Source organism: Miscanthus floridulus, chromosome 15, assembly GCF_019320115.1.
Source record: "Miscanthus floridulus cultivar M001 chromosome 15, ASM1932011v1, whole genome shotgun sequence".
NCBI classification, from domain to species: Eukaryota; Viridiplantae; Streptophyta; class Magnoliopsida; order Poales; family Poaceae; genus Miscanthus; species Miscanthus floridulus.
In genome coordinates, this window is record NC_089594.1 from 30,447,644 (window position 1) to 30,519,732 (window position 72,089).

Genomic DNA, 72,089 nt, shown 5'->3' on the forward strand with positions numbered 1-72,089 from the left:
TCAGAACCACTCTAGCCCTCGAGCCATGTGCCATTACGAATCCATCGAAGTACATTGTCGAGTGCTAATGGGTGATGTCCGGGGTCGGTAGCTGGACCTCCGTCCATTCGGCGACAAAATTCGCGAGAGCCTAAGACTTAATAGTGGTATGGGGGATATACCTGATGTCGTGGCCCATGAGTTCGAGTGGCCCACTTGGAGATCCGTCCCGCGGCTTCGCGGTTGCGCACGATGTCTCCGAGTGGGTATGAAGTGACGACCGTGACTTCGTGGTCAGTGAAGTAGTGGAGGAGCTTCTGTGTCGCCATTAGCACGGCGTATAGGAGTTTTTGCACCTAGGGGTACCAGACCTTGGGGTCAGTGAGTACCTCCCTGATAAAGTATATGGGTCGCTGGACTTTAAGGTGGTGTCTCGGCTCCTCCCTTTCGACAACTAGGGCGGCGCTCACCACGTGGTTGCTTGCCTCGACGTAGAGGAGGAGGGGCTCTCCTCGTTCAGGAGCGATGAGGATTGGGGCCAATGTTAGTGACACTTTGAGGCTCTCCAAAGCCTGTTGCGCTTCCTTAGTCCAGACAAAGGCATCTGTCCTTTTGAGAAGCTTGTAGAGAGGCATCCCTCGCTTGCTGAGCTGGGAGATAAATCGGCTCAGGGCAGCCAGACAGCCAGTGAGCCTTTGTACACCCTTGATGTTGTGTATAGGGCCCATGTTGGAGATGGCTATGATCTTTTTGGGGTTGGCCTCGATGCCACGCTCGGACATGATGTTTCCAAGCAGCTTCCCCTTCGGAACCCTGAAAACACATTTTTTTGGATTTAGTTTGATGTTGAACCTTTGGAGGTTCACGAATGTCACGACCAAGTTTGCGATTAGGTCACAAGCTTGAGCTATTTTGACCACTATGTCATCAACATAGACGGCAATGGTTGGTTTTGGCCGGTTGACCTAATCAGGTTGATCGAGCGGGTCGATTTGGTTGGTGAAGCATTGCTGCATGCACTATTGATAGGTGGCGCCAACATTGTTCAGACCGAAAGGCATGGTTACGTAGCAGTATGAACCATACGGGGTGATGAATAAGGTTGTGAGTTGATCAGATTCTTTCATCGCAATCTAGTGATAGCTTGAGTAGGCATCTAGAAAGGAGAGGATCTCACGACCCGAGGTGGAGTCGACTATCTGGTCTATGCATGGTAAAGGAAAGTGATCCTTCAGACACGATTGGTTGAGGCTAGTATAATCAACACACATTCTCCATTTCCTAGTCTTCTTTTTAACAAGAACAGGATTGGCGAGCCAGTTGGAGTGGTATACCTCTCTGATGAATCTAGTTGCCAGGAGTTTGGTGATCTCTTTGCCTATGGCCCTATGCCTCTCATCGTCAAAGTGACATAGGCGTTGCTTGGTGGGCTTCAAGGCTAGGATGTGGCATAGTGCATGCTCGGTAATGTCCCGCGGTATGCCTAGCATGTTAGATGGTTTCTATGTGAAGACATCGTGATTGCCGCACAGGAAGTCGATGAGCTCGCATTCCTATTTGACCGGGAGCTAGGTCTTGATCCGTAAAGTCTTGGTTGGGTCAGTGGGGTCGATCCCCACCGCCTTGGTTTCCTTGAGTGGACAGAAGGCCATTGAGGAGGTTGGTTTGTTGTAGTCTAGGACTGCTAGGGTCGATGACTCCCCGAGCCATGGGAGCTCGGACGAGTTGATGACGACGGTGGCGAGCTCAAAATGCTTGCGGTCACATGTGAAGGCATGTGAGAAGGCGCTACCCATAGTGATGATGCCGTTTGGTCCCGACATCTTCAGCTTGAGGTAGGTGTAGTTGGGGATCACCATGAATTTGGCGTAGCATGGCCGCCCCAAGATGGTGTGGTAGGACCCCAGGAAGTCCACCACTTCAAAGGTGAGGATCTCCGAGCGAAAGTTGGCTCGGTTGCCAAACATGATGGGCAGGTTGATCTACCTGAGTGGGTACGCCTACACTCCTGGGATCATGCCGTGGAAGGGAGAGCTCGCTGGGCGGAGCTCCGACCGGGGGATGCGCATGGCGTCGAGGGTGTCGATATAGAGAATGTTGAGGCCACTACCTCTGTCCATCAGAACCTTAGTGAGGCGCTTCTTGTGGACGATGGGGTCGACGATGAGTGGGTAGCGCCTTGGTCTAGCGATGTGGGAGGGATGGAAGAAGGTGATCAGAGATTCCGACCAGCTAAGGAAGGAGGGGACGGTCGTCTCGGTGGCGTATGCCTCTCTATAGCGTACCTTGTGCTAGTGCTTGGAGCAAACAACATTAGATCCCCTAAAGATCATGATGCATTCCTCAGGATTGGGGAAGTCGTCTACATCATTGCCCACCATGCCCCCTTTTTCGACTACCGCCTCCTTGCCCTTTCCTTCCTTTGGCCCGCTGGCATGCCCATGCGATCGGTCGCGATGACCAGATCAGAGTTGACGGTCGGCGCCGATCCTTCTTCTTCTTGCCCCTCTATGAGGAGGGCCCTCATTTTGGTCCTCGTGCTTGGCCTTGCCTTTGTCCTGGCCTCCATTGAAGACCGCTTTGACCGCCTCCTTGTCGGAGGCATGGTTCATAGCGACATCGAGTAGGTCGCGGGTGGTCTAGGGCTTCAGACAGCCAAGCTTGTGGATCAGGGACTCGTAGGTTGTCCTAGAGATGAAAGCGTCAATGATGTCCACGTCGATGACATCAGGAAGGGAGTTGCATCGCTTGGAGAACCTACATATGTAATCCCATAGGGACTCATTGGGCTCTTGCTGGCAGCTCTTGAGGTACCAGGAGTTCCTAGGGCGGACATAAGTCCCTTGGAAATTCCTAAGGAAGATCCTCTTAAGGTCCACCTAGTCTCGGATACTGTTGCGTGGGAGGAATTCAAGCCATGCTCGAACATGTTCCCCCACACAGATGGGGAGGTACTGAATGATGAAGTGGTCATCATCCACTCCACCGGCTCAGTAAGCGAGCCGAAAGTCTTCGAACCATATACCAGGATTTGTCTCCCTGGTATACTTAGCGATGTTGGTGGGTGGTTGGAAGCGCTATGGGAACGACGCTCTCTAGATGCGTCGGCCAAAGGCCCATAGTCCTAGGCCATCCAAACTGGGACTCTAGTCGTCTGGCCGATGACTATGTCTGGGGTGCGTTTCACCACTCCCCTCGATGGTCCGACCGGGGCCCATATCGCCTGCCCTCACCATTGCCTGATAGACGTCATTATCATACCGGGCCTGATGTCGGTTGCTGATGATGCTACGAGCATCTTGGTTCAGACCACGCCGTTTGCGTACTAGCGATCGGTGTGGAGCAGGCGCTAGGTCGGACCGCGGTGCAGCTACGACCTCCTGTGCCACGCTTGGTGGTTGTAGTAGTGAGCAGATAGAGCGATCCATCTGGTGCATCCCCACTCCCCTGGTGGGGAGAGAGGGTGTGAGTCGGTGTCGCGATGTGGAGCTCTTTGCCTATTGAATGGCGGTGGCTTCCACCAGCGCTCGAAGGTTCCAGTGGATCGCCCGCTCCACGGGGTCAATGGTCTCTGGAATGCCACGTAGAAGCATCACCGTAGCAGCGATGTTCTGGCTTGCCCGAGCGAACTATGGGGGATCATTCCCCTGTCCATGATGTTGTGCTAGACCTGACTGGCGTGCCCCCGGGTACCGCTTGCCGAGTCATGCGCGCATGGCGCAACGTGCTATGCTGAGTATGCTGACGCAGGTGGTGGCTGGTTCTGCCGCCTTTATCATAGCTCCTCACCGTGTTCTTGTGCACACGCAAGGGCCCCCACGCGAGGGTCCAGAGGGGTGTGGGTCTGTGTAGACTCTGCTACCACCAGCGGCTGTCCCAGGGTGTCTGCCATAGCACCCTCCTAGGACTATGGGTGGCTAGGTGCCATGACATCACCGATGCTAGAGCCATCGCTCTCAACGTCATCATCTAGGAGCTTGTGGAAAGAGGTGGGAGCATAGCTCGCCATTCCCACGAATTTGGATGTGAGACGGAGCGGCGCCAGCATCCTTCAGAGCCCCTGAGCGTATGTGTCCACAGAGGTCGCAAGGACATAGGGGAACCAGTCGCATGGCGGTCGCGGCAGGGACAGCGGGGTCCCTCCAGAGAATTGGTGAAAGATAGTAAATAGCGAGTAAACGATAGTATGTATGTTACTCATAGCGGGGTTTGAGTAGAGCATATGCTCGGAACGAAGCGCAGGCACCTCGTCGTTGAAGTCACCGGGAGTCCCGAAGCCAACGGAGGGCGCCCCTCTGGTGGGCGTCAGGACAGATGCCTCCTCATGGAGGTGAAGCACGCTGAGCCGGTCAGCGATAAAGTCTAGACTCCCAAAGAGGAAGGTCTGGGATGGCTTGAAGGTGGGTGGAACTGAAAGCTCTAGTTTGGTTTTGGTTAATTGATGAAACCCTAAGTGCTAACCTAGTTTATCAAAGCGGTCATGAGATAGGTAGCACTATTCCAAGTGTTGAAGCAATGACGAAGATCATGACAATGGTGATGGCATGGTTATGATCAAAGGCTTGAACTTAGAAAAGAAGAAAGAGAAAAAAAAAGGCTCAAGGCAAAGGTATAAAATGTAGGAGCCATTTTGTTTTAGTGATCAAGACACTTAGTGAGTGTGATCACATTTAGGATAGATAGTCATACTATTAAGAGGAGTGAAACTCGTATCGAAATATGGTTATCAAAGTGCCACTAGATGCTCTAATTTATTGCATATGCATTTAGGATCTAGTGGAGTACTAACACCCTTAAAAATATTTATGAAAATATGCTAACACATGTGCACAAGGTGATACACTTGGTGGTTGGCACATTTGAGCAAGGGTAAAGAAGATAGAGGTGAAATGGAGTTGGTCGCAAAGATGCTGGCGTCAGTCAACTGACCGGACGCTGGGTCGCTAAGTGACCGGACGCTAAAGGGCTACGCCCGGTCGTGTTGTCGGTCAGCACAGTAAGTAGTCACAGTATGACCGAACGCTGGCAGGGTCCGGTCGAGCATGGCCGGACACGTCCGGTTGGCAAAAGTCGGTTTTGGAACCTTACTGTAAACGACCAGATGCTGGTGTTCAGTGTCCGGTCAACTCAAGCACAGTGTCCGATCAAGACTGATGGCCGTTGAAGTTAGGACACGTGGCTGACTACAAGCGACCGGACGCTGGGGGCTCAGCGTCCGGTCAACTGATCGGAGCATCCAGTCAACCCACGTTGTGCCCAGTGAAGGGGTACAATGGCTCTATTTCATGGGGGCGTCTATTTAAGCCCCATGGCCGGTTGAAGCTCAGACCTTTGCGTATTTTCATTGACATAGCAATCTTGTGAGCTTAGCCAAAGCACTCCCACTCATCTCCATCATTGATCCATCATCTTTGTGAGATTGGGAGAGAATCCAAGTGCATTGCTTGAGTGATTGCATCTAGAGGCACTTGGTATTCGTATTGCGCTATGAATTTCGCTTGTTACTCTTGGTGGTTGCCACCACCTAGACGACTTGGTGCAGCGGTGGAGGATCGATACGAGTTGGCGATTGTTCATGGCCGCCTTCGGTGATTGTGAGGGGAGTTGTACCTTCCCTGGCGGAGTGCTAAAAGGTAACTCTAGTAAATTGCTCGTGTCATTAAGTTACCTCACTTGTGGGGAGGTTCTTGCAGTGTCCAATCATGTGGACGAGGTTTGTGAAACACCTCTTAGCCGTTGAACCACCAAGTGTTGGTCGACACAACGGGGACGTAGCGTGTTGGCAAGCACGTGAACCTCGAGAGAAAATCGGTTGTCTCTTGTCATTTGCATTCTCCCAGTGATTGGCTTAATCTTCATCTTGTGATTGGTTCATTCCTCTACACGGTGGTATAATCATCCTACTCACTCATTTATATTCTTGTAAATTAGTTATGGCAAGCTCTTTAGTATAATTAGAATTGAGAGCTTGCTTTGTTGTTTTAAGTTCATCTAGTGGAGCTCTTTAGAGTAGTAAGTTTGAGAGCTCTTAGTGAGTAGTAACATTGCAAGTTGTGTGCCTAGTAATCATTGCAACTAGAATTGTTGGATAGATGGCTTGCAACCCTTGTAGAGCTAGAGCAAGTTTGTAATTCGCCTTTTGTCATACTAATCAAATTGCTCTAGTTGATTTGTAGATTTTTAAATAGGCTATTCACCCCCCCTCTAGCCATACTAGGACCTTTCAAGTGGTATCGGAGTCATGGTCACCGTTTGATTGAAGGCTTAACAACCTCGGTGTCAAATTATGGCTCAAGTTGTGTTCAACCATGTGGGGGGCAAACCACCATTCTTTGATGGCACATCCTACAGTTATTGGAAGAGAAAGATGAGAATATATCTTGGTTCAATAAATGATCAAGTATGGGAAGTGACCGGGAATGACTATGCTATCATCGATCCCGATGATCCTACCAACCAAGACAAGATCAATAAGCAATGTAACACAATGGCTCTCAACACCATATACACTGTTATTGATTCCAAGGCGTTTGAGCAATTGAGGTGTGGAGGATATTAGAGGAAACATATGAGGGCACACCGGTGGTGAAGAGTGCCAAGTTGTACATCCTCAAGGATAAGTTGACAAGTTTCAAGATGAAGGATGATGAGAGCATTCCGGAGATGTTCCATCGATTACAAGTCATTGTCAACGACTTGAAGGTATTAGGAGAGAAGATCAAGGATGATGATGTCTTTCATCGATTCTTGATGTGCTTACCTCCAAGATTTGAGATGTTGAGATTGCTCATCATAAGAGGAGGATTGAAGGACATTACCCCCAACCAAGTACTAGGTGATGTCATGACACAAGAGACATACCGTGTGGAAAGGGAGGGGGATGACAAGGATGATAAGAAGGAAGAAGAGGATAAGAAGAAGAAGAGTATAGAATTCAAGGCTAGCTCATCATCATCTAAGAACAAGGGCAAGTCCAAGAAAGAATCAAGTGATGATGATGATCTTAGCGACATTGATGATGAAGCCATGACCCTATTTGTGCGCAAGATGGGCAAATTCATAAAGAAGAAGGGCTATGGTGCAAGAAAGAGAAGAGATCACACCAAGAGCAAAGAATATGTGAGAAGATGCTACAATTGAAAGAGCTCCGATCATGTTGTAGCGAATTGCCCCTACAATAGTGATAATGATGAAGATGAGAAGAAGAAGCACAAGAAAGATAAAATGAAAAGAAGGAGAAGAAGGAGAAGAAAATGACATTCCAAAAGAAGAAGAAAGGTGGAGGCTATGTAGTCACTTGGGATAGTGATGGTTCCTCGGATGGTGATAGCTCTAGTGATGATGACAAGAAATCTATCAAAAGAGCTCTAGCAAGCATCGCCATCAACAAGAAGCTCTCCATCTTCGACACTCCATCAACATGCCTCATGGCAAAGCCTACCAAGGTAAAATATGATGAGAGTGATGATGATGAATGTGAAAGTGACTCTTGTAGGAATAATGATGATGATGAAGATGAAGAGTACACCAAGGAGGAGCTCTTGGACATGTGTAAGCAAGTGCACGCTTGCAATGAGATAAAGAGAAAGGAGTGTAAAGAATTGTGCAAGACAATAAAGTTTCTTGAGCAATCCTTTGATGAGCTCAATGCTACTCATGAGAGGCTAATGGAGGCCCATAAAAAGCTTGGCAAAGCTCACTCTAAGCTTGAAAAGGCTCACTCCTCTCTCATTGAGCAATGCAAAGCAGAGGAAGCCAAGAAGGAGCAAGTGATCATATCATGTGATGTGGGACTAACATGTGATCTTATTGATGAATCTATTTTTGTTGCTCCCACTAACACTCCTTATAGCACCACCACTTGTGATGCCTCACTAAAAGTGGAAAATGAGACCCTCAAGAAAGAGGTGAATGAGCTCACTCATGCCTTAGGCAATGCCTATGGTGAAGAAGCCCGCTTGCTAAAGTGCTTGGGTAGCCAAAGGTTTTCTCTCAACAAAGAGGGATTGGGCTATACCCCCAAGAAAGGCAAGGCAGCCTTTGTCACTCCCAAAGCTAACTTTGTGAAGGGCAATGGTCGGTTTTGCAATAGATGCAAGCAAGTTGGGCATGTAGAGCAAAATTGCAAGACTAACAAGAATAAGCTACCTAATGTATCCTCAATCAAATTTGATTCTTGTTACATGCTTTATAAGGTGCCAACGGTGTGAAGGCTAAGTTCATTGGTGCACCAATTGTGGGCCCAAAGAAGAAGACCATTTGGGTACCAAAGACCTTGGTGACTAACCTACAAGGACCCAAGCAAGTTTGGGTACCTAAAAAGAATTGATCTTCTTTTGTAGGTGAATTATAAAGCCGGAGGAAGGCATTGGGTGCTTGATAGTGGGTGCACACAACACATGACCGGTGATTTTAGAATGTTCAATTCAATCAATGAAAACAAGAGCAATGGGTTTGATAGTATCACATTTGGTGACAATGGAAAAGGCAAGGTCAAAGGGCTTGGTAAGATTGCAATATCCAATGACTTGAGCATTTCAAATGTGCAACTAGTAGAGAGCTTGAACTTCAACCTTTTATCGGTAGCTTAATTATGTGATCTTGGTTTTAAGTGCATATTTGGTGTGGATGATGTAGAGATCATAAGTGTAGATGGCTCTAACTTGATATTCAAAGGATTTAGATATGAGAATCTATACTTGGTTGATTTCAATGCTAGAGAAGCTCAATTGTCAACATATTTGATCACTAAATCTAGCATGGGTTGGTTATGACATAGGGGGCTTGGTCATGTTAGAATGAAACAATTGAACAAGTTGATTAAGCATGACTTAGTTAGAGGCTTAAAAGATGTCACTTTTAAGAAAGATAAGCTATATAGTGCATGTCAAGCCAAAAAACAAGTTTGTAACACACATCCTAAGAAGAGCATGATGAGCACATCTAAGGCATTTGAGTTGATGCACATAGACTTATTTGGACCAACCACATACACTAGCATTGGTGGAAACAAATATGGATTTGTGATTCTAGATGATTTCACTAGATACACATGGGTCTTATTTCTTGGTGACAAGAGTGATGTGTTTGCAACATTTAAATTATTTGTCAAAGGTATTCACAATGAGTTTGAAACAACCATCAAGAAAGTAAGAAGTGACAATGGTAGTGAGTTCAAGAACACAAGAATTGATGAATTATGTGATGAATTTAGAATTAGACATCAATTCTCGACCAAGTATACTCCTCAATCAAATGGCTTAGTTGAAAGAAAGAATAGAACCTTAATTGATATGGCAAGATCAATGTTGAGTGAGTACAATGTGAGTCATTCATTTTGGGCTAAAGCAATCAACACGGCTTGCTATTATAGCAACCGACTCTATTGTCACCCCATGATGGAGAAGACACCTTATGAGCTATTGAATGGAAGAAAGCCAAACATAGCATACTTTCGGGTATTTGGTTGCAAATGCTACATATTGAAGAAAGGCACTAGATTGAGCAAGTTTGAAAAGAAATGTGATGAAGGTTTCTTGCTTGGTTACTCCACTACTAGCAAGGCTTATAGAGTTTGGAATTTGGCTAGTGGTACTCTTAAGGAGGTTCATGATGTGGAGTTTGATGAAACAAATGGTACTCAAGAGGAAGATAAGAATCTAGATGATGTGAAAGGCACTCAATTGATCAAGGCAATGAGAAACATGGACATTGGTGAGTTAAGTCCTAGAGAGGTGATTGATATTGAAGATAACAAGAATCAAGTGCTCTCTACCTCAAATGTGCAAGCTAGTGGTTTTCATGATCAAATCCAAGTAAGCACTAGTGATGGCAATGGGCAAGATCAACAAGTGGCTAGTTCATCATCTCAACCAAGTGATCAATCAAAAGCTAGCAATCAAGTGCAAGTGCTTCAACCAATCAATGTTGCAAGAGATCATCCATTGGACACTATCATTGGTGATATTTCAAGAGGTGTATAAACTAGATCAAGATTGGCTTCATTTTGTGAGCATTTCTCATTTGTGTCATACATTGAGCCTAAGAAGATAGATGAAGCTTTGAAGGATGTTGATTGGGTCAATGCTATGCATGAAGAGCTAAACAACTTCACAAGAAACCAAGTATGGGAGTTAGTTGAGAGGCCTAAGGATCATAATGTGATTGGAACCAAGTGGGTCTTTCGGAACAAGCAAGATCAAGATGGGATAGTAATAAGGAACAAAGCAAGATTAGTAGCTCAAGGTTACACTCAAGTTGAAGGTCTTGACTTTAGAGAAACATATGCCCTGGTTGTAAGATTGGAAGCAATTAGGATCTTGTTAGCCTATGCTTATGCCCATAACATCAAGTTGTACCAAATAGATGTAAAGAGTGCATTTCTCAATGGGTACATCAATGAGCTTGTGTATATTGAGCAACCTCCCAGTTTTAAAGATGAAAAGAAACCCAACCATGTTTACAAGTTGAGAAAGGCTTTGTATGGATTAAAACAAGCACCTAGAGAATGGTATGAGAGATTGAGGGATTTCCTACTCTCTAAGGGATTCAAGATGGGAAAGGTTGACACCACTCTCTTCACCAAGAAGCTTGGAAATGACTTATTTGTAATGCAAATCTATGTTGATGATATCATATTTGGGTCAACAAATCAAGATTTTTGTGAGGATGATGGCAAGTGAGTTTGAGATGTCTATGATTGGAGAGCTTGGTTACTTCCTTGGTCTTCAAATCAAGCAAATGAAGAATGGCACATTTGTGAGTCAAGGCAAGTATATCAAGGACATACTCAAAAAGTTTGGAATGGATGATAGTAAAGCTATTAGTACACCAAAGGGGACAAGTGAAAGCTTGAATAGTGATGCTAGTGGCAACATGGTGAATCAAAAGATGTATTGGTCTATGATTGGAAGCCTACTCTATGTGACCGCATCAAGGCCGGATGTGATGTTTAGTGTATGTATGTGTGCTAGATTTCAAGCCTCACCAATAGAAAGTCATTTGAAGGCAACAAAGAGAATATTGAGGTACTTGAAGTATACACAAAATATTGGATTGTGGTATCCTAAAGGAGCAAGATTTGAGTTGATTGGATATTCGGACTCCGATTATGCGGGATGCAAAGTTGAGAGAAAGAGCACATCGGACACATGTCAACTATTGGGAAGATCACTTGTGTCTTGGTCATCAAAGAAGCAAAATAGTGTAGCACTTTCAACCACCGAAGCGGAATACATTTTGACCGGTAGTTGTTGTGCTCAATTACTTTGGATGAAGGCTACTTTGAGTGATTTTGGAATCAAATTCAAGCAAGTGCCATTGCTATGTGACAATGAAAGTGTCGTAAAGCTCACCAACAACCCGGTTCAACATTCAAGAACAAAGCATATTGATGTCCGCCATCATTTCATAAGAGATCATCAATAAAAAGGGGACATTTACATTGAGAGTGTGGGCACTGAAGATCAACTTGCTGATATCTTCACCAAGCCACTTGATGAGAAGAGGTTTTGCAAGCTAAGGAATGAATTAAACATACTTGATTTCTCAAATATGTGTTGATGCACCTCCCATTATATGACATGCCTCTCCTTCGAGCAAAGCAAGGTAAAGTTGATTGACATGTCATCCATCCATTGCTAAGAACTTGTTTAGTGCATCTAGTCATTCCTATTATGTCCTAGGCTCATTCATTAAAATCAAATAAATTTGATGCTTGTATGGTACCACTATTGCTTGTATGTTTGAAATGATCTAGTGGTAACATATGATATGTTTGTGGGCTTGTAAACCTAGTATTTGATCTAGAAAATAAGCTATAAGTGTTTAACTCAACATGGTATAAGATAACCCTTATTTGGAGGTGTGAAGAAGCTTGTCCTTGGATCAAACCGAGTTAAATATTTTTTGCAAGTAAACTAGATTGACCAAATTGAAAAATGATTCTCATTTCACATTGTTTTACCCTAACCTATCTATAATTTGAACCTATCTATACTTTAAGCCTTTGTGGTCATTAATGACAAAGGAGCAGAGAAACAAAGATAAGTGATAGAAACAAAGATAAGTGATAGGGGGAGAAATAGTGTAGAGAGATAAGATGACAAAGGAAGGGGATCAATTAAAATCTTGAGCACACAAGTAGGGGGAGCAAGCTCATGAACTTGTATGTGCATTTGAATGTGCATTTCATATGTTTGCTTGCATGGCACAAGTTCTAAAATTCAACATCCATGCTTGTGTGGTGTATGCTAATTGTAAATTTGCATGATGAAATGAAAATCTAGTATGCATAGGTCATCTAATGATTTCAGTCCCATAAATTTATAAGTAGTATCTAGCTATTAAGCGGTATTTAGCTAAAGTAATTAGACTTATGTTCATTATATGGAAACTAGACCCTTACTTGTAATATTGATCTCATGGGGTATTCTAGTTTTTATGTATGTCTAGTTACTAATGGTGCTAAAGATGGTATAATGGTGCACTCCGATTGGTATCACGCTTCAAAGGTCCATCTCTTATACCTTAGCATCATTTGGTAGACATTGTCTCCTATATTTCCTATCTAAGCATATGTGCAAAGCTACAATCCAAACTCTTAGCACATATGTAGGGGGAGCAATTGCTACCATATGGAGTTCATGAAACTTGTCCATATCCTTTACACATGGTAAATATGCTTGGGCAAGCAACATGAATTCAATTAAATCTTATTTCATATCTTTGTGTAAGGGTTGTCATCAATTACCAAAAAGAGGAAGATTGAAAGCTCTAGTTTGGTTTTGGTTAATTGATGAAACCCTAAGTGCTAACCTAGTTTATCAAAGCGGTCATGAGATAGGTAGCACTATTTCAAGTGTTGAAGCAATGACGAAGATCATGACAATGGTGATGGCATGGTTATGATCAAAGCCTTGAACTTGGAAAAGAAGAAAGAGAAAAACAAAAGGTTCAAGGCAAAGGTATAAAATGTAGGAGCCATTTTGTTTTAGTGATCAAGACACTTAGTGAGTATGATTACATTTAGGATAGATAGCCATACTATTAAGAGGAGTGAAACTCATATCGAAATATGGTTATCAAAGTGCCACTAGATGCTCTAATTCATTGCATATGCATTTAGGATCTAGTGGAGTACTAATACCCTTGAAAATATTTGTGAAAATATGCTAACACATGTGCATATGGTGATACACTTGGTGGTTGGCACATTTGAGCAAGGGTAAAGAAGTTAGAGGTGAAATAGAGTTGGTCGCAAAGATGCTGGCGTCGATCAACTGACCGGATGCTGGGTCGCTAAGCGACCGGACGCTAAAGGGTTGCGTTCGATCGTGTTGTCGGTCAGCATAGTAAGTAGTCACAGTATGACCGGACGCGTCCGGTCGACAAAAGTCGGTTTTGGAACCTTACTGTAAACGACCAGACGCTGGTGTTCAACGTCCGGTCAACTCAAGCACAGTGTCCGATCAAGACTGATGACCGTTGAAGTTAGGACACGTGGCTGACTGTGAGCGACCGGACGCTGGGGGCTCAGTGTCCGGTCAACTAACCGGAGCGTTCGGTTAGCCCGTGTTGTGCCCAGTGAAGGGGTACAACGGCTCTATTTCGTGGGGGCGTCTATTTAAGCCCCATGGCCGGTTGAAGCTCAGACCTTTGTACATTTTCATTGACATAGCAATCTTGTGAGCTTAGCCAAAGCACTCCCACTCATCTCCATCATTGATCCATCATCTTTGTGAGATTGGGAGAGAATCCAAGTGCATTGGTTGAGTGATTGCATCTAGAGGCACTTGGTATTCGTATTGCGCTGCGGATTTCGCTTGTTACTCTTGGTGGTTGCCACCACCTAGACGGCTTGGTGCAGTGGTGGAGGATCGGCACGAGTTGGTGATTATTCGTGGCCGCCTTCGGTGATTGTGAGGGGAGTTGTACCTTCTCCGGTGGAGTGTCAAAAGGTAACTCTAGTAAATTGCTCGTGTCATTGAGTTATCTCACTTGTGGGGAGGTTCTTGTGGTGTCCAATCGTGTAGACGAGGTTTGTGAAACACCTCTTAGCCGCTGAACCATCAAGTGTTGTTCGACACAACGGGGACGTAGCGTGTTGGTAAGCACGTGAACCTTGGAAGAAAATTGGTTGTCTCTTGTCATTTGCATTCTCCTGGTGATTGACTTAATCTTCATCTTGTGATTGGTTCATTCCTCTACACGATGGTATAATCATCCTACTCACTCATTTATATTCTTGCAAACTAGTTGTGGCAAGCTCTTTAGTATAATTAGAATTGAGAGCTTGCTTTGTTGTTTTAAGTTCATCTAGTGGAGCTCTTTAGAGTAGCAAGTTTGAGAGCTCTTAGTGAGTAGTAACATTGCAAGTTGTGTGCCTAGTAATCATTGCGACTAGAATTGTTGGATAGGTGGCTTGCAACCCTTGTAGAGCTAGAGCAAGTTTGCAATTCGCCTTTTGTCATACTAATCAAATTGCTTTAGTTGATTTGTAGATTTTTAAATAGGCTATTCACCCCTCTCTAGCCATACTAGGACCTTTTAGGAACCCACATCCCAACAGGTGGGAGTGTAGGAAACTCCAACGAGTCGAAGCGAGTCATATCGCTTGAGACCACCATGGCGAGGATGGCGGAAAAGTGGGCCATTTGATGACCAAAAGTGTGAACATACGACGTCTTCCCCATGGATGGCGCCAACTGTCGGTGCAGAAAGTGATCAACACGTAAATATTTGTAGTTTTGTCGTACGTTGTGATCAGATGTGGCCTAGCACTCAATGACACAGGGTTTATACTGGTTCAAGCAATGTGCTCTACATCTAGTTTGAGTCGGTTGGTGACTTTATTCCTGAGCCCAGGTGCTTAAAGTTCGTAGTGGGGTTACAAACAAGAAGGAGAAAGATGGGGGTGTAAGAGGTCCGGTCGGACTCTAGACCGAAGGGCCGAGAGAGACGGGAGCTCCTACATGTGCTAAGTATTTGAGCATGTGCTCTGTTGGGATCCTTGGTTGTTCAGATCGTTGGAGTATGTTTTAGTTGTTGGAGAGTTGATCCTCTATTGGGAGAGAGCGCATCCCCTTTTATAGATGAAGGCGACGGCCTTACAAGCGAGAGAGCGAGAGTATGTATGCTGGCAAGTCTTGTATGGGAATTAATGGCGCCCACAACACTGTAGGGCAAATGTCGACGTCCTCAATACTGTTTGGGTTCTGATATGTCTGGAAGGTTACATGGCACCCTTCTGACATGTCTTATCGGTATTACCCTACGGTCATGCAGGGTCCAGTCTTCGGTATGGCGGTAGTCTTGAGCGCCTGTAAGGTCAAGATGGCAGACTAGAGGAAGGGTGAATAGTCTTTTCTAAAATTAATCTCGTCGGCTAAACGAAACAAGTGTGGAATTAAAACGATCGGTCTAGCCAAGACTACACCCCTCTATCTATGTTCTCTAGCACCTTCCAAAGATACTAATCAAGCAACAAAGGTGCCGGTCTAGCTAGAGCTCACCTAACCAATTCTTGGAGCAAGGTCATATAAACCTATGCCACTAGTACATTAAGCAATAAGGGAGCTCCTACACATGCTAGTAAGCAAAAGCACAAAGTCAACTAAGCTCACTAGCAATGCTCAATAACAAGGCAACCAATGCCAAATTAGAGAACGCAAATACTTAGCTACACAAACTAAGCAATGTGACTAACAAGGTTACACAAACCAAATTAGCCACGCAAGGGAGCTACTTCTATGCTACACAAGCAAGAAGGTAACTAGTAAGCTACACAAGCTAACTAATTACAAGAGCAACAACACAAGCTTAATGTATATGAAAATAATCACAAGCTTGTGTAACGGGGATGCAAACCAATGGGAAGAACAAGGTTGACACGATGATTTTTCTCCTGAGGTTCACGTGTTTGCCAACACGCTAGTCCTCGTTGTGTCGACCGTTCACTTGGTGGTTCGACGGCTAATTGGCATCACCCGCCAAGCCCGCACGTCGGGCGCCGCAAGAACCTACCCTAAAAGTGAGGGTAGCTCAATGACACGCTTTACTAAAGTTGCTCTTCGCGGCTCCCGCGGGGCAAGCACAATGCCCCTCACAAAGCACTTCTCCGGAGCGTCGCACAAGCTTCTTGTGGGCTTCGACAGAGACCACCACCAAGCCATCTAGGAGGTGGCAACCTCCAAGAGTAACAAGCACCACCGGCTTGCAACTTGATCACCTAGTGCCACTCGATGCAACCTCATGATGCAATCACACTAGAATCGCTCACTCACACAATCGGATGATCACTATCAAGTATGTGTGAGATGGAGGGCTCCTAAGCACTCTCAAGCATGGGCACAAAGTCCCCCAAGGTGCTTAGCACTGGCCATGGCCGAAGGCCACTTCTATTTATAGCCCCAAGGGCTAAACTAGCCGCTACCCCTTCACTGGGCGTTTTTTAGGTCGACCGGACGCTACACCGAACGCACCGATCGTGAATACCGGACGTGTCCGGTCGCTATACCGGACGTGTCCGGTAGCTATCTGACTGCCACATGTCCTACCATTGCCTCCAATTGCTCTCTGACAAGATGACTAGATGCTCAGCACAAAACGACCGGATGCTCAGCCATTGTGTTCGGTTGAGTCCAGTAAGCCTCTAGGGCCGACCGGACATGTCTGTTAGAAATTGACTAAACGCTGAGCCTCAGCGTCCAGTTGAGTATAGTAAGCACCCACCAATGACCGGATGCATCCAGTCACATCGGACTGGATGCTACCAGCGTCTAATCGACTGCTCTGCCGAACACTGCTTTTTCTGATTCACACCGGACGCGCCACATACCGGACGCGTCTGGTCACTCTGTAACCAGTGCAACTAACTTCTTTTTGACTCTATCTTCTTCACCCTTGCTCAAATGTGCTAACCACCAAGTGTATCACCTTGTGCACATGTGTTAGCATATTTTCACAAACATTTTCAAGGGTGTTAGCCACTAAACTTGCGACGCCACTCGATCCTAGCGACGATGTAAAGTTAGATCACTCGAGTGGCACTAGATGACCGATATGCAAACAAGTTTGCCCCTCTTGATAGTACGACCATCTATCCTAAACCTAGTCATAAACTTCTCTACACACCTATGACCGGTGAAATGAAATGCCCTAGGTTATACCTTTGTCTTGCGCATTCCATTCCATCTCCTCCAATGTTGATACAACACATGCACCAATATGATCAACAATGATATGATCCACTTCATATCATCATGTGATTATATTGGTTCATCGATCTTGACTTCACTTGTTTTTCACCGTTGCCTTCGTCCATCGGCGCCAAGTCTTGCTCAAGCTTCACTGCGACACGGTCCATTGCTCTAAAGCCTCCGACTTGCCCTTCACGCTTACAACCGGTCCATCAAGCCAAGTCTTGTCTTGATCTTCTCTACCTTGATCACATGACTCAATGTCATATCTCATGTGCAATGAGCTCCTTCATCATCACATGTGTGAGCTTTGCAACATCTCCAAGCTATTTTCACCTTCATGGCATATGTTGCTCACACACATATACTTGTAGACTAATTACCTGTGTATCTCACATAAACACAATTAGTCCACCTAGGTTGTCACTCAATTACCAAAACCACACAAGGACCTTTCAATCTCCCATTTTTGGTAATTGATGACAACTCTACAAAGATATGGAAATTAAGCTCTTTTGGATTCATGTTGCTTGCCCAAGCAATTTTACCATGTGAAAATGATTTTGGACAAGTACCACAAACCCGAAATGGTAGTATTAGTTCCCCCTACATATGTGCTAGAGTGTTTGATTTGAAGGTCGCACATATGCATAGATTAAAATTGTGGGAGAGTAATTACTACAAAATGATGCTAAGGTGTATAGAATAAACCTTTGAAGCGTGTACCAATCGGAGTTGCACCTTTAAGTTTATCCTTAGCACCATGGTTAGCTAGATATCACTTGGACATAAAAGCACTAGATACCTCATGAGATCAGCATTAAAAGCAAGGTACTAGCATTACTTTGAAAAGCATACCAAGTGTCTAGCTATCATCCTATGCATGCTAGTTATCAAATCATCATTCAAGTTCTACAACTAGCATACACCACACAAGATTGAATTTTGAAAGCTTATGCAATGCAAGCAAGCACATGAATATGCACATATCAAATGCAATCAATCAAAGTTTATGAGCTTGCTCCCCCTACTTGTGTGCTTCTCTTGTCCAAGAATTTTGATCCATCTCTTTTCTTCAATGTTGCTCCCTCTTTGTCCATGTCCATGTCCAACCTCTACTTCTTTGAGCTTTTATATCTTATCTCTCCCCCTTGTATAATCTCAATCTCAAGGCTTTCATATCTTTGTACAATCTCTCCCCCTTTATCATCAATTTCCATAAAAGGTGAGCTTCTTATTGATGCAAAGGTATACATTTGGAGTAGATGGTTGAGGCTTGAATCTTGCTTTTTTTATGGACACCACTTGTTTGTTGGAATGACACCACTTGTATATACCACTTGTAACTTGTACCCCTTGTATCTTGTATAGGGCTTCTTGAGATACCACACATAGGATCTTTGATCTTGATATCAATTTGTGGGACACCTCCCCCTATGTGATAGAATGGGTCATCCATTTGATACACTTAAGCTCTTGTAGTTGAGGGATGCATTCTTCATTTGATGATCACTTAAAGTTGAGGATCACTTGTGGAACCATCGTCTTGCATGATTGATACTATGTGTAGATACGATACCACTTGTATGAAGTGAATACCATTTGAAAGAATCTTCTAGTATGGAACCACTTGTTTGATTTATCAATAAAGACTATTTCTTGAATATTTGCTATCTTCATGAGTACCACTTATAGGATATCACTTGTGAGTTGATCTAGACATTATTTGTAGATTCTTGATAAAATACTTGAGTCTAGATACCATTTGAAACATACAAACTAGATATCCATTTGCATTGTTGTCTTGTGCTTGTACTCTTATCACTATCATGAGCTTCTATGATTGACTTGAACTAAATTGATTTGCCTAAGCTTTCTAGTCCGGTTTGAACCAATGACAAGCTTCTTCACACCTCTTGCAAGGGTTATCTTACCAATGCTGTACTTGTCACTTGTTAGCAATCCAAATTAGATCAAGTACTTGGGTTCACTAGCTCATGAACAAATTCATGTACTAACCACTAGATCAAGTAATCATTCAAACAATAGTGGTAGGCTATGAATTTTAAGCATTTCATTTGTTATGCATGATCCTATGAAGCATGTACTATATGCACTAACCGCATACTAGTAAGTGATGAAATTATCATGCACATTATAATGATACCTTTGCTATATTGGAGTAGAGGATAGTCACATAGATTCCAATTCATTACTCCAATAGCAATGTGAAGTCCAATTATAAGCTTGGTGAAGACCAATAGATATCATGTTGAATTTCATTCTTCACCCATATGAAATGAATACCACTTATGATCAAGTGCACTTTCTTGTTGTGGTTGACTTGCTTTATCCTTTGATCTTTGCTTGCATGAGAGTATCAATTTGAGAATACCACTTAAAATATCATGATTAGCTCTCTTTTGGGTGTTGCTTGCTTTTCTTGATCAACCCTTTTGATTGCTTCAACTAAGCATCTCAAATGTTCCTCGGATCACCACTTCCATATTAGCCTTTTAAGTACCACACTTGGTTCACCTATATATAGGCGGCAAGCCCCTACACTAGGGAGAAGTGACATCTCTCCAAGAATCATTCTTGATACTCACTTGAGATAACTTGATTGATTGATCCAAGTGATGGACTTAACTTGATGAGTAAACTTGATTCCTTATTTAAGTCCTTTTCTTTCTTCTTGTTCAAGTTCTTTTCTTTCTACCAAATGATTTCCAATAGTCACTAGAACTTAACCTTCAACTTCATCTTGAGTTTGATCTTGATCTTCCAATTTGAGTATCAAATATATGCAAAGTACACTCCATAATCAAATGGCCTTGTACTCTTTGCTTGTCATGCTTTTAGATAATCTCAAAACCAAACTTAGGTACCTCAAACACTTGTGAACATGTTTCCAACTTGAGGACCTTTCAATCAAAGTGACTCTTGATCAATCCAACATTTGTCACTTTTCCGACATATTTTGTACCCTTCAAAGAAATATACATATCTCCCAAAGTACAAATTCAAATATTACTAAATTTGGTGGAGGTGTGCAATACTAAGTTATCTAGTAGCTGTAAAAATTTGAGCTCCATTTGACTTCTAGATTGCTGCTATATTTCAATTCTTCCACCACTGTTACATGCTGAAAACTGCTGCACTATAGCTAACAAGATCCACTCCAAAACTGAAGCATTTCTTATCCAATTCTCATGAAAATTTTACAGCATCTTATATCATAAGTCTAGAGAATGTACACCAATTTTCATGCCAATCCAATAAGTTTTGACTTCTCAAACATGGCTAAGTTCACAGTTAGCTCAGATTTTGCAATATAGGACAGATTTCAACAATTGAGCTAAACTTCATCAAATATGAATCAAACTTGAAACTAACTTGTTTGAATACTTCTATAAGACATATATCCATTCAAACCACTTACTAAAAGTCATCTCATTAATTTATCCAACACAAATCAATCCAAACTTGACTACTAATCAATTATCCATTCAATCAACTCATAGCAAGCAACATTGCATATTTATCCAATTCAAACAACTCATATGCACCCAAATGAAATGATCAACAAGAGATATACCTTGGTTAGCTCATGATCATCCAACTAGCAAGCTTCAACTCAATTATTTGCAAGTCATCAAGTATATCCAATGAATTACCAACAACTTGAAATTTGACACTTGTATGTTGTAGCACATTTGGACTTCACTCAATTTTCACTTGGCATTGGGTTTGGATGTGCACTAAGCTTCATAACTTGATTCAATATATGATGAACAATGTGAGATCAATTGAATCAAGTCTCCAATGCCGATGGTACCTACAAACAATTATCCACTTTTTGATGGTACCCAAACAACTTTGGGTCCTCTCAAGTTAGGAGCAACATACTTAGGCAATACCTTAGTATGAGTAGCGGGATGTTTTACAATATCAACCATAGAGGTACCATTAACATCCTTTCTAAGCATATTATTATCAACAATTGAAATAGGCTTAGAAATATCACCTAGGGGACATGAATGTGCCATGTGTCCCCTTTCTCGGCATGAGTAGCACTTTCTCTTTGCTTGAACCTTCTCTTCTTTGCTCATGTGGTGCTTCTTATTGCCTTGCCTCTTATGGATTGCTTGAGCCTTCTTCTCAAGCTTGGTAGGACACTTAGAGGCAAAGTGTCCCATACTTCCACACTTGAAACATTTGATGTGAGCATAATCTTTCTTCTCATCTTCATTCTTGTTCATCATCTTGGCATCTTGAGTTTGCATTGGATGCCTTGTCTTTCCACCCCTTCTTATTTTCTTCTTCTTTATCATCAAATCATCACCATCTTTATGGTTGATCTTGATTTGAACTTGGGGTGTCTTCTCTTGCTCAACTTGTGGCTTTGGTTGAGGCTCTTTTAGTTGCTTCACCAATTGCTTGATTGGGCACATTGAGGTAAGGTGACCCCAAGTGCGGCACTTGAAGCACTTGATATGCTTGAGCCTCTCTTCTTCTTTTATCTTCTTGAGCTTCTCAATGTTATGGCAACCATTTGCAAGGTGTCCCGCTTCATGACACTGGTAGCACATGGTATGAGAGAGCTTTCTTTGTTGTAGCTTCTTCATCTTCCTTTTTCTCTTTCTTTCGCCCTTTGTCATCTTCTTCTTGAAGCCAAGGCCACACTTGTCACCATAGTTTCTTTGAGTTTTCAACATGTGCTCAAAGGTGACTTGAGAGTTGTAGCACCTCTCTAACTTATTGCTCAATTTCTTCACTTCATTTTTGAGCTCATTGTTCTCCTTCAAAAGGTTAGTCTCACAAGACATAGAAGTAGAACAAGCATATATTTGTGAAGAGCATAGCATATCTAATAACTCATCACAAGAGGTGGATACATGCTTCTTTCCTACATCACAAGGATTAGCAATAATTTGAAATTTATCATTTGATCCATGTGATGAGCTCTCATTATTTTTAAGTTTCTTTGTAAACATTTTAATGAGAGAAGCATGTTGTTCTAATAATTCATCATGAGATACAAGTAGTGTCTCATGATTCAATTTTAGCTCATCAAGTGAAGATTTATAAGCATTATGTAATTTCTTATGTTCTTCACAAGAGTTCTTTAGAAATGAGTTTTCATTTTCTAATTTCAATGTTTTAGCTTTCTCATTTTCTAAAGACATGGTCATGCTAGCAAGTCTACTAACAAGCTCATCATATGAATCAATATGATCAACCACATTATCATTTGATACCTTGGTGTCACCTTGTGACATGAAGCAATGTGGTGATGTAGTTGGAGAGCTTGTAGTAGCATCTTCATCATGGCTTGAGCATGAACCATCATCACCAACAAGTGTGCATGGGGTAGCATCATCATTTGCAACACTTGTGGCATCATCATCAACCTTGTCAAGTGAACTTGTAGTTGATCGATCATCATCATCATCACTTGACCATGAGGTGGAGCAATCTTCCACAATCACCAAATTATGGTTATGCTCAACACACTCATGTGCCTCCTCCTTGGGCTCATCATCATCATCATCGGAGACCATCCCATATTTCTCATTGAGATAACTCCAAATCTCATAGGCGGTCTTTATGTCCATGATCTCTCCAAATATGCAATCATGCAAAGATCTATACATGATGTTAGTAGCATGGATGTCGAGATCTAGGCATTTCTCTTGTGCTTGAGTTAGATTATCTTCATCCAACACATGAGAAAAGCCTACATCTACCATCCACCACATTTGAGGGCATACATACTTAAAATTACATATCATCCAATTTTTCCATCGTGTAAAGTGTGTGCCATAAAAAATATGTGGACAATCAACATCTAGCCCATAAGCCGCCATCCTCTCGGGTCGGTGAAGACCACAAATGAGAGACCGGGCTCTGATACCACTTGTAAGGTCGAGATGGCGAACTAGAGGGGGTGAATAGTCTTTTCTAAAATTAATCGTGTCGGCTAACCGAAACAAGTGCAGAATTAAGACGATCGGTCTAGCCAAGACTACACCCCTCTATCTATGTTCTCTAGCACCTTCCAAAGATACTAATCAAGCAACAAAGGTGTTGGGCTAGCTAGAGCTCACCTAACCAATTCTAGTAGCAAGGTCACACAAACCTATGCCACTAGTACTTTAAGCAACAAGGGAGCTCCTACACATGCTAGTAAGCAAAAGCACAAAGCCAACTAAGCTCACTAGCAATGCTCAATAACAAGGCAACCAATGCCAAATTAGAGAGCGCAAATACTTAGCTACACAAACTAAGCAATGTGACTAACAAGGTTACACAAACTAAATTAGCCACGCAAGGGAGCTACTTCTATGCTACACAAGTAAGAAGGTAACTAGTAAGCTACACAAGCTAACTAATTACAAGAGTAACAACACAAGCTTAATGTATATAAAAATAATTGCAAGCTTATGTAACAGGGATGCAAACCAACGGGAAGAACAAGGTTGATACGATGATTTTTCTCTCAAGGTTCACGTGTTTGTCAACACGCTAGTCCCCGTTGTGTCGACTGCTCACTTGGTGGTTCGGTGGCTAATTGGCATCACCTACCAAGCCCGCACGTCGGGTGCCACAAGAACCTACCCCAAAAGTGAGGGTAGCTCAATGACACGCTTTACTAAAGTTGCTCTTCGCGGCTCCCGTGGAGCGAGCACAATGCCCCTCACAAAGCACTTCTCCGGAGCGCCGCACAAGCTTCTTGCGGGCTTCGACGGAGACCACCACCAAGCCATCTAGGAGGTGGCAACCTCCAAGAGTAACAAGCACCATCGGCTTGCAACTCGATCACCTAGTGCCACTCAATGCAACCTCACGATGCAATCGCACTAGAATCACTCACTCACACAATCAGATAATCACTATCAAGTATGTGTGAGATGGAGGGCTCCTAAGCACTCTCAAGCATGGATACAAAGTCCCCCAAGGTGCTCAGCACCGGCCATGGCCGAAGGCCACTTCTATTTATAGCCCTAAGGGCTAAACTAGCCGTTACCCCTTCACTGGGCATTTTTCGGGTCGACCAGACGCAGCACCGGACGCACCGATCATGAATACCGAACGTGTCCGGTCGCTATACCGAACGTGTCCGGTAGCTATCTGACCGCCACATGTCCTACCGTTGCCTCTAACGGCTCTCTGACAAGACGATCGGACGCTCAGCACGAAACAACCGGACGCTCAGCCGCTGTGTCCGGTCGAGTCTAGTAAGCCTCCTAGGCCGACCGGACGCGTCTGTTAGAAACTAACCGGACGCTGAGCCTCAACGTCCAGTCGAGTACAGTAAGCACCCACCGATGACCGGACGCGTCCGGTTACACCGGACCGGACGCTGCCAGCGTCTGATCGACTGCTCTATCGAACACTGCTTTTTTTATTCACACCGGACGCGTTCGGTCACTGAGTTCGTCGCCACATACCGGACGTGTCCGGTCACTATACCAGACGCGTCCGGTCACTCTGTAACCAGCGCAACTAACTTCTTTTCGACTCTATCTTCTTCACCCTTGCTCAAATGTGCCAACCACCAAGTGTATCACCTTGTGCACATGTGTTAGCATATTTTCACAAACATTGTCAAGGGTGTTAGCCACTCAACTTGCCACGCCACTCGATCCTAGCAACGATGCAAAGTTAGATCACTCGAGTGGCACTAGATGACCGATATGCAAACAAGTTTGCCCCTCTTGATAGTACGGCCATCTATCCTAAATTCGGTCATAAACTTCTCTACACACCTATGACCGGTGAAATGAAATGCCCTAGGTTATACCTTTGCCTTGCGCATTCCATTCCATCTCCTCCAATGTTGATGCAACACATGCACCAACATGATCAATAATGATATGATCCACTTCATATCATCACGTGATCATATTGGTTCATCGATCTTGACTTCACTTGTTTTCACCGTTGCCTTCGTCCATCGGCGCCAAGTCTTGCTCAAGCTTCACCGCCACGCGGTCTATTCCTCTAAAGCCTCCGACTTGCCCTTCACGCTTACAACCGGTCCATCAAGCCAAGTCTTGTCTTGATCTTCTCCACCTTGATCACATGACTCAATGTCATGTCTCATGTGCAATGAGCTCCTTCATCATCACATGTGTGAGCTTTGCAACATCTCCAAGCCATTTTCACCTTCATGGCATATGTTGCTCACACACATGTACTTGTGGACTAATTACCTGTGTATCTCATATAAACACAATTAGTCCACCTAGGTTGTCACTCAATTACCAAAACCACACAAGGACCTTTTAGTGCCCTACCATACTTGTTCCGCTCGTTTCTTGGGTCCTCACCGAGCGAGCATCCCCGGTCGGTTGGTCCTAGTTGGCTCCGACTGCGCTAGTCGGAGCAGAGCTGTAAACAGAGGCTCGGTGCATTCCCGGTCGGAGACGCGGGTCGGAGTTGGAAGCAGCGTTGCATTCCCGGTCGGAGACACGGGTCGGAGTTGGAAGCAGTGTTTGGCCAGGCCTTCTGATCGGAGAGGTGGGCCAGAGTCAGAGGCAAGCGCCGTTCCTCTTTGGCCAGGCCTTCCAGTCGGAGAGGCGGGCCGAAGTTGGAAGCGAGCGCTTGTTCCTCCTTTGGCCAGGCCTTCTGGTCAGAGACTGGATCGCCCTTGGCCTGTCGTTTAGGCTTTTGGGTTGGCCTAGGAGTTGTGGGTCGTTCGCAACGTTATCTGCTGGGCCGAGCCTTTGCTGAGGAGCAGGTCCATTAGGGACCCCGGGTTTATGAACCCGACATATATATTCGACTAAACTTGGACAAAATCAACATCAACATGTGAGTATTTGTATTTCGTTAATGCTCTCTACCGAGTGTCCATCCATCGGACGAGATGTACCTGTTTGCTCCTTCGCCTTGCGCCCTGCGCCTCGTGTCTCGCGCCCCTACCAACGCCTCGCTTTGCGCGTACCTATCTGCTCCCGCGCCTCGCGCCTCGTGTACCCTGCGCCTCGTGCCTCGTGTCTCGCACCCCTACCCACGCCTCGTGCTATGCTCCACCGCACCGCGCCTCCTGTCCGGACTCGCGTTGCGCAAGGCCAAGGTCTGTGGACTGTGGGCGACCTCTGCGCTAGCGTTGAGCTTTGCGTCAACGAGCCTCCATTGGGCGACAGCAAGTAGATGAGTACACATTACAACCGTTTGTTTCATGCGTTTCAGATGTATATTGCATATGTTTTATTTGAATGGTTGCAAAGTAAATCTGGTGTTGCATATGTTTAATGTCTATGCACGTATGTTGCAAGTGTATGTTTCAAATATTTCAGTTGTTTTCAAACGTATATTGCAAGTGGTCCCCCTTGGGCGCAGCGGTCCCCACATGCGCGCGGGAAGCGAATCGAGCGCGGCGGCTCCAACATGCTTGTGCAGCAGCAGCCGCATGCGTACCGTAGCAGCAGGCACATGTGTACTGTTGCAAGTCAATATTTTATAGTTTTCTCCATAATTTTGGTTAAACTTGAGATGTTTTGACTCTACGAATGTTGTAATGACTTAAGATTTGGGATGAATGTAATATATACTCAAGGTCCTGGTCATTAGGTTGGTTCATGATTGTGTTACATACACCCTGTTCGCTTGTTGGTTTCAGTCAGGCTTATTCAACCAGTTAACAATGTTTTTCTCTCACAACAAATCAACACCAGCCAGCCCAAACCAACCCACAAACCAGCCGATAATAAAAAACCTGTCTCTGTTGCTCACTCTAATAAAAAAACTATTCTTTCAACATCAGCATGTGAGCGACATTTTTTTATCTGATGTGAGGTCAAGCAGAGAGGTGGTGTGTGTGTGTGTGTTGGGAACGGAAGTCTTTGGTCCTTCGGGATAGAGCCAAGATGGAGGCTGATGCTGTTACAATGCAAGTTCTTTTATTGGCGCGCCACATGGCCGCCTGAATTACCACAAGTTTCTTTATGGGGGCATTTGTGTCACCTTAACTAAAAAACCGTTTGTTGCTAGCTACGAAAAGCTATATTTTTTAGCTGAGCTATTATACACGCTCTATTTGGGATTCTCTAGTTAATACAGTTAGTTGTATTTAGTCACCGTAACCTGCTAACAACTTTTTATTATTTGATTAGTTCATTTCTAACCAATTAGTTGGGTTACTAGAGGTAGTATTTAGATCCACTAGAGATAATTTTAATAACTACCTAGATCCAGACATGCTCTCTTAGTTCGCTCTTCCTAGCCCTAAATCTCCTTTTATATAGTACCTATATAGTGTAACAGACTAACAGTTGGTATCTAGATCCACCAAAATTTTTAAAATTTGTTTTTCTCTACTCATGATGCGAGTGCAGTGCTAACTCGCAAAGCAATTTGAAGGATTCCAAGTGATGATGCAACAGACACTTGACAAATAATTGAGGTGTACTCTGATAAGGAAATTTTGAAGACAAGCGCCCCGTTCGTTCGGGCTGGTTTGACTTATAAATTATAACTGAAAGTACTATTAATTGATTTGATGTGAGAGAAAAATATTATTTATTGACTGTCATGGCTTATAAGCGAAGCGGAGAAGCCGAAGGTTCGTAGCTATCAATTCCATGGTCTCCGTGGCTACTTGGTTGCAGACAATGGAAGACGTATCCTGAAACAACATGTTGCGTGACAAGGTGTTTGTGAGATCTGACAAAGATCAGTACCAAATGCATGAAGCAGCTCGATGCCCTCGAACAAATGGGAATTGTACGGTGTACCAGACATAGTTTGACAATCCGGCCCATGGCATTCTTCCATACAACACATCTTGTGATGATGTGTATATTTTTTTTGACTCGACGCGTGGCAGTCTTGAGACAAGAATTTTGGTCTAATATTGCATTGCATAGGTCAAAGTATGTCGACATTGCTAGCGCTTTAGAACTACTTCATGAAGAGGATTTTGAAAACGAATATATTGTGTTTCAAATGTGGTGAAATATTAAGGCCATTGCCATTGCCCCCGTCCTATATCCTATACAGAAGTATTAAAATAAAATTCCCACCATCATCACTTTGTCTTAGACTATCTCCAACGTCCGGACCTAAAATAGAGACCCATATTAGAGTTTAGGTCACGGTACAGTAAAAAGTAGCAAACCCAAAACTTTCGATCTCCAACAGCGCGACCTCGAAGCTTCCTACGGACGGATCCAACGACGCTGCCACGGCGTCCATGGCCACCCCGGTCTTCACGCCCCCTTCCCCCTGCGCTGACTCCGGTCCTCTCCGCCGCCCCGGCCTGCCCTCCGCGTAGCGGACTCGCGGCCACACCGGCCGATCCTACGCGCCACACGGTGCGCGCGGTGCAACGCCCTCGCGCAACCCTGGCCGCACCCTGCTCCCGCCGCGGACCCGTCCCAGCCCCCGGCCGGAGTTCCTCTTTCCCTCGGTCGAGCGCGCGGGAGCGCCAGCGAGCACCTCCGCCCCTCCCTCCCTCCCTCCCTCCGGCGTTCCCTCCCTGCGAGATCCGGCGAGCGCTGGGCGAGCGCCAGCGAGCACCTCCGCCCCCACGCGACGCTGCTCATCACCGGCGGCAGGGGAGTGGGTCCAGATTCGGCAAGGCAGCCAAGGCGGGCGGCTCCTCTCCGCACCGGCGGCGTGCATCCTCCTGCGGCGGCGGACATGGCGACGGTGCTACAGCGCGCCTCCCTCATCTCGCGCCTGCGAGCGGGCAAGGCACCCGGCCATGGTGGCCCTCCCCAGATCCGGGTCGGCGGTGGGGGCGCGGCGCGGATCTGGGACGGCGATGCGGAGCCCCCCTCGATGCTGGCCGCGGCGAGGCGGAGTTGCCGCGAGGCCACCGTGTTGAGCTCCGGTCGTCCCCTTCCTCGTGGTGCTTGTGGTGGTGGGCCTGGCGGAGATGCAAAGACGCGGAGGGAGGACGCTTTTTTGCCTTCCGCGTCGCCTCCGACGCAAAATGCGTGTTGTGTTTGCCTACTCCGTTGGAGCTTGTTTTTCGCGGTCAAAACACTGTGCGCGACGCAATTTTGGGGATGGGTCGCGTTATTGGAGACAGTCTTAGAGCTTTCTTTTTGTTTTCTTTCTTCACAAGGATTAGAGCGTTCTTTGATCATCAAGTGAAGAGAAAAAAAAATTGCTCAAGAAAAGGTGAGGTTGGAGGGCGGAGGCAGCGGTGCAGTGCAAGCTCATGCCTCTTTGACACCTTGGGATCGTTCCACCACCGCGCATGTCTTGCAACTGCCGCCGGCGCCGTGGGGGTTGGTCGGTCGGCGTCCCGCGTACGAGTACGTACGCTTTACAGCAGGTGCGCCGTGCGCCCCGTATGGCTGGCCGTATGCGTTGGGCCCCGCCTCCTCAAAACCGCAGGACCCTCAACCGCCATCCAACTGACACGACACAGGGGGCACCAGTCACGGAACTCGCACTGGCATGTGGACCCAAAACGTGTGGGGACCCACACCACATAGGAGCGGACGCCGGAAGCCATCGCCAAATAGTCGTCCGGGCCCGGGGCCCGCGCCCTCTGCAGGAGCAGCACGCGGCTGCCTGATAGGGACAACGCGGCATGGCATTCCTCCCTCGCGGAAATGACACCCTTACCCCCCTCGCGGACTCCAGCTTGCCTGGACCAAGTCCACGTGCCGTTGTCTAGGGTGGTGGCGGCCCGGTCTCCCGCGAAGTCTGCGCCCGTAGAGCCACTGGCCCATGCACCGAGCCCACCCAAGCTCCCCCTCGTCGGCCGTCCACCTCCCCGTCCACAGCACCCCGGGATTCCCACCGCGCTCCATGCACCCTCCTCACCACCCGAGGCCGGTCCCCGCCGTCCGTCCGCCTCGGGATACGTGTCCCGGCTGACCCGCTCTCCGTGGACCGTCGCCGCCGCGGCGGCATCGCTCCCCGCTCCCGGCTCACACGTATGCCACGCCCACCCGCACCAAGACACCAACCCGACCCCGCGCTGATCACACACACACAGCACAGACACACACTCTCTCTCTCTCCACGCGAGCGAGACCACGTGCCGCGCAAGCCCGCCGCAACCACCCGCGAGGGTGCGAGCTAGCTCTCTGGCCTCGCTGCCGGCGCCGACTGAGATGGACCCGCGCTTCGCGCTGCCGGCGGCGCCGGCGCCGTCCACGGGAGGCGGCGGCGGGGACGGCTTCGCGCGGGGGCACCACCGGCGGGCGCACTCGGAGACGTTCCTCCGGTTCCCCGACGCGGACCTGCTGCTGGACCCGGACGGCGACTTCTCCTTCTCCGACCTCGACTTCCCCTCCCTCTCCGACGACTCCCCGGCCGCCTCCGACCCCACCCCTCCGCCCCCGCCGCTGCTGCAGCAACAGCAGCAGCAGGCGGCCCCGGCTCCGGCCCCCCGCCCGCCCGGCGGCGGGGCCCACACGCGGAGCCTCTCCCTCGACGCCGCCTTCTTCGAGGGCCTCTCGTTCCAGGGACCCAGCGGGAGCGCCTCGGGTGGGCCCGGGCACAAGAGGAGCGGCTCCATGGATGGGGCCAACTCGCCGTTCGAGGGCGAGTCCGCGCTCTCCGGCGGCCTGCCGGACTACGCCAAGAAGGCCATGCCCGCCGAGAGGATCGCCGAGCTCGCGCTCATCGACCCCAAGCGCGCAAAGAGGTGGGGAATATTTCTGGCATTTGATGCTTCCTAGATAGATCCGGAAGGAGAATCCTTATCCAGCACAGTAATTTACCGTGCGGAGCAAGAGTCCTGAGAATTTAGTACTGATTGCTTCTAGCATTAGTATTGTGCTATGGCATCTGAGCTATCTACCTCGTTTTAATGACAATGATTGCGCGATTTTTTGGTTCCTGTGGTGTCTCCGAGCTATCCCCTATCCAGGGGTTGTTGATCTGTGCTGAGTTTTCGATGGTGCTGTCGTGTAGGATTCTGGCGAACAGGCAGTCCGCAGCTAGGTCAAAGGATAGGAAGATCAAGTACACTAGTGAACTGGAGAGGAAGGTCCAGACTCTGCAGACGGAGGCCACTACGCTGTCAGCACAGCTTACACTGCTCCAGGTATGGGGTTATATTTTGTTTCAAAATCAATTAAGTTCGACAAGAATTGGTGTGAAGAATTACACCAAATCAGCTTCATCTTTCTGATAGGCTTTTGGTTGCGTGCTTGTGTCGATTTCTGTGTGGGAGTTTGGTTCATGTTTGGTTGGAGTACATTTATTTATTGCTGTTTTGAGTCAATTAGTTGGTTTGTTTTCAAATTAAACTCGTAAAACTATTATTTTCTGATGGAACAATCACTTTGAAGTAGCTTTATTATTTCCACTTTTGCCAGAGCCCAGCAGTTTATAAGGAATGTAGAATGCCATGTAACATGAGTTGATACTGGGAACTGGGATTGGGCTTTGGTACTTTTGTGACAATTTAGTCATTTCAGTTTGCATTTGTGAGCCACTTAGCTGCAGAACATTGTTGTTTAGGATTGAAGCAAGTGCAATGAAAGGTGCTATATACCTAATTACTGACCATTTCTAAATTAATGCACGTGCCAGAAAAGGATGCAGATGCAAGTATGCAACCTATGTCTGAAAAAAAATATCTCGATATTGGGAAAAGCCTATTTTATGTATGGTCATTTATACTTGTGCGCCTAGTGTTTGAATGTATCATATTGTTAGGCGTTGTTTGTGTATCGAGAATAAATCGTGACTTGAGTGTGCACTAAAATTTGATCTGATCTGTTAATGGCAAGTTAGAAAGGCATGTTAAATTAGTTTGCTATTAAGATTCTCAAATCTTCTCTGGATTTTCTATGGAAATTTGTATGGTGTTTACGTTTGGGTGCATGGAGGCAGGCCACATGTGTATAAATTGGTATTTAAGATGTAATTAGAGCTTAAGCATTTATTTCCTTTGTGTGCACTTCTGCCTATGGAATTATAGTTGGCGTGGCAAATGAAGTTGGTAGGATTCAATATTTCAATGTGCCTATTAGTCTTCAGAGGTAAAAGCGGATGTTTGGGGACCGATAGGTCACTACTCACCACAAATGGGCCATTGATGCTCCATTTCAGAGTATGATTTGATTGAAGTGGATAGAATCAGATGTTTAGTGTTAAGGTGAAGATTAAGTGGCCACAGACAGAAGATATTTCTCTATCAAGAACAATTTGGCTAGTAATCTACCATTTAGTTTGGCAAGGATAGTCAGCTTACATTCCCAGGAGTAACACTATGCCCTAAATAAAGAAAGAAATAAGAGGATTGGTGATGAGATTGCTGGGCCTAATTCATCTTGGTGATTTGCTATTGTTCATGTAGCACTTGAACTTCCAAACTGCTTTTTATTTGCTACTGGTAGGGCCTATTTTCACAATATAATGAAAGGTGTCCTGCCTTTATCTTTTCTTTTTTATAAGTCCTGTCTTTATCTTTATCCAGTATGTGACCTTCAACACTTCCAAAGGAATATAGTTAGTTTAGCGTGATTTGAGAGCTAGCATTATCTCATGCCGAGTGTCATGGAATATGTTGCTTTTGTTCCGAAATAATTAATTATTGTTTAATAGTATACTTTTGCAGGTTTAACATTTCCCACTTTAGTAATTTCTTTTTGTGCAGTATTGGAGTAATGTTTCCAATAGTCTTGCACTCTTGCTTTATTGATATTTTCATGTTGCTGTTGCATAACCTCCCTTTTGTACGCCTGAGAATATTTGGTAGGGTATTGTTATTGAAGACTGCCAACCAACGACTTTTATACCCTTTTCTGGATATGTTTACCATTTTATGATGCAACCTTTTATTTGTTCTCCACATATATAACATTGTCATGTCTGACATACTGCGTTTTACTTCAAACCCAGAGGGATACAACTGGTCTGACTACTGAAAACAGAGAGCTCAAGCTTCGGTTGCAATCCATGGAAGAGCAAGCTAAACTGCGAGACGGTATGCGCTGTTCTTCCTTTGAAACATTTTTAGATCTCCTGGTTGTCATCTTTGATTGCTCTTGATACACAAAATTTCACTGCCAAGATCTTTGGTTATGCTGACGAATTTATTTATCTGTTACTAAAGAAATAGAACAGTTGTAATTTCCTAGTTATTTAGGGAATCAGCTCACTGAAATATTTCGTTTGCTACCTCACGCAGCTTTGAATGAAGCCCTGCGAGAAGAAGTCCAGCGACTTAAGATAGCTGCTGGACAAGTTGGGAACATGAATGGGAACCCCTTCAATGGTGGACTCCAGCAGCAGATCCCATCCTATTTCGTGCAGCAGCAGCAGCAGCAGCAGATGTCATACTTTGGTGGCCACCAGGCTCAGCATCACAATCAAAACCATCGTCACCAGAGTCCATCAAATGGGGGGCAGTCGCTCAGTGGTCAGTCCCTAAACGACTCCATGGATTTCATTTGAGGACAATATCAGGGCCAATATTACATCATATACCAACTGCAGTTCAGCACTGTAATGATAGCTAATGTACAATGTATGCATATGCCTCATTGGTAGTGTAGTTAGCTCCTCTTTGTATCATCATTAATCTGAAAGTGGCTCCTGTATGTCAAAATGCTGTTTGTTTTCTTCTTTGCTGGTTTCTGGTGTAATGTGTAAGACTGAACTAACTACCTTTAACAATTTATGTAAATGTTTAGCTTTTTTTTCATGGTGGATGGCTATTGTTACCTGTCATTGTTGTGCTCCATCGTGTGCCCTTCACTGACTCGGGTTTCTGCGTTCTAGAGCTACTATGTAGTGTAGCGTGGGATACAGAGTTTGCAAGGCGATAACGTGAAATTAGGGCTAGCATGTCAAGTCATAATCAAGTAATAGTGGCAAAAGACACGATGACTGGAATATGGTGGCCCATATAGGCCACCAATGATTGCACCCTCGAATCACAAAATAAAAGTGTTTTGCATATTAGTACACTGTATGTAAAACCACATGTTTAAATCACCAACTGAGATGAATACATGTAGACATACCTGTTAACTTATTTATAGAGCGGAGTTTAAAAGATTTGACCATTCTTAAACACCAGTGAGTTATTATTACCTAGGATCGATTAAAAAAACGGTTTTACCTAAGGCAGTAGCATACTAGCTCAAAGGCAAGATATACTTTGAGATAATACTTTGCCTGGACCTCACCGTTCAGGCAGGTTGGTGGCTGGTCTCTCTCAGTCATTTGACAAATCAGAAACAGCATCATCCTGGAGGTCGATGGGATGTGAATATGACGATGCTCCTTCTCACATCTCACCTTTGTTTCTCGTTTGACACTTCTCACATCTCACCTTTCTGTAACGATAGTAGACCTTTAACCTTTAATTTGGACAAAACTATCTACTTTCACAAAATGAGTGGACAATTGCACTTGTGTTTTTTTATATATAATAAAAGGACCTCATCATGTTGCTCTTCTTTTTTTCACCAAGGTGGGGCATGCTCAAAGGGGCCACTTCTGTTTGTTCTTCGGTTGCTATCGGTAACCACATTCTTTTGACTCATGTTACTTTATAAGTTGTATTTACAAAACAAAACCATATCGGTGTTTCAAATAAGGTTTTTATGCAATGATTTTTTGGATATAGGATTACCACCCCCATATAAGAGCAGCTGATGCCTGCTAGTTTTTAGGTGTTGAGTATCATTGCCATTTGCCAATCCTGGATGATTTTTGCATAAAGGTTTGTTAGTAAAAGTTTCTTAAGGAAAGTGTGGAACATGTTACTTGTGCTAATTAACTTAGAAACTGGCTTTAGTAGGTTCAAGTATATAGCACCAGCACTAACAGGAATTCCTGAATTTCCCCATGTTAGTATCGGCCATGACACAGTAACCAATATCATAGCATGATCTGAAATTTCACCATACGTATATGGTTTTGAGGAACAGCACTACAACAGGCTCCTTTTTCTATTAGTAATGTGCTTTCACTATCACACTGGATGGCACACCATTAAGGACACTTGTTTTTGAAGTGCAGGTGGAGAAATCAAAGGCAATATAGTAAACAAAAGTGAATGCTTTCTCTAAGAATGTCTTTTCATTGCATTAGCTGTTCAGAATGGATGCACTCACCCTCATCATGTTGGCGCAGGATCACAGGTTAGGCTGGCAAAGCAGTAGGAACCAAAGGCCATGTATTTATGGCAAACATGTCACTACAGCATTTTGCCTTGCTATTTTCTTTTGCAGCTTCCAAAGCCTTATTTCTTACTCATGCATTGAATTTGTTAGGATGATCAAATCGATCATCTAGCCTTTTCTTTTCTCAAACTACGCTGGAAATCTGTGTGCCATTTCATTAAGAAGCGATCGTATAGCTTGCTAGATCATTGAAAAGAATCATCTGGCTTACTGAGGATTATCAGCTTGTTGTAAGTTTCATTGCTGCAATTTAGCCTTCTTGTTTCGTGCGATCTTAATGAATTCGCTTTCTGAATCTAGTGGCTGTAAGGAGTGACTGAAACTATCTTTCACTTTCAGAGCTCATTAAGTCATTAAACTCCTGCTGTTTTCTAGGTCAACTTGCCTGTTGCTCAATACTTCGCATCTTTGAGTGCCTGTCCTTCAGATTAATGGTACATATATCATACGGTGCCAGACTGCTGCATTATGCATTTATGCTTCAGGTATTCTTTTTGGGCTTTCTTGTTTCGAAAATTGATTGGAATTGTGGTACTCATTCCACAAGGTGAGGGGGACTAGTATATCATGTTCGGTTGGCTGGTTCGTATCGTTGCTGGTTCGTGAAGAAGTACTGCTGGCTGGTTTGGGTGAGAGAAAAATACTGTTCCGGCTGAAAATTTACGATCGTTCACGACAAGCCACAGCCAAACGAACAGGCTGTCAGCTGGACCTAGGACTCAAATCCGGCTATGTTGACAGAAGCTCTAGCACTCCTAGAAGGAGATGAGCACCATATAAAATAGATGGCAACAGGTTATTGTGCCGTCACATTTTCCTTCCTACATGGCGCATCCTGCATTTCCCCTCGAGAACTCTATGTTTTCCACTAAAAATTTTCTGCCAGTCACATTTTGACAAGTGTTTGAAGAACCATATCAAGTCATGTTTTTTAATATGGAAATCTCTACTAAATTCTTCTAATTATTTGATTCTGTGATCATCATGTTGGCGCCTGCCCTGGGAGAACCAAACAACTAGGTTTGTATATCATATAAAATTGTTTCAATATGCTGATTCCATGACTTTCAATCAGAATCATTGGTCTGGTGGAATCATTGGTCCAGGTTTGCATTTATGATTTGTTATGTTCTCTCAAATATTGTTTCGCTTCTTTCTCTGGTACCATTAGGATGGCACCAAGGTCTCCATCGGCCGGCCTTGACTCATTTGATGTCATTGTTGGTAGAGTATTTCATAAGCATGGTAAACAGTCAAACCTATACTACATGGATTCTGCAGTCGTAAATTTCTTTTCTCGGTTTCAAGATAATTACTGCCATGCTCTACAAATAATGGTATCATGAAAGTCGTCGTTACGGATGTTACTTTTTCTTCAGAATTTACTGGTCTATAAACTCGTATCATGGATTTCCTCCTGGTTTGGTTCATGGCTGTGACAATTACAGTAAGCTTCTTCCTTTCTTCACTGACAAAACAAATTATGAATTCATGTGCATAGCTTGCATATGTTCTAAGCTGCCAAGAATGTTTTGTTATAAAAGAATAAATACTTCACTTTCCAACTGTTCATGTTTGTTTTATTGTACTTTGATATCCCTATTGTTCTGGTTAATCATGACAACAAAGCTAATACTTGGTGATAAACAATGCATGGGAGTACTGACACAGGCCTAATCACAAGGCACCCCTTGTTGACGTCTTGGACGATGACATCTCAGCTTGTCCTCTAATGCCACCATTTCTGTGCCACTTGACAAGTGAGCAAGAAACTGTTCTTTTATGGTTCCATTTTACGGTTATCACTAACGTTTGTGGTTTTTACATCTGGGCCTCTTTATTCGATCTTACCTCAGTATACTGCTCACATTAATCTCAGCATGTAAATTATATTGCAGATTTTCAGTCTTTTTTGAGCTAACTGTAATTGAAAATTACCAGGGAGAAGAGTTCCAGTGCAGATTGCTGTGAAAAACGAGAGGTAGCTAGCTCGGAACCAAGAATATCTCAGTGGCCCACATTTGTTCTGCGTGAGTTCCCTTTCTGCATCAACTCTACCCCTGCAGACAAGCAGCATTGTTCCCTTCCAGTTACATTCTATTGGCTACCTCTCCTGCATCTCTCTTAAAAATTGATGTGGCGTTAGAATCAATGCCGTACCAACTACATTATGGAACTGCAAAGAGTTTAATATTAATTTGCAACAGCAGTACAGAATGGCTGGTGACACTTGCACATAAAAGAATTGGGCATGGAAGCTGGTTTGTGTCTTACGCTTATTGGCCAATCAGTATAAAACTGGACACAGCCAGAGGCATAAGAAAGTTTTTTTGAACGCAATGGCAGGAGCTCTGCCTTTCAATTAAGGATAGAGAAAAAGGGTTTATGTACAGTGCATAGAGGCATAAGAAAGTAAATGTGCTTGGCCTGATCTTAAGTATTTTCTCTGTAAAAATCTAGTCTTATGTAAATTTGCTTGCTTATAGACTACAACGTTAAAATTCTGGAGCTGAATGAAGAATATCTACTTAGTCATTGCAGTTCTCCCAAACCCCTGACTCCATGCCAGACTGGTAAAATCTGCAATGGCATGTCTCTTCTTATGGTTGCAACTTGGCTTGCTTTGGACAATTATCAACATTACCACTTGTCATGGCTGTTGCAAGATGCATGGAATACATCCTGCATATGATTCAGAACCTTATCACATGCTGACACCTAGCAGGAAGCATTCCAGGAACTTGTTTCTGTTTCACTCTGATTGAACAGGAAAATGACACAGTAGTGACACATCATCCATCATCTGAAGTAGGTACAGAGTTGTACAAAAGCCACGCATCTTGTGTAGATCAATGCCCCAATTTGGGGGGTTCCATGGTGAGACAAATTAGCTTACACAATCCATGAAGGTCCACATATAAAATTCCATCCTCTTGAGAAATGGTCCTAACCCTCTTCTGTCCTCATTGTGTACATAAGCTGTATGAAACCACAGGTCCCTGGGAGTTCTTCCTGAGGATAGCAACCAGATGGAGACCATGTCATACCCTTGCTCCCCTCTCATCCCCCTCCCCACACATCATGAGGAGGGCAGCTACCTCCTGTGGTCTCCTCAGGTACTGATCCCCCTTGAGAATGGCAACATGCGTGATGGCAACGCCGGTCCTTTCCCTGATCATCATCAGCAGCAGCAAGATCATGAGCTCATGAACATGCTGATCCAAGAAGCCAATGTCTTGCTGCTCCAAGATGAGCTCTCCAATGGTGATCCATCATTGGACGGTTCCAATCAGAGGCTGGGACTTCAAGAAAATGGCAGCCTGCTGTTGGGAGTCCAGGAGTTCATGGAGGAGAGCAGTTTAGGCGACCTTCTCGTCGCCGGGGCCAGGGCAGTCGAGTCCAGGGACTCGATCAGCGCCTCGGCCATCTTGTCAAGGATCGATGCAGCACCGGTCAGCTCATCTGACCATTTGGCTTGCTATTTCGCCCGGGGCCTACGGTCCCGGATCTCCGGCGAATGCCGGCCGATTGCTGATGCAGCAGCGCCGGGGAACCGGATGCCGGCGTACCGGATGCTACAGGAGCTGTCGCCGTTCATCAAGTTCGCTCACTTCACGGCCAACCAGGCCATCCTGGAAGCCACCGCGGACGACCCGGCCGTCCACGTGGTGGACCTCAACGTCGGCGAGGGCGTCCAGTGGGCGTCGCTCATGTCGGACCTCACCCGCCACGGCAGCTGCAAGCCGTTCCGCCTCACGGAAGCGTTCGTCACGGCCGACGCCGGCGCCGGCGCGCAGCGCATGGCGGCCACCGCGCGGCGGCTCTCGGAGTACGCCGCGTTGCTCAACGTCCCCTTCCAGTACAGCTCCCTCCACCTGCGCAGCGACGAGGACCTGCACGGCCTCGCCACGAGCTGCTGCAACGGCGGCGGCGGCTCCTCGGTGATCGTCTCGTGCGACACGACGGATCAGTCCTACAGCTCGCTGACCAGGCTGCAGCTGCTGCTCGCCGGCAGCGTCGTCAGGATCCTCCGGCCAAAGCTGGTGATCACGACAGAGGAGGAGCTCTTCAGGATGGGCCGAAATCCCGGCGCCGGCGCCGGCTTCTCCTTCGCGGAGTTCTTCCGGGAGGCGCTGCACCACTTCGGCGCGGTGCTGGAGTCCCTGGCGAGCTGCTTCCGCGACGGCGGCTACGGCGCGTGCCTGGCGCTCGTGGAGAAGGAGACGCTGGGGCCGAGGATCCAGGACGCCGTGGGGCAGTACCAGTGTGGGTCTGTGACAGGTGGGGCCTGCAGCGTGGGGCTGGAGGGGTTTAGTGCTTGCGAGATGAGCAGCTTCAGCGTCGCGCAGGGCAGGATGCTGGCTGGGCTCTTCAGCAGAGGGTTTGGGGTTGTCCATGGCGAGGGCAGGCTTGCGTTGTGCTGGAAATCTAGGCCTTTGACCTCGGTGTCTGTCTGGAGTCCTGTGTGAAAAAAAAAACACAAACATACTACTACTAGAAGTTATGCATTGTCAGCGAGTCTTTATTTGTTCTCGAGAATGCAATTTTTTTTTCCAAAGTGTATTTTTCTAAAAAATAAATCTAAACAAAATATTAGAATGATTTATGACTACACACCTATGTGCAACATAAATAATACTCCATCCGTTCCAAATTATAATACTCTCTCTATTCCAAATTATAAGACAGTTTAGCTTTTTTTTTGGATATATTGCTTTTATTACGTATCTAGAACCGTGTGTATTTAAGTGCATAGCACAAAGCTACGTATTAAAAAAAAACCAAAACTTCTTATAATTTAAAATGAAGGGAGTGTAAAATATAAGTCTAGAGTTATATTATATAGCACATGTATTAGTGTAATACGAAATTTCAGATTTTTTTTCCTTCCAGCCGCCCACAAAATTATCGAAATTCATGAAATTTCGCTGAAATTTTGAACCATGGACTGAGGTTTGAATGTCGCCCATAAGTTTTTTTTTTTCCTCAGGCTAGGGTGGGATTACCAGAGATGATGATGTGCTTTCGTGGGTTTAAGCGATCGTTGGGATGGTAGATGTCGAGCATGGCAAATGAGGCAAGGTGTCACCAACTTGCAGGTGGTCATTGGACGTTGCCGACGTCAGAGGAATGCCAAAACTGTGGTACGTTAGGAAGAGTGATGGTGAAAAACGGAAGATGGAAAACATTATCATTATAAAGTGGCAGAAAGAAGAAATATACATAATCAAACTGAGCCCAGACTGTGAAGTTTGGTCACTGCAAATTGATTTTTGAAGTATAGTATTTCCCATTATTCCTATATCTAGGGCTCTAGGCCCTGCTGGATACACATTCTGTGACTACACGATGCGGTAGCGGAGTCACGGTCGGAGACCTGTGGTATGAGAAATCAAACTTCGTTCATTCTTACAGTGGGTAAGTCTTGCACGGTGAACAGAGTCATCGATACCGCGAGGCGTTTGGTAGGATTTTTCCGATTCCCACGGTGAGGCAACTGAGAATTCGAGTCTTATCAGTTCCAAACAGGGTCTTCATTCCTCTTTTTCTTTCTTTTCTTTTTGATCTACCCATTCATCTTTTTTTTTTCTTTTGGTATCCTACCCATCATCAATGAGATTACATCATGCCTTGTCCAGTGGTGGATCTGGAAAAAATAAGTTACCAGGGTCTTCTCCCATTGTCTTTCATCTCTAGCTCCTCCTTCCAAGCTTCCATAATAATGAATTTGTAAGGCTCCATGCTTTGATTTATTAACAGAGGCATCCTGGAGGGATGTCTTACTACCCTTCGGTAGCGGCCCCCTGCTTTTATCAGCACACACTATCCATTTGCCGGTGTTTCGGACCACCAACGAGTAAATTTATATCTGCGCATCTAGCCCGGATGGTGTGCTCGGAGGACATAAGGATTTATACTGGTTCGGACGGAATGTCCCTACGTCCAGTGTGTCGCTGCTCGTGTTACCGACACTTGTTTATAGTAGGGGTTACAAACGGACGAGAGAGGGAGATGTTCCCAAATCTCTAGAGAAAAGATCGAATGGGTGCTGAGAGTTTGTTCAGCTGTGTGCTCGTTCACCGTGAGCCCGTCCTTCTCTTAGGGCGTCCTGCTTCCCCTTTTATAGGTGAAAGGGAAGATGCAAGTTACAGAGAGAAGGAAGGAGAAAAGCGAGGGAGAAGAAGGCCTCCAGGGCCGTCGAGTCCTTCTTCTCCTACATGCGGGTCCCGTCGACGCTGTAGATGGTGATGGGGACGGCTCCACGCCGGGCTCTTGTTCACCACTGGTGCCATGCCTTGGCGTCATCAGCTAGTCGTGGCGTCCCATCCCGTTCCGACAGATGGCGTGGCGACCCGACGTGCCGGTCAGCGGCCGTACGGGGAGTAGGCAGCACAGTGACCACGCACCCGTCACTGTTGGTGATGTGAACCCCCAGGCGTGGCCTGACGTGGCCATGGGTCACGTCGAGTCATGCCTGCTTCTTGCTCGGTGTCAGAAGTTTGACCTCGGGGTCATACCTTCGGACCCGTAGTGGTTAGAGACAGTATGGGTCCCTGTTGGGTGAGACGGAGCCCGCGCCTAGGGGTCCGGCGAGATGGAGCCCGTGCCCTTAAGGTCAGGCGAGACGGCTCCCAGACCCTTGGGGTCGGGCGACACGGGGCCCGTGCCTAAGGGGTCGGGCGATGTGTGGCCTATGCCCAAGGGGTCGGGCGAGACAGAGCCTGTGCCCTCAGGGTCGGGCGACACGGGGCCCTTGCCCTCAGGGTTTGGCGAGACGAAGACCGTCCCTTTAGGGTCGGTCGAGACTGAAACACGTCCTTGATTATGTAGGTGAGTCGTCGTCCGCAGTCCTCAGATCTCTTCTTCGGGTATCCCTAATACCGATACCCGACCGAAGCCCTCGAGCCTGTGGAGGATTAGGATACTCCTTCGTAGGCTTTTTCGGATGGAGGGACTTCGAGGGCCTCGATCTTCTGCTGCCCATGGGATGCCTTGGTGGGTTGTGATTCCCTTTGGTCATGACCGGACTGCTTGGGAACATGTAGCTGCGGGATTCGAGGGGCTGGAAAAGATTTCTCCTGATTCCGATCTCTCCCTAGGATCCGATCGATCCACCATCGTCCTATGACCACGTATTCGGTCTCCTTGTGAGTCCAACTTCCCTTGAGCCCCCATGCATTATAGAGGTCCAGTTGAGGGGTCAGCTCGTCTTGTGATCGTCATCCCTCAAGCGTTTTTTCGATAAAATGGAGGGGCTAAGCCATGCCATGTTTTTCCTCGATGGACGAATCATGGTGCTCGGTGAGCTATTAACGGGCTAGTCCGAGTGGGGCCCTGGCTTCCCGTTCATGGGGGTCCAGCAAGGGCCAGCTGGTGACTGACTCCAGATTCTTAGCAGCCAATCCATATAGTTCTTTAGTCCGTTCGACCGGTCCCAACGGCTTGCTGCCTTTCTTCGAGAAAAAACCATGGACTGGGAACCGACCAAGATTCGAACGTGGGCTGGGATGCCCACGACGCTCATGCACCTAGGTACTGGCCGCTAGTGGGCCTATCTCTTTTCACCCCTCACTCTAAAGGCGCCCTGGAGCGGTTGTGAACCCATCAGTGGGCCAACCTTCGAACTCCTAGGCCTGAATGGACCATGGGAGCGTTTTCTGCTCTGTATCCCTCCTTACCTATGGCGGTTCTCGGCCCACCGATTGGGGTGAACCGCCATGCAGTGCGTCCTTCGAGGGAGCGGCCAGAGGTGGCGTGCGCACGTTTCTCGAAGAGGCGATGTGACGTGGCACGACGGGCACGTAAATCTAGGTGGACGGTTTGCCTCTCGCCGCACCCCACCTTATAAATAGCGGCCTCCCCCTTCATGTTTTAGCACACCAAACCACAATCTTGCCTTCTCTGCCTTTTCGCCACCGTCGTTCGGATCTACTGTCCTTGCTAATCCACCACCAGCGCCCTAGATCCATAGCCTTTGCTTCTCTACCACCGCCAAAAAGTCCTTGCTCCTCCCATGGAGACGTGGTATCGCTCCGACGTCACCCACGCAGGCATGGAGGGCCTCATCAAGCACGGTCTTCTCCGCGGGAGGACTAACATGGTGGAGTGGCTCGTGCCCGATCACGAGGATGAGCCGACAGCGCCCGATGGCTATGTCGTGTCCTTCGCGCCATTCCACGAGCGTGGACTCACGATTCCTCCCCATCTATTCTTCCTAGGACTGCTGCACCACTACCAGATTGAGCTATAGCATCTGAGCCCCAATGGGATCCAGCACATCGTGGCCTTCATTATGCTGTGTGAGGGATACCTGGGAATCGAACCCCACTTCGAACCGTGGAGGTACTTCTTCTCTGTCTCCTTGCTTAAGAAGGACATGGGTAGGGAGATCTCGATGCCGAGTACATGCCCTGCCAGCAGTCTAGATCCAACAAGGGGTGGCACACACAGTGGTTCTATTTGAAGAACGACCCCACCGCCCCCTTGCCGGTCTTCACCGATCGCTTGATCGAAGAGGCACTACCGACATGGCTGTGGGGGCCACCCGTCAAGGAAAAGAAGAGGATGCGTGACCTCCTCGAGGATGTCATGTTCCTAAAGAACCACGGCCTCAGCAGGGCCAGTGTCATTGGGGCATATCATGCGAGGAGGGTGGTGCCGCTGATGGTGCATGCCCTCTAGCTTACGGGATGACACCCGGCGCATAGCTCGATAGGACGGTGTTCACTCAAGGGCCGCTCTATGATAGCAAGGTCACGCAGCGCATCAAGGAGGCAGCAGGGGAGTCTGACGCCATGTTCCTGATCCCAGGACATCCCACAATTTGGCTGGATGTGGGCTTCATCGAGCTACCGACGAGGTTGGGCTTTCAAGACTACATTGCACCGCTGCCAGAGCACACGGCCGTGAGGGTGCAAATCTAGCCATGGATGAGCGGAGAAAGAAGGATAAGGATGACAAGGAGGCAAGGTGGCGGGTGAAGCAGCGGGCGAGGATAAACCAGGGAAAGCAGCGGTAGGGCTCGAAGGAGGAAGAGGAAGAAGAAGAAGAAGAAGGGGAAGGCGATGGTTCTGGGTCACCCGTTCAATGGGACAAGCTACCGCAAGCGATGCCTTTCTTGTGGCATGCCTTGGGGTTGGAGGGGGAGGATGGGCCCCTAGAGCTAGCAAAATCAAGTCACCTCGCACTGTCCAAACCTTCCGCGGTGCCCCAGGAGTCAGCGGGAACCGACCGCTCTGCTCCATCTGGACCTCCTGAGCAGAGGGAGGGCTCAAAGCAGCAACATACCGACGAGGAGCAGCCGAGGTCGGGCAGGCTGGCCCCAAAACATCATCGTTCGATAGCGTCAGGGTGAGTCAAGAGTTTTTTTGTCCTTTTATTTTAATGATTTTTTGACATGAACTGACCGTCATGTCCTTTGCAGCATCAGAGGTCATGGGACTCTCCTGAGGCTTGCACCAAAGAAGAGCCTCCTTTGGTAGACACGCCAAGAGCCAGCTGGTGCCACGCCGGAGGTGAGTGGGAGTGGCGCTGGGGCGGCCACGGTGTCGACCAGGGAGGTGCAGCTGATGGCTGCATCCATGGGAGAGCAGACGGAGGAGGGTGCATCCAGGGGCCCATGGCGGGCATGGCATGGCTGGGTGTGGCCACAACATCATAGGCGGAGGTGGCGCAGTTGGAGCCATCATCCTGCGAGTGGTTGCGCTTGTGGCGGGGTAGACAAAAGAGGGCATACCCGAGGTGTCCTTAGCAGATGTGGCGATGGGGTAGGCCTTCGCATCCACGTAACCCGCCCCCTCTACCATCGGAGGGTCCGCTCTAGAAGAGTTGCTGTGGCAAGAAAGGTCGGCGCTACTTGGGATCAGCACGAAGCCATCCCAGTCTCTGGTTTAGGTGGTTGCCCTCGATGACGCAGCAGAGGAGAGGGAGTGGGGGAGCATCCACACAGATGTTTGGACTGCGGTTCATGCCCTGACTGTCGTGCTATGCTCGATGTGCGACATTGTTGCCCTGGTTGGCTAGGTATGATATGACCATGCTTCCGACCCTCATTTTCCCTTTCTGGGCCTCTAAGTCTTGTCCTCTCCACAGTCCCTTATGGTCTAAAGTAAGGAGAAGTCCCAATTCCTCGCCGAGGAGACACGGCAGAGTGTGGGGCTAGCCGCACAGCTCGCTGCCGCTCGTCAGAAGGTGGCTGAGCTTACTCCCACCGCCTGGGAGCTAGCCGACCTCCAAGTCAGAGAGAAGAATGCTCACGATGATGTTCGTGAGGCTGAGGAGAAGTCATGGCCCTGATCGAGATGGAGCGCACGGGTGTCGTGGAGGCCGAGCAGCTATGGAAAGAGCGGGATGATTTGCTCTAGGCCATAGAGGGGCTCCGCACGGAGCGTGACTTGGCTCGCCAGGAGCACGCCGACGCCCAGCAGCGGATCGACCACCTCAAGGGTGAGCTTGAGGGGGAGAGGGACCTGAAGGTTGAAGTCGAGAGTGTGTCCACCAGGCTCGCCGTAGAGGTCGGTCAGTGCTAGGAAGAGGTCTGGTGCCTAGCGTCCGAGGTGACCCAGTAGCGTGAAGAGGTGCACAGGCTTCGGGCAGACATGGATGGTAAGCCTCCGGTTTCCCTTGTTGTCTGTCTCCCTAGAATCCATGGTAGGCCTTTTGACATGATCAGTATGTGACTTGGATAGGTCTTGATGACAAGCTTGGGGTGAAGGTGATGAAGAGCCATGGCTTGGAGAAGGAGCTTGACGTGGTGAAGGCCTCCCTCCTGAAGGAGAGCGACGAGCACAATGCCCTGTGCGTCACCATCTAGCTGGTCTTTGACAACCTCAAACTGGGCCTAAAGGCAGAGATGAGCTCATACATGGTTTGCGCCATCCGGATTACAGATCGAGCGTGTGAGATTGCGAGGGACGTGCTTCGCTTCAGCGTTCACTGATCATTTGTGCTCGCTCGATCTCACTATGAGAACATTGATCTAGCGATGATGAGCCAAGGCTTCACGCCCATCTACACCAACATCGAGCTAGAGGACATCGAGAAGGAGGTGGCCCCTCTAGCATTGGACTTATCTACCAAGATAGAGGATGAGATCATCCCCCAAGAAATTAGTTAGTTAGATAGGCCAGGTAGCGAACTTGTAATAAGTGGACAAGTTCTTAACTTTTGTTATGGCCAAATAGACTTTTGGCTCTTCTCCCCTTTTTTGCATATAAAAAGCTTAATGCATTCTGACCCTTTCTATTGTGAAGACTGTAGAGCTCGAGGTGTGGGCAAAAAAACTGATCACACTGGTGTACAAAAATGCCGTATCCGCTGGGGCGTAGGTTTCTTGCTGTCTGACCAATTTTACTTAGTGTTTGTTTCCACAACCCTTGCTTCTAGATCTTAACGTGAGAAAGGTTCAGGCACATAGAATGGTTTCTAAATAGTATGCTCTTATCAGCCCCCGAGTGAGGCCTGACCCCTTGCCATTGCTGGGGTCGGGTGTCACTAAAGATCGAGGAGTCGATAGTGAAATCGATAAGAGAAAGCGTTTTTCATTTCAGAAACATAATTCTTAATTTTCATAAGTATACACATAGATTAGGGGTAAAAGCGATGTAGCTGCTCGATGTTCTAGGTGTTGATGAAGACTTTGTCGTCGATAGCCTTGAACTTGTAGGTGCCCAATCGAAGCACCTCCGTGATGACATATGGTCCCTCCCACGGTGGAGAGACCTTATGGCGGTTCTTGTTGCTCTAGATGAGGTGGAGCACCAGGTCCTCGACATTGAAGGCCCAACCCCTCACCCGATGGCCATGGTACCAGCGCAATGCTTGCTGGTACTTGGTCGAGTGGAGGAGGGCAACGTCACGCGTTTCATCGAGCTGATCCATGGCATCCTTGAGGGATGCCTTGGCTCCCTGCTCGTCGTACGCCCTGACCCTTGACGCTCCATAGTCGAGGTCAGTAGGGAGGATGGCCTTAGAACCATAGACTATGAAGAATGGTGTGTAGTCAGTGGCCCAACTGGGGGTCATCCTTAGGCTCTAGAGCACCATGGGGAGATCTGTGACCCATCATCCACCAAACTTGTTCAACCGGTTGAAGATCCTAGGCTTGAGGCCTTGTAGGACCATGTCGTTCGCGCACTCGACCTACCTGTTTGTGCGAGGGTGCGCAACGGTGGCCCAATCGACATGGATGTGGTATTCATCACAGAATTGGAGGAACTTTTTCCCGGTGAACCATGTGCCGTTGTCTGTGATAATGGAGTTTGGAACTCTAAAGTGATGGACGATGTCAAGGAAGAACAACATGGCTTGCTCGGACTTGATCATGAAGATTGGTCGAGCCTCTATCCACTTCATAAACTTGTCTACGGTGACAAGCAAGTGTGTATAGCCCTCGGGCGCTCTCTTGAGAGGTGCGACCAGATTGAGCCCCTAGACCATGAATGGCCATGTGATGGGGATTATTTGGAGTGCTTGGGCCGGCAGGTGGGTCTACTGAGTGTAGTATCAACACCCTTCGCAGGTGCGCATAATCTATTCAGCATCGGCTACTGTGATCGGCCAGTAGAAGCCTTGTTGGAATGCCTTTACGACTAGGGTCCTAGGGGCGACATGGTGCCCGCAGATCCCATCATGAATGTCTCTTAGTAACTGCTTCCCTTGTTCAATGGGGATGCAGCACTATAAGATCCTAGTGTGGCTTTGCTTATAGAGCTCAGCCTCAATGACGACGAAGGACTTGGCACGATGCGCGAGCCGTCGAGCCTCCATTTTTTTTCTATCGGTAGCGCCTCACGGAGGAGGTAGTTGAGGTAAGGTGTCCTCTAGCTAGCTAGAGGGTAAGGCTCTACCGTTGGATCTTTGTCAAGCTCCATGACTTCGGTGTTGGAAAGAGCTGACAGTTGGTTAGCCCCCGAGCCCAGGGTAGGCGGCCCGTCTCTGGTCTGTTCTAGCTCCTCATAGCGAACCGAGGGCTTGTACTGATCACTGGCAAAGATGCCTATTGGCATCAGCTCTTGGTCGGATGCCATCCTTACCAGCGCGTCGACTGCTTCATTGAGCCACCTTAGGATGTGATTGAGCTTGAGACCATCGAACTTATCCTCCAGCTAGCGGACTTCTCAGCAATACGCAGCCATCTTGGCATTGTGGTAGCTTGACTCCTTCATGACTTGGTCGATGACCAGCTAGGAGTCACCCCGAATATCAAGCTGTCGAATGCCCAACTCGACGGCGATGTGTAGGCCATTGATGAGTGCTTCATACTCAGCCATATTGTTGGAGGCAAGAAAATGGATGCGAACCTTGTACCTCATGCGTACCCTGAGGGCGAAACAAAGACTAGCCCCACGCCAGTTCCTTTCTTCATCAGATCCATCGAAGTACATTGTCTAGTACTCTTGGTCAATGGCTGCTGGCAGCATTTGGTTCTTGGTCCATTCTACGACGAAATTGGCCAGCACTTGGGACTTGATGGCCATTTGAGGGGCATACAAAATGCCCTGGCCCATCAGCTCAAGTGCCCACTTTGTGATTCTTCCTGTGGCATCTTGGTTTTGGATGACCTCGCCGAGAGGGAAGGACATCACAACTGTCACCCAGTGCGACTCAAAGTAGTGACAACTTCCTCTTGGCGATAAGGATGGCGTACAGATGTTTCTGGATTTGGGGGTAGCGAGTCTTGGAATCAGACAAGACCTCACTAATGAAGTACATGGGACGCTGTACTTTGAGGGTGTGTCCCTCTTCTTCTTGCTCTACCACTAGGACGATGCTAACCACTTGCGTGGTGACCGCAATGTAAGGCAGAAGCGGTTCCCCATCGATTGGGGGGACTAGGATCAGGGCCTTTGTCCAGAGCTGCTTGACCTTGTCAAGCGCCTTCTAGGCCTCGGGCATCCATTCGAAATGGTCGGCTTTCTTTAGAAGCCGATAGAGGGGGAAACCTCATTCGTCGAGGCGCAAGATAAAACGGCTGAGCGTGGTGAGGCACCCTGTAACTTGCTGTACCCCCTTTATGTTCTAAATTGGGCCCATCCTTGTGGTGGCTGAGATCTTCTTTGGGTTGGCTTCGATGCCGCACTCAGAGATGATAAAACCCAGCAGCATACCCCTCAGGACCCTAAAAACGCATTTCTTGGGGTTGAGTTTAATGCCGTTTGCTCAGAGTTTCACGAAGGTTTGCTCTAGGTTGGCTATGAGCTAGTCAACCCATTTGGATTTGACCACGATATCATCCATGTAGGCCTCAATGGTTTGCCCGATGAGGTCCCCAAAACACTTGAGCATACAATGCTGATATGTAGCCCCCGTGTTTTTTAGACCGAATGACATTGTGATGTAGTAGAATGATCCGAACAGGGTGATGAATGATGTCGTGAGTTGGTTGGACTCTTTCATCATGATTTGATGGTACCCAGAGTACTCATCAGGGAAGCAAAGGGTTTCGCACCCTGAGGTCAAGTCAACTACTTAGTCTATGCACGGCTAAGGAAACGGATCCTTTGGACATGCTTTGTTGAGACCCATGTAGTCAACACACATTCTCCATTTCCCACTCATTTTTTCATACAAGAATGGGATTGGCTAACCACTCAGGGTGGTACACTTCCTTGATGAATCCAGCCGCCAAAAGCTTCGCAATCTCCTTGTCGATGGCCTTGCGTTTCTCCTTGTCGAAGCAACACAACTGCTGCTTCACTGGCTTGGAGCCTAGCCTGATCTTCAAGGCATGCTCGGAGACTTCTCTTAGAATGCCTGGCATGTCCGAGGGTCTCCACGCAAAGATGTCTCTATTGGCGTGGAGGAAGTCGACAAGTGCGCTTTCCTATTTGGAGAAAAGCGTGGTGCCAATGCACACCACTTTGCCCTCAGAGATACTAGGGTCTATGAGGACCTCCTTAGCGCCCTCCACGGGCTCAAAAGGTCTGGCCGACCACTTGGGGTCAGGTGCTTCTTTGACGATCTCCTCCCTGATGGCTGTGAGCTCTTTGGAGGCGACAATTGCTGCAGCGTGTTCGCTACACTTGACCTCGCACTCGTAGGCACACTAGAAGGAGGAGCCGATGGTGATGACCCCACATAGACCTGACATCTTCAACTTTAGATAGGTGTAGTTGGGGATGACCATGAACTTCACGTAGCATGGACGTCCTAGGATGGCGTGGTAGGTCCTGTGGAACCTGACCACCTTGAAGGTAAGGGTCTCTATCCTATAATTGGTCGGATTCCCAAAGGTGATGGGCAGATCGATCTACTTGAGTGGCATGGCCTGCTTTCTAGGCATGATGCCATGGAAAGGTGCCCCGATCGACTAGATGGGTGATTGGTCAATGCCCATGGCGTCAAGCATCTCAGCATACATGATGTTGAGGCCACTACCTCCATCCTTCAGCACCTTGGTGAACTGCTTCGTGCTGACAATTAGGTCAACCACAAGCGGGTATCTTCCTAGCTATAGGACGCTTTTTGGGTGGTCGGTCTGATCAAATGTGATAGCAGACTCTGACCATCGGAGGAAGGAAGGCGTGTCCGACTCAATCATATAGACCTCATGGCGCGCAAGCTTCTGGTGGCGCTTGGAGTCATAGGCTACCAAACCCCTCGAAGATCATGAGGTAGCCATCCAACATCGGAAAGCTGCTGTCCTTCCCCTTAGCTTTGTCTACCGCTGGCTTGGGCTCCTTCCTTTGCTCCCCCTTGTTGGAGCCACCAGATAGGAACCTCTTTGTCACACCCAATTTTGCATAACAAAACCAAGTGCTCATATATGTGCGCTCAGGATCTCCAACACACATATAATCTCAAATTTCCATAATATCAAAGTAAAGTACTTTATTACATCGCATATCTCATCACATAGTTATCACAAGTCTTGCTCATTAGCAACATTATTACATAGAGTAGAGAACTAAGCCTAAGACACCGTAGGGACTCCAACTGGGGGACATCACCCTAGTAATCCTAGACATCTTATGGAAACTCTTCATATGCATTATCTATTACCCATCTGAGATTTTCATTGAATGTAAAACAAGTGTAAGCATACCATGCTTAGCAAGTATAACAAAGGGGTCCATGAGGCTCAAAGGCAACTGCTGTTAGCAATTTTAGCTGGTCAAGTTTTAGCATCCTAAATCACTACTTTAGTGAATAAACCCAACCCGAGTGGTGATAAGGAATAATTAGGATTTAGTCAATCCCCAACCATCCATAGTAACCACTAATCATGAAGGATCTAGGCCGCTCATATCCGTGAGCCTGACTGTTATAACAGGTTAAATATTTCTGTAGAAATTGTACAACTTTACCCACCGAGCCATGATTCCCAATGCTAGGGTTTGCAAAGCCCACATCACCTCTACCTAGGAAGTGTGGCAGGGTTTCACTACGTAACTCTTCGCTAGTCACACTAATAGGTCATAGCTGCTAAGGTTTTAGCCGTCTAGCCATATGTGGCCCTCCTCCAGGAGTGGCACTCATGGTCACGACACGGTACACACCCTAGTAGGAAAAGAAACATACCAACTAGTGCCCCCTCTTGCCCTTACATAAAGCTATAGACAAGCTAGTACAATCTAGTTAACAAGTTAAAGTTAGAGCCATTTGACACTCGGGGTTGTATGAGACCTCCTGGGTGGCCGCTTCGGGATTAAGTTCTTATGGAGAGGCACTAGAGCACTCAACCCAGTACTCTAGCCCCCTAATTGTTGCTAAAAAGCTCCATTTTTACATATTGCATAATACCTTTAGTCATGTTTAACAATTATTTTATGTTGAGCGCTGCAGCATCTATCCAAAATGCATCCCAAACTTAGGTAACAAGGATATGTGGTACAAATAGTAATCTAGGTAAAGTCCTTAAAGGTAATTCAAATTTAAACACATGCATGTATACGAATTATAGAGTTCATATGTATAAGGGGCCTTTGCTACACTAGCCTTCCTCAAAGTTCTCCTCTTGGTACTGATCAATAGCTGGCTCCTCAACAAACTCAACTTGTTCACCCTCTATAAGTGATCCAATCCACCAATCAAGCATCCAATCCAATCATTACATGCATACAAATAGGCTTATATTAGAATAGTACAACAAATAGTAAAAACAGGGATTGAAAGGCTTATAAAACTAATCTATGTACTGCTATGAACACATGAGTAAAAGAATCACTCTAATCGGATTTAAAACACAAAAGTTATGCATAATACAAGTTTCAATGGCATTTCTATAAATAAACCGAACTCAAATTTGAATTTAAACTAATAAAATCTAAATTTTAACGTGTTCTGGATGGTGCATACTATTATTCAAAAGTATAGGGGCTAAAATAGATAAATATAGGACTAAAAATAAATGCTTTTGAACTGATGTTGGACCGCGGGTTGATTTCTGAAAAATGCTGGGGCTAAAACGCAAAGTGCGCTCATCTGACCGTGGTTTGACCACCTCACCGCTGACTGGGCGCAACATGGCATGCGCTGGTTGGCCTGGTGTACCAAGTGTGCGGTGGGCATGCTGACGCGGGCGCGGTGCGCCAAGTCCACGGTCCATTGTGGACCGGTTACATAACCCCGAAGGGGTACACGATCTCGATAGTCCATCTAAACACCAACGGCGCTGGCACAATGGCATAGAGGGCCATCAGGGAAGACAGCTCCCACGGCCAACGCCATGGCTGGTGATGAGCCAAGCCTGCCGGTGAACATCGGGACAGCATTTCTGACTACCTCATTCCAAACCGAAAACACGGGGATGACGAGCAGAACAAGGCGAATTTGATAGGGCACAAAAAGAAGGGCGGTGAGCACATCAAGACGACAGCCCTACGATGGCACCATGGCTGGTGAGATGCGGAACTCGCTGATACGACGATTCCATGTACTAGGGATGAAAACAAAGGTGCAGGGACGACAAGGGATATACCATGGTTCCGATGGAGGTGTTAGCAGCGTCTAGGAAGGCCCCAAGAGGTCTAGCGACGTGCGATGGTGGACTGGAGAGAGAAAAGGGCATCAGTGAGCTCAAATTCAGACCAAACCATGATGAAAATGAGAAAGGAGAGCACCTATGGTCGTGGCGAAGCACCGCAAAGCTCCTAGGCATGACCTCGGCAACGAACGAGCTCCAGAGTGGGCGAATTGAGGGTGGCAGTGAGCACGTGCAAACAGAGGGTGAAAATGAGAGAGGGAGGACTCGACAACGGCTTTATAGGGTGAGAGGGGGCGTGGTAGGAGGGGAACAGGCGCAGCGGAGCTGTGGGATCATCGGGATTTTGAATTCTTGCCCTGGCTGGCTCGGTGGCGCGGCGGGTGAGCTGCCATTGATGGCAAGCGTCATCACCAGAGTGGCAAAGAAGGAAAGTGGAAGGGAGAAGTTAATAGGTGGGACCTAGTTGCCAGAGAGAAGAGATTGCACGTGGGAGATGGGCGCGGAGCATCCCTTCACCTGGGCCGAACGGGGCGTCAAGCTAGGCCACGATGCGCGCGTGCAGAGGGAAGGAAGGTGCGTGGTAGCTGGGCTGCCAATGGCCCAAGGCCGGATCCAAGCGTGGGAAAAAGAAAAAGAGAGGGTGGGCTAGAAAAGGAGAAAGAAAGAGGTTTTCAAAGTAAAATCCTTTTCCATTTCTAGTTTTCAAATCCAAGCCAAAATTCAAATGAGTTTGAATTTTTAACTCCAAAGAACTTAGCCCTGCACTCAACCAAAATCATGTACTTCAGCATGAATGCAATCAATCATGTTTCTAAGCCTTATAGTTAATTTTAATTAGCCAAAATTATTATTTTACCTAGGTTATAATACATCAAAAATTAAGTAAATGCTCAATTTAATAACTAAATTATAAATGAATTTTTTAGGGTGTTACAAACCTACCCCCTTAAGATGAATCTTGTCCTCAAGATCTAGATGATTCAAAAAGATTAGGATAGTCAGATTTTAGATCATCCTCTCTTTCCTAGGTTGCCTCATCTATAGAATGCCTGCTCCACTGAACCTTACACATTCTTATAATCCTGCTCCTTGTGATTCTCTCAGCTATTTCCAAAATTCTCACTGGATATTCTTTGTATGAAAGATCCTTGTGGATATCCAGTTTGTCCAAAGGTAACTGCTCGTCGGGTACCATCAAAAATTTCTTAAGCTATGATACATGGAAAACATCATGAACACCTGAGAGCTGTTCTGGTAATTCTAGCTGGTAAGCAACTTCTCTCCTGTTGATGATCTTGAAGGGTCCCACATACCTGGGTGACAACTTTCCCTTAGTATAAAACCTCTTAACTCCTCTCATATGTGAAACTTTGAGATAAACAAAGTCACCATTTTCAAACACCAAGTCCCTCCTTCTGGTGTTTCTGTCAAGACTGTATGACCTTCAAATTTTGCCTTATTGTTTGTACCTGTTTCTCCACCTATTGCAAAACTTTTGGTCCAAAGACTTGACTTCCCCCTATTTGATTCCAAAATAGTGGTGTCCTACACTTTCTTCCATACAACACTTCAAATGGTGCCATCTTAAGACTTTTCTGGTAGCTATTATTATAAGAGAATTCAGCATAGGGCAAACTCTTATCCCAACTTGTCTCATACTGTAGAGCACAAGCTCTCAACATATCCTCTAAAATCCGATTTGTTCTCTCAGTCTGCCCATCTGTCTGAGGATGATAAGCTAAGCTAAAGTTCAACTTCGTGTCCATGGACTCATGCAACTTCTACAAAAAATGAGACCTAAACTGTGTACCCCTATCTAAAACAATCTTCTTCGGTACTCCATGTAAACATACAATCCTCTCCATGTATAGCTCTGCTAACTTCGCACGAGAGTAAGTTGTCTTGACAGGAATGAAATGTGCCACTTTTGTCAGACGGTCTACAATTACCCAGATAGAGTCATATCCCCTCTGTGTATGGGGTAATCCCACTATGAAATCCATTCCAACTTCTTCCCATTTCCACTCGGGTATCTTCATAGGTTGAAGTAAACTTGCTGGCCTCTGGTGCTCTGCCTTTGCCCTTGGCACGTATCACATATGGCCACATGTTCAGCTACATCTCTTTTTAGTCCATACCATCAATATCTCTCTTTAAGATCAAGATACATCTTAGTACTACCTAGGTGTATAAAATAGACCGAGTCATGAGCTTCCCTCAAAATAGACTCTCTAATATATTCACTTCTGGCACACAAATCCTTTTACCAAACCACACTGTTCCCTGATCATCCATATGAAAACCTGGGGCTTTACCAATCACTATAGCTCAGCAATATCCTTGATTTTCTCATCATTCAACTATCCCTTACGAATCTCTTGTTCTAAAGTAGGTTCTACCTCTAACTCCATCGTGTTAGCCAGAATACCCAATTCAGATGTTTGAACTCCTTACACAACTCTTTAGGTAATTGGGTCGCATAGGCCATATTAACATAACTCTTTCTACTCAAAGCATCTTGTCGATAGAATATCGTCGGCAGTCCTCCGAGGGGTATCCCACGAAGGTAGATTGATCAGCAGAGGAGCGTGAGATCAAGAATAAGAAGGCAACAGAGACACATGAGTTAGATAGGTTCAGGCCATCAGTATGACGTAATACCCTACTCCCGTGGTCTGTTGGTTTGTATTAGCTATCGTATGATATTGCGTGAGTATAGAGGGGGTTCCTGCCCGCCTTATATAGTCCAGGGAGTAGGGTTACAAGTCTGTTAGATCTGAGAGATAACCGGAAAGTAATAACTAATTACAAGATTCTTGGAATCATACATATCCTAACAGATCTTGTAGTATCTTCAAGATATCTTCCAGATGTCTTGTGGGAGGCACTGAGCAGAGTCGTGCCCCGCAAGGCTTCGTCTTGTGGGCTGGGCCACCCCTAGGGCACAGCCCATGTGGTCTATCATGGGTATCTAGGGTCATACCCCCATAGCTAGTCCCCGAGCGCCTTGTACCCATTGTGCAACGCTGTCTTGAGCTTGTCCGAGCAGGTGCAAACGAAGCCGAGCAGTCAAACTCATGGTCCGACCACCGTGATGAGTTGTCGAGCAGCGTGTACTATCACCGAGCAGCACGAACCATAGCCGAGCAGCATAACCCAAGCACGGCTTGCCATAAGGGTGTAAGGAGCTCAAGTTCAGAATCAAAAATTTCTTTGCAGTGGACCAAGTGTGCCCACTTAGAGTCCAACCACGAGAAAAGGAGATAGTCTTCTTCAGCTTCAAGAGGCATGAAGTCTTCCAGAATAAAGCAAGCACATTCACCGCGAGGTGAAGTGTGTCCACTTAGTCCCTAAGCTTGATAGTAGGTGACACAGTCACATGGTGCCAGTGTCCAAAGTAGAAAAATAGTAAAAGACCAGCTGAGCAAGCAGCCAATCCCTAAGCCATATGTAGAGATATCTAAAAAATCCAACCGTGGAGAAAAAAGCGGAATAATAGCTGTACAGTAACTGTTACCGAGCCTAAATAAATGGCAGAGAAGTCGGTGATTATTCGGTGAGTGATAACCAATGGCGACGATAAATGAGTGACATGGGCTATAGTTGCGTGAAAGCCTAGGTTATAGCCCATTAAGCCGCATCGAAGATTTCATGGAGGCACAAATCATGGGAACGGTTTCCCAAAAACCCTCAAATGTGAAAGGGTGGGGAAAGTGCTTTATTACTAGACCGCCGCACCCCACGCTCATACCTTTGCCCCTTTGCCATTTTGTCTTCCTCTGCCATCACATTTCTAGATTCACATCCACACTCGCATCCGCCACCAATCTCAAACTAGATTTGAGAAATGGCGCCGAAGAAGGGAGCTGTGAAACCAAAGAAGGCGGCCACCGAAGCCAGCCATGACGAGGAATGGGTGTCGTCGAAGATGGGGTTGGTGGAGCTCAACAGGATGGTGGTGGTGGGCATCCTTCCAGACCTCGTCACCGCCGAATGGTGGCCAGCCAATGGTGAGCCCTTCCCAATGCCTAACACTGATGAAGCTGTAGTCTTTGAGGATTATTTCTGGCGTGGGTTTTGGTTCCCTGTTCATCCTTTCCTGCGGGATCTGCTAGAGTTCTGGACGATTAGTCTGGGCAATCTCCACCCCAACACCATATTACACATCTTGATCTTTATTCATTTCTGTGAGACATATCTAGGGATTCTTCCGCACTTCAACCTCTTTAGACACCTATTCTGGTTGAAGAAGAAAGGCGGCGGTGGTTCCAAGGTGGTCGGCGGTGTATATCTGCAGCTCTAGGATGGGATGGCCAGCGAGTACATTAATGTACCGCTGAACACTTCTCTGAAAGGGTGGAACTCCAAGTGGTTCTACATGAAGCAGAGTCACCCTGTAATCTGTTGCGACGTCCACCACATCTCGGAGAGCCAGAAGAGCTAGTCGGAGAAACCGAACAGTGCTGACATGGAGCAGGTGAGGGAGCTCCTCAACTTGATTAAAGACATGGAGATTAGCGGTGAACTAGTGGCGGCAAGCTTCATAGTGTGTCGCATCTAGCCCTGCAAGGAACGGGCCCACCTAGGCTTTGACTTCAAAGGTGATGACGATGGGACCCGGGAGAGGACGGAGCGACTATTGAGGAAAGATGTGCTAGAGCGGGCCACAGAGCTATTCGCTCCCAATGCCTCGTTTAGCTGACCAAGGCAAACGAGAGCCTTCAATTGTATAAATCCACCTCCTCAGGTAACCATCTCGATTGTTTTTCTCATGCTGCTTTGTGTCCATGATTATTGTCGAGCAGTGAACCGATTCACTTATGCAAAGATCCATTCACAGGAAAGAGCAATGTACTTCTTGGGCGTCCCAAGGAGCGATTGGCTGAAGGATGTAGATTCCCAGCCACCACCATAGCCTGAGGAGGGAGCAATCAGCACCTCATCGAAGAGTCCATCCCCGGTGCCAGAGAAAATCTAGGGGAAAAGGGCAGCGGCAGACGAGCCGACCCGGAAGAAGAGGAAGACGACAGTCGCCGGTCCCCTCAAACTAGGTAGCATCTCGCTTGGTGGTGACCAGACCACTCGAACATGAAGGATCGTGGTGCTTAAGTGGTCAGATGATGATGAAACTTTGGTGGCTCCTCCAATGAACACTGAATCGCCTCCGCGTAGCACGCGCGTGGAGGAAGAAGTGAAGAAAGGTGAAAAAGTCCCTGAGCAGCAGGCTAGGGGAGTCCCTATGCAACAGACAATGGAAGCCCCCAAGCAGCAGGCGATGAGAGTCCCCAAGCAGCAGGTGGAGGAAGTCCCAGAGCGGCAGGTGGAGCAGAGGCCGATGGTGGAGGAGATGGGACCTCCACCCTAGAGCTTGGAAGTTGACCCCATGGCCGCGCCTAGGTGCTCGGGTAGGCATCACCGGTTCAAGAAATTGTACCAGTAGACCAAACCATAAGTATCCTTGCCTTGGAGTTATTTTGTTGTCATTTCTTAGCTTTTTTGGCGCTTGACAAACTGATCTGATGTAGTGCAAAGTGTGCGGAGGGTTTAACCCCACCAGTCCAGACTGCTGAACTACCGAGGGCTGATCCCATGGTGGAGGCAATGGCAGTGGCTCCTGTCCTAGAGTCCCTAAGAGCTCGGCAGCCGGAGGAGGAGTCAACCGCCGCTGCTGGTGAACTTGGCAATGAAGAACGAGCGGCGTTGACAACGGATGGATCGACAGCAGTGCCCAAGGCAATGGCGGGAACTGCCGAGTCTTTGGGAGCAGAGGCTGTAGTTGCCGGCGATGCACCGGAGTCTAGGGCGATGAAGCTGATGGCACCCGAGGGGCAAACGGCGCTACCTGAGGTGTCGCATGGCATGGTTGGACCCACTGTTTGGCCATAGAGCCCCCCGGTAGTGCCTCAAGCTATGGTGGAAGAGGACGAGGTGGAAGAGATCGAGCGCGCTGAACCTCGACCCTAATCTATCTGAATCCTCCACAAGCATGGTGATGAGGTGGTGGTTATCGAGGAGGAAGACACCACCTGGGAGATGAGGAGATTGAAGACCACCCTTGTTGGAGTGATGAAACAAATCGAGGTCAGTACTGCATCTAGAGTGGTCATCTTTGACGTTGGAGATCGAAGTTCATCATTATAATTGTGCATTTGCAGGGGATAACTTAGACTACTGAGCAGCAGCACCAGCTAATAAAGAGGATGGAACCCCTCGCTGAAGAGAACGAAAAACTCAGAGAGGCGATGAACCTGATGGAGAGAAACATCTAGAGGGCCCGGCACGAGCGAGACCTTGCTGAGTCCAACGCGCGGGACCTAGAACCCTAGAAGGGGGTCCTGTCCGAGCAGCCGGCGGCTGTGTCTGAGCAACTACAATGCAAGACTGAAGAGCTGGCGAGTACCTCCACGCAACTAGAATAGAAATCCGAGTAGCTCAGAAGTGTATCTGATCAGAAAGCAGGTACGGTATATCAGCGAATGTGCTTTATATTGCTGAACAACCATATTTTTGGTGATGACTGTTGTACTTGTAGAGAAAAATAGGGAGCTCGTCTAGCTACGCTAGGCCCTCAAACAACTCTAAGAGGAGAAGGCAAAGGAGTCAGGGCGAGTAGACAAATTGGCTGAGGAGTTGAACGGTGAGTACTCCCTAGTCGGAGTTAATGCTGAAGTAGTTTCCTTGCTTGATGGAACTTTGTAATGCTTGCAGACTACCGTCAGAGGGTCAAAGCGCAGTTCGATGTGCTGGAGCAGGATGCTCAAACCTAGAGGGACAAGTTTGATGCCATAGTTGCCAAAGTCAAACCAATGCTCAACTACGTCGACCTAGAGGTGGCTCCTCAGCCCGACGGTAGGCTGCCGTGCCCAGACATCATCATCAAAAGGTGCAAGATGACATGGGAGAGCTTCAACCATGACGCCGTTGTTACCAGCATTACTCATGCCCTTGTGGTGGTTCGGTCCCACTATCAATCCATTGACCTTCAGGCGATAGGGGATGGATTCGCTGAAGGGCTAAGCAAGGCAGAGACCCAGTAGCTAGAGGATGAGGTGGAGGATGTGGCGAAAAAGCTGACCAGCAACATCGACCTGTTTGGTGAGACGAGTGGTGATGGCAAAGCTCGGTGATCTGCTCAGAGATTATCATCTATAATATCTAGACAGTGTAGTTAGAACGCGTGAAAGCGCAAAAAACACTTATGTATGTGATAAATGTTATAAGGTACATGTGTATGTAGTTTGCTTGTATTTCGGCAAAAAAATCTTCGTAGTTTTAACCATAATGCGATTATACATAGTATAAGTAGCATCCAAGCAGTTGGTTCGCTATGGACCCCTATGGCCTCTGCTAGCCCATAGTCCATAATGTCGAGCGTGAAGCCCATGCACATGTAGGAGGAATAGGCGTGACCAAGGAACCTCAGCCGACCACCCATAATGCAGAGTGCAGAGCTTGTGACACATGTAGGGAGAAATCAGAGACTAGGTCTTCTCCATAGAGAATAGAGCAGAACATGTGCTGCTCGGTAGTTGTCGAAATAACTTGGAGATATACCTAATATAAGTGGTGTCTGAGCAATTAGTTCTATGTTGAGCGCTTGGCCTTGGCTAGCCCATAGTCCATAACATTGAGCACGGAGCCCATGGACGTATAGGAGGAATAGGCATAACCACAGAACCATAGCCGACCACCCATATCGTAGAGCGCGGAGCCCGTGGCACGTGTAAGGAGAGATAAGAGACTGGGTCTTCTCCGAAGAGAATAGAAAAGAACGTATGTTGCTCGTAGATCGGCGAAATATCTTAGAGATTTGGAGCAATATGTTCACCAATTTGGAGAAACATGTTTGGTGACTTGGAGAAAACATGTTCGGCAATTTGGAGAAAACATGTTCGAAGATTTGGAGAAAATGTGTTCGGCGATTTGGAGAAAACATGTTCAGAGATTTGGAGAAAACGTGTTCGATGACTTGGAGAAAACGTGTTCGGTGACTTGGAGAAAACGTGTTCGGTGACTTGGAGAAAATGTGTTCGGCGCTATTATGGCAATTTTGTATTGGAGTTTGTTATGGAGTAGCATAGAGCTCGGTGATCGTAAGCAAAGATTAAACCACAATGGAGAAAAAGTGGAGACAAGTTATGGAGACCAAAACTTTATTCATCATAAAGTGGAGAGTACATATCTAGGGTGTTTCAAGGATAGAAACGTATGAGGTGCTCGATGTGGCATGAGTTGGGGACATCGATTCCGCCTAAGTCCCTGGTCGAGTGACCTCGTTGATGACATAAGGCCCTTCCTAGGGGGAGGAGAGCTTATGCATCCCTTCATTTTTTTGTTTTCTACGAAGAACGATGTTGCCGATAGCAAATGAATGACCTTTGATGTTGTGGTTGTAGTACCTCTATAGGCCTTCTAGATATTTGGCTATGCGGACGCAAGTGATTAGGCGTTCTTCCTCGGCCCCGTCGACGTTCTCTGTCCAAACAGCTATGGCTTGGTCTTCATCATAATTTTCAACCCATGGTGCTCGGAAGGCAATATCCGCTGGTAGTATGACTTCTGAGCTATAGACCAAGAAATATGGAGACACACGGGTGCTGTGACTGGCTTGAGTACACAGTCCCTAGACTACAGCTGGTAGCTCCTTGAGCCATCTACCCGGATGCTTTTCTTCTTTCTGATATAGCCTCTTTTTGAGAGCATCAAGGATCATGCCATTCACCCGTTCAACCTAGCCGTTGGCTCTAGGATGGGCAATGGAGACATACTTGACAGAGATGCACCGGTCTTCGTAGAAGTCCCAAAAGTGATGGCTAGTAAATGTAGTTCCAAGGTCGGTGATGATGTTGTTTAGAAGACCGAATCTGTGGATGATATCTTCGAAGAGCTCGACTGCTTTCTTTACAGTAGCCGAGACGAGCGGTTCATACTCGATCCACTTGGAGAACTTGTCAATGGTGATGTATACATACCAGAAACCACCTAGTGCTGGCTTGAAAGGCCCAATCATATCTAGTCCCCAGCATGCAAAGGGCTAGGAAGCTAGGATGGTCTGCAGCTCTTGTGCTAGCACGTGTATTTGCTTGGTGAAAAATTAGCATCCTTCACAATGTCGGACGAGGTCTTCTGCATCGGAGATGGCCTTGGGCCTATAGAAACCAACTCAGAAAGCCTTGTCGACCAATGTTCTTGAGGCCGCGTGGTTGCCGCAGGAACCAAAGTGAATTTTGAGAAGTAGCTTCACTCCATTTTCTTGGGTGATGCATTTTGTAGTATCCCTTCCTTGGCACTTTTTCTCATCAAGTTGCCATCCACCAGCATGTAATGCTTGCTTTGATGAATTAGGTGTTCAGTTTTAGTCTTATCAGTGGGTACTTCGGCGCTGGAGAGGTACTTGATGAACTATTTCCTCCAATCGGCGCCTGGCAAAAGTATCGTAAGTAACAGCTGCTCAGTGGGAGGAACTTCCTGAATTTCCTTATCTTCCTTAATGGAAGGCGCTAGAAGATCTTGAACAAAGACCCCTGGCAGAATCATGGCGCGAGAGGAGCCTAACTTGGATAGGTGATCGGTGAGCTGATTTTGATCATGTACCACGTGGTGGTACTCGATACCGTAGAATTTCCCTTCAAGCTTCTTGATTTTGGCGCAATATGCATCCATCTTCTCACTGGAGTAAGACTAGTCTTTGTTAAGCTAGTTGATGACCAGTGCGGAGTCCCCGTATACCATGAGGCATTTGATGCCGAGCTCAATGGCTATACGAAGTTCATGGAGACATGCTTCATATTCAACGGCGTTGTTGGAGGCCGGAAAGGACATCCAGAGAATGTATCAGAGCTTATCCTTGGTCGGCGTAATGAATTGAATGCCTGCACTAGCACCGTTGATGTTAAGGGCATCGTCAAAGTACATCACCTAGTGCTCGGGGTAGGTGGCGGTGATGGGCTCTTGGATCTCGGTCCACTTAGCGATGAAATTAGCAAGCGCCTGAGACTTGATGGTAGGCCTGCTTCTAAATTCAATGGAGTAAGTGCCGAGCTCGATAGCCCACTTGATGATATGGCCATTGGCCTCTTTGTTGCGGAGAATGTCCCCTAGAGGGAACTTGGTGACCACGACGATCTTGTAATACTCGAAGTAGTGGCAGAGCTTGCGACGTAATCAGAACAACATCTTGGGCTCATTAATAATCTCATTGATGAAATATACTAGATGTTGCACCTTATAGGTGTGCCCGGCCTCCTCATGTTTTCGACCATAATTGCTGTGCTGACAACACGAGAAGTAGTGGCGATATAGATCAGGAGAGTTTCATCTAGCCGTGGCGCCATCATGATCGAAGGCTTTGTTAGGAACAACTTAAGATGCTCAAAAGCTATGTCTGCCTCTTCCGACTAGGAAAAGCACTTGGAGGCCTTGAGGAGTTTGAATAACGGTAGCCCTTTTTCGTCGAGGTGCGATATGAAGCGTCTTAAAGCAACCATGCAACCTATAAGCTACTATATATCCTTGACGCATGTTGGCCGTTTCATGTTGGTGATGGCGGAGACCTTGTTAGGATTGGGCTCAATGCCTCGTGCGCTAATAATGTAGCCTAAGAGTATACCGGATGGAACTCCAAAGATGCACTTTGAAGGGTTTAGCTTCCATCGGTACCTTTTTAGGTTAGCAAACATTTCTTTGAGATCGGCGATAAGATCATCAGCGGTCTTGGACTTGACAACCACATTGTTGATGTAAGCTTCAATGTTCCAACCAATCTATTGATTGAGGCACATCTGGATAGCCCTTTGATAAGTCACCCCAGCGTTCTTGAGTTCGAAGGACATGGTGGTGTAGCAATACGCACCGAAGGGCGTGATGAACGATGTCTTGATCTGATCTTCTTCCTTAAGGGAGATCTGGTGATAGCCGGAGTAACAGTCAAGGAAGGAGAGTAGTTCATAGCCGGTAGTGGAGTCTACAACCTTGTCTATCCGAGGCAAACAAAAGGGGTCTTTAGGGCAGTGTTTGTTAAGATCAGTGTAATCAACACACATTCTCCATTCTTTATTCTTTTTTCAAATGAGAACAGAGTTTGCTAACCACTCAGGGTGATACACTTCTTTTATAAATCTAGCATCTAAGAGCCATTTTATTTCTACCCTAATAGCCTCCTTCTTGTCTGGCGTGAATCGGTGGAGTTTCTGCTTGATTGGTTTGGCGGTCGGTGAGACATTCAAGGAGTGCTCGATCTTCTCCCATGGTACCCCCAGCATGTCTACAGGTTTCCAAGCACACATGTTGGCATGTAGGAAGGAGATGAGCACGCTTTCCTATTTGGGGTCAAGGTGAGCCCCAATCTTCATGGTCTTGGAGGGGTCATCAAAGCCGAGGCTGACCTCCTTTATTTCCTTGGACTTGGTGGAGGCGTGGGGAGGCTCCAGCTCTAGGATCTCCATGTCATCAGCGGGCAACGTCTTGGCTTCGGTGACCACGCTAGCCATCTAGATGGAGAGGTCAGTGGCTTCGGTGAGGTCAAGACTCTCTGTCTTGTAGGCGTAGGCGATGGTGAGGTTGGCCCGTAGGGGCAGAACTCCTATAGGCGAAGGCATCTTTAGCACTAGATACGTGTAGTGCGGTACAACCATGAACTTGGCCAGAGCTAGCCGACCAAGTATGGTGTGGTAGGCGGTGTTGAAATCGGTGATGTAGAAGTTGATGTGCTAGACACGGTAGTTGCTTGCCGTGCCAAATTGTACTGGTAGGGTGATCTCACCAAGTGGTTTGGAGGCCCTACCAGGTACCACACCCAAAAAGGAGGAGTTAGAGGGTGTGAGATCTGCTAATTCGAGGCCTAGCTCCTTTAGGGCTCCGACAAAGAGGAGATTCAGAGCGCTCCCACCATCGACGAGCACTTTTCTGAAAAGCACCTTCTAGATGGTTGCATCAAGGACGAGGGAGAAATGCCCTGTGTAGGGAATGTCTACCCACTAGTTGGCCTAGCTAAAGGTGATGGGACCTCGGACCATGGGCGATAGCAAGGGTTGGTGGCGGTGTCTTCTGTAGTGACGGCGAGCACCCGACGTGCAGCGAGCTTCTATTCTCTTCTGCTCTCGGTGGAGGTGAGGCTCACAAAGATGGTGGCGACCACCTTGTTGTGGTCCTAGAAAGCATTGTCATTGCCCCCAGGTGGTCGGTGACCTCCAGCTCCATCATTGGTGTTGTCGTCTAGCTTTTTGTCCTAGAACTCCTTAGCCAAACCAAGGTAGTTCTTCATCTTGTGCTTGGCATTCTTATGGTGAGGGCACGGGCCATCAAGGATCTTCTTGTACTACTCATCATAGTTGCACTTGGTGTGAGGTTCATTGATGGCAGCGACGATGTGGTCTAGCTAGCGGCGGTGATTTTGACCAGTCTTGGGTCCTTCTATCTGATCACGGCCGCTGTCATGATGGTAATTGTGGTTGTCGTGGTGGCGGTCGTTGTGACGGTGGTCATCAGGGCGGTCGTTGTAGTGGCATGTTGTACGATGAGTGCCCACATCCTCTTTGAAATGCACCTTAGCTTCCTCGACATCAGCATACTGGTTGGTGGTTGTGATCATCTTGCCGATCCTAGTGGGCGGCTTGCGGTTGAACTTGGAGCAAAGCTCATGGTGATGGAGCCCTCGGATGAAGGTGGTGATGACCTTGGCTTCCATGATGTTTGGAATAGAATTCCTCATCTCGGAAAAAGCATTGAATGTAGCTACGGAGGAGCTCGGATGGCTTCTGGTTGATGCGGTTGAGATCATGCTTGGTTCCCGGTCACGTACACGTAGCCATATAATTGTCAGTAAAGACTTTTTTAGCTCTTCCCAGGATCTGATGGAGTCTAGGGCAAGGCTAGTGAACTAGTTCATGACGATTGAAGCGAGCATGACGGGAAGATAGTTTGCCATGACACTGATGTCTCTAGTGGTGTGAACAGCAGTGGCATAAGCCTGTAACCACTGTGTTGGATTCATCCTCCCCTCATAGGGCTCGACCCCAGTGATTTTGAAACCATGGGGCCACTAAAGTGTTTGGAGCGCCCTTGTGAATGCCAAGGGGCCCTCGGGGTTGTCAGCGCCATCATCTGCAGCGTTGCCACTGGCGAGTGGCTCGAGAGCTAAGTCCAGGTTACCATACTCTTGCTCGTACTCCTAGCAGTGGCGTACTTCGTCTTCATGGTGACCGAAGCGGCATTCGTCTATATGTCATCGTGCATCTCAGAGATTGTTGAGGTGCACCCGGACATCCTAGTCGACCTCCTGGTCATGTTGGTGATGATGTTCAGCATGGTTGCCCCTAGCTCTGCCCTGGAGGGGTTGCCTGTTATCGCGGTGCTGGTTGATGAAGCGACTTTGGTGGCGATCAGTTCTTGTGGTGACTGATTGGTGAATCAAAGTGGTGGAGTATGAAGGTCTCTGATCCTGGTGGATCTCATTGACCTGGTAATGCGCTGCTTTAAGCATGGCAGTGACCTTGGCAAGCTCGGGCTTCTATGAGAGGTGGGTGAGCTCATTGGTGGCCACTGCTAGATTGGCGGTTGGAGTCTTGAAGATGTTGTGGCCGTCAACATGGAGAAACTCTTCGTCAAGGTTGCGTTTGAGTGGTACTCCTTGTGAGTCAAGCTGTTTCTCAGTCCTTACAAGGACATTCTCGTTTGCTCGGTGTTGTGCACGGTTGACATTCTGGTTCTCATGAGTGGTGCATTCCTCCTCGGTCTCGCTGTTCTAAGGGGGCAGTCGATGCTGACGTTGAAGATCATGCCACCCTAGAAAGGAGGGAGAGGAAGTTGCCCGGTGAAGGTTTCAGCGAGGGTCTCCATAGAGCCTTAGGACTCAGAGTCTGGATTCTCCTCTAGGATGGTCTGGAGGGATGCTCCAGAGCGTCGGATGACATGGAGCATGTTGATGGCCGGTGGAGGCTGGTCGGTGAGAGGATGGATGTCTCCCACCCGGTCGATGAATTTGCCCCTTAGGGCATCTTGGAAGGTGGCGGCGGTGTTGGCAAGCCCGAAGAGCAGAGCCACAACTCCTAGAGTCTTCTGAGCAGCCTATGGCAGATCTGGATTGGTGGGTGGTCGGCGTTGGACCAGAGTGTCCAGAGCCAATTCGGCGATGGAGAGGCAATCAGCGAGCTTCAGACCAACCTGATCGAAAGATGCGATCAGATCGTCATTGTTAATCTGCCTCATCTAGTAGTGAGGAAGCAAGCGGCGAGTCATCAATGAAGGCGACCTTAGAGGCGGTTCTAAGATTGGATATGCTATCATAGGTGCAGGGGTGATCGGTGCAAAATAGATCTGAGCCGGCTCAAGGAGCTCTCTGACTCTGTTGGCGTTGATGATCCATGAGATCAATCCGACCATGAAGATCTGGCTAGGCTACGGGAGAGACAAAGAGCCTACAAAAAAGCCATCTTGTTCGATAGGGAAACAACACACAAGCCCCTACCTGGTGCGCCAACTATTGATAGAATATCATCGGTAGTCCTCTAAGGGGTATCCCACAAAGGTAGATTGATCGGTAGAGGAGCGTAAGATCAAGAACAAGAAGGCAACAGAGACACACGAGTTAGACAGGTTCAGGTGTCAGTATGACATAATACCCTACTCCTATGGTCTGTTGGTTTGTATTAGCTATTGTATGATATTGTGTGAGTTTGGAGGGGATCCCTACCCGCCTTATATAGTCCGGGGAGCAGGTTTACAAGTCAGTTAGATCTAAGAGATAACCGGAAAGTAATAACTAATTATAGGAATCATGGAATCATACATATCCTAATAGCTCTCATAGTATCTTTAGGATATCTTCCAGATGTCTTGCGGGTGGCACCGAGCAGAGTTGTGCCCCGCAAGGCTTCGTCTTGTGGGCTAGGCCGCTCCAGGGGGCGCAACCCATGTGGTCTGCCGTGGGTATCCGGGGTCATACCCCCACACATCTGCTACAACATTAGCGACATGCCTCTGCTGGCCGTGTCCACTCTATCGTGTTTGATGATCGTGAAGTTGCTCTGTAAGTCACGTTCATTGCCTCTGATGGCCATGTCCACTCTACCGTTAGTGGCCAACCAGGGATAGGCCAGGCACGCCGCGTGGTGGCCATACATCGGTGTTGGCCTGGCCGGTCAGGCCAGCATGAAAAGATAAGCCACATGCCTCTGCTGCTTGCTCCACTTCACTCTCGCGCTTTGCTTCTCTCTCACCCATGTCAGAGCAAAGCGCAGCACCGTGCCATTGCTGTCGCTCCACTGTGCTTGCTCACTGCCATCGCCACACTATTCCCTAATTAGTCACACCAATAGCTCTGCCATTGTCACCTCTTCCACCCTAACCAGCTTGCCCCTCTTGCCAAGCCAGGGTAAGGGCACATTTTGCTTCATCGTCCCGTGCCATTATCGGAGCACCGCTGAGCTCCATGCTCGCCGTGGCCCGGCCATTCCACTGCCCTATATGCATCCATCTCCTTTGTTCCAGCACCCTACTTGTGTCTAGTAGATTAGGTCAAATCAAGGGTTGATGCTACTACGTATCGGAGCTGGAACGGTTCATCGCTCTACGCGCATCCGCCATTGCCATCGTGGCACTGGAGCTCGTCGCCGTTGAGCTAGTCGACCGTGTCCATTTGCCCTCTCGTGTCTTTAGTAGGGTAACCCAAGGTATAGTTATCGGCATGATGGAGACCTCTCTCCTATTGCCATCTCACCAGAACGGTGGGAGCACCACCGTGCACCGAGCATCGCCGTGCATCCACGCACATGGACCAAGCTCGTCGTCACATCACTAGAACCTTAGCCACCTAGGTTAGCTCCAATAGGTTACTACGAAGCTGTAGAGAACCTCACTAGAGCATATGGTGGTCGGAGGACACCGATGTACCGCCATGTGACCACCGCCATCCACCATTGCCACCGGCAAGTTACTTCCGGTGAGCTTTCGGGCCATTCGAGCACACCTATCGATGCAGCTTGATGAGAGGAATGTGTAGGTGTCACCGTCATCGCCGGTGATCTTGCCACCGGCTAGATATCACTGGTCGGAGCACCTCCTCTACTCTAGATTCACTGACATCTAGGTCCCACTGACCAGCGGGCCCCATCTATCAGTCTGCATATTAGTTGATTTTTTGAATTGTTTTTACAGATTTGATTGCTTGTTTCAAAAATTCATATCTCAAGTTTGGAGTGTCCAATTTTGGTGAACCAAATTTTGTTGGATTCCTCATGAAGTCTAGTATTTGATAAAAATGGGATATGCACTGTTTCTAGTATTTTTCAAGGTGAATAAAATATGGCAATATAAATGCTTTTTAAATGGTTTCTATCTTGAAAATGCATAACTTGAGTTTGGTATGTGCAAAATTTGTGATTCCAATTTTGTTAAGTTTGTATGGACACTAGAGTGTGAAGCAGCTTTTCACACTTTGTGGACTCTGTTAACTACTGCTCCTGTTTTATCACAACTTGGCATTGAGAAACCATTTGATGTATTTTGTGATGCATCAGGTACTGGTTTAGGGTGTGTTCTAATGCAAGAAGGCTGAGTCATTGCTTATGCCTCATGGTAATTGAGAAAGCATGAAGTAAATTATGCAACTCATAATTTAGAGCTAGCAGTAGTTGTCCATGCTCTAAAAATTTGGAGACATTACCTGCTTGGTAATGTTTGTCACATCTACACGGATCACAAAAGCCTTAAGTACATTTTCACTCAACCTGAGCTGAACATGAGGCAACGCAGATGGTTGGAATTGATCAAGGATTACAACTTGGAAGTGCATTATCATCTAGGAAAAGACAATGTGGTTGCAGACGCCTTAAGCTAGAAGTATCATTGTAATTCTCTGTTAGAAGATGGATTTAACCTATTGCATCCAACGTTCTCTTGAGTCAAAAATCATTGAGCTCCAACAAAACGATGTGGGTATATTCGATATCAGAAGAAAGATGAAAGAAGAAGAAAGTAAGCATTTTTGATTGGATGAGAATGGTGTTCTATGGTTTAAAGATCAACTTGTGGTGCCAAAGGAAAGAAAATTGAGAAACCAAATTCTAGAAGAAGCTCATTCTTCCAAGCTATCCATTCACCCGAGTAGCAGCAAGATGTACCAAGACTTGAAAACTCGATTTTGGTGGACAAAAATGAAGAAAGAAATTGTGGCATACATTGCTAGATGTGATAATTGTTGCTAAGTTAAGGCCATTCATATGAAACTAGCAGGGTTACTTCAGCCACTATCTATTCCAAGTTGGAAATGGGAGGACATTAGTATGGATTTTATTGTTGGACTTCCAACTACTCAAAAGGGTCATGATTCTATATGGGTAATTGTTGACCATCTCACCAAGTCTGCACATTTTATTCCTATCAATGTCAAGTATTGACCTCATCAATATGCAAGTTATACATTGATCAAATTGTAAGGTTGCATGGAGTACCTAAGAGTATTGTATCAAATTGAGGACCCTAGTTTGTTAATCATTTTTGGGAACACCTACACAAGTACTTAGGTACCACGTTGATTCAGAGCTCTTCTTATCACCCCTAGATAGTAGGTCAAACTGAGCGTGTGAATCAGATCTTGGAAGATATGTTGAGAGCATGTGTGATTTCTTCCAAGGGTTCAAAGGAGGATTGGTTACCTTTGGCTGAATTCTCCTACAATAATAGCTATCAAGAGAGCATCAAGATGGCTCCGTTTGAAGCTTTATATGGTCGTAAGTATAGGACCCCTCTGAATTGGATTGAGCCTGGTGAAAGAAGTATTATGGTATTGACTTTGTCAAAGAAGCTGAAGAACAAGTTCAAATCATTCAACAACACATAGAAGCTGCTCAATCAAGACAAAAGAGTTATGCAGATAAAAGGTGAAGCCTATTGTGTTCCAAATTAGAGATTATGTGTATCTGAAGGTGTCCCCAATGAAGAAAGTACAAAGGTTTGGAGTGAAATGAAAACTTGCTCCTAGGTATATCGGTCCATATCAGATCATTGCACAAAAAGGACTAGTAGCCTACAAACTCTAGTTACCTCTAGAAATGAGAGCTATATTCAATGTTTTCCATGTCTCCCAACTCGAGAAATGTCTTCATGTGCCCAAAGAAACTATTGAACCCACTAGTGTCAAGATTCAGCTGAATTTGACCTATGAGGAATGACCTATTTGAGTGCTGGAAATAATGGAAAGAGTGACTCATCACAAAGTCATTAAATTCTACAAGGTGGTATGGAATAATCATAGTGAGCAAGACGCTACGTGGGAGCGAGAGGATTATTGTAACGTCCCGCCTCTACAAGGCCGAGCTCGCTTACATCTAGAAGCTTTTCTAGGACGTAGACTACCCTCATAGACTCACACAAGTCTTTTCTACGCACTTTGTCCTCACTCGTGCGCCTCCGGGAAGGACTTCCTGGTCAGTCACCCATCCTAAAATTGCTCTAGACCAAGCACGCTTAACCTCAGAGTTCTTTAGAGATGGGCTTTCGGAAAAGAAGTTGCAACTTGTTGGTATGAGTATCCTATTAATCCTGTTAAGCCCTAGTCTATAATGTCCCACCTCTACAAGGCTGGGCCCACTTACATCTGGCAGCTTTTCTAGGATATAGACTACCCTCATAGACCCACACAAGTCTTTTCTGCGCACTTTGTCCTCACTCATGCGCACCCAGGAAGGACTTCTTGATCGGTCACCTATCCTGAAATTGCTCTAGACCAAGCACTCTTAACCTCAGAGTTCTTTAGAGATGGGCTTCCAGAAAAGAAGTTACAACTTGTTGGTATGAGTATCCTATTAATCCTGTTAAGCCCTAGGCCGGGATGTTACAATTATCTACGTGAGGTCTATCTAGGTTTCT

General features: G+C 46.9%; 2 protein-coding genes across 18 annotated transcripts; both read left to right on the plus strand.

The window, feature by feature from the left end:
* The first annotated feature begins 29,987 nt into the window (after nt 1–29,987).
* LOC136506785 (transcription factor VIP1-like) lies at nt 29,988–33,808 on the plus strand. Its single transcript, XM_066501676.1, has 4 exons — nt 29,988–30,798; nt 31,068–31,200; nt 33,006–33,090; nt 33,295–33,808. The coding sequence occupies exons 1-4, from the start codon at nt 30,263–30,265 to the stop codon at nt 33,558–33,560; spliced, it is 1,020 nt and encodes a 339-aa protein (XP_066357773.1). The 5' UTR covers nt 29,988–30,262; the 3' UTR covers nt 33,561–33,808.
* Nucleotides 33,809–34,583: 775 nt separating this feature from the next.
* On the plus strand, nt 34,584–39,768 carry LOC136506427 (protein NODULATION SIGNALING PATHWAY 2-like). Of its 17 annotated transcripts, none has more exons than XM_066501355.1 (3): nt 34,590–37,059; nt 37,241–37,329; nt 37,507–39,768. In XM_066501355.1, exon 3 carries the CDS (start codon nt 38,329–38,331, stop codon nt 39,766–39,768), a length of 1,440 nt encoding a protein of 479 aa, XP_066357452.1. In that variant the 5' UTR covers nt 34,590–37,059; nt 37,241–37,329; nt 37,507–38,328. The 17 variants fall into 17 exon arrangements, with proteins under 17 accessions (XP_066357445.1, XP_066357452.1, XP_066357454.1 ...); XM_066501357.1 differs by having other exon boundaries at nt 37,510–39,768; XM_066501354.1 differs by having other exon boundaries at nt 34,590–36,746; nt 36,971–37,059; nt 37,241–39,768.
* Nucleotides 39,769–72,089: the final 32,321 nt, after the last annotated feature.

What these genes read in the sequence shown, in the direction of transcription:
- LOC136506785 (XM_066501676.1), top strand. Translation starts at nt 30,263, where the DNA reads ATGGACCCGCGCTTCGCGCTGCCGGCGGCGCCGGCGCCGTCCACGGGA. An exon ending in GACCCCAAGCGCGCAAAGAG is followed by an intron (nt 30,799 to 31,067) that starts GTGGGGAATATT and finishes GCTGTCGTGTAG; the next exon opens with GATTCTGGCGAACAGGCAGT. An exon ending in CACAGCTTACACTGCTCCAG is followed by an intron (nt 31,201 to 33,005) that starts GTATGGGGTTAT and finishes CTTCAAACCCAG; the next exon opens with AGGGATACAACTGGTCTGAC.
- LOC136506427 (XM_066501348.1), top strand. Translation starts at nt 38,329, where the DNA reads ATGGAGACCATGTCATACCCTTGCTCCCCTCTCATCCCCCTCCCCACA.